Source organism: Pollicipes pollicipes, unplaced genomic scaffold (genome assembly GCF_011947565.3).
Source record: "Pollicipes pollicipes isolate AB1234 unplaced genomic scaffold, Ppol_2.1 Scaffold_1698;HRSCAF=1987_pilon_pilon_pilon, whole genome shotgun sequence".
Classification (NCBI taxonomy): Eukaryota; Metazoa; Arthropoda; class Thecostraca; order Pollicipedomorpha; family Pollicipedidae; genus Pollicipes; species Pollicipes pollicipes.
The window spans coordinates 1-58,003 of NW_023595979.1; the positions used below are offsets into that span (position 1 = coordinate 1).

At 60.3% G+C, this 58,003-nt stretch overlaps 3 protein-coding genes across 5 annotated transcripts; all 3 read right to left on the bottom strand.

The window, feature by feature from the left end:
• Positions 1–2,538: 2,538 nt before the first annotated feature.
• On the bottom strand, positions 2,539–12,132 carry LOC119095625 (nascent polypeptide-associated complex subunit alpha, muscle-specific form). 3 transcript variants are annotated; one of them, XM_037218486.1, is made up of 9 exons: positions 11,882–12,132; positions 11,478–11,655; positions 10,888–11,010; positions 9,900–10,007; positions 8,776–8,856; positions 5,716–5,841; positions 4,877–5,033; positions 4,333–4,486; positions 2,539–3,830 (listed from the first exon to the last, which is right to left on the bottom strand). In XM_037218486.1, exons 2-9 carry the CDS (start codon positions 11,526–11,528, stop codon positions 3,722–3,724), a joined length of 909 nt encoding a protein of 302 aa, XP_037074381.1. In that variant the 5' UTR covers positions 11,529–11,655; positions 11,882–12,132; the 3' UTR covers positions 2,539–3,721. The 3 variants fall into 3 exon arrangements, with proteins under 3 accessions (XP_037074381.1, XP_037074394.1, XP_037074385.1); XM_037218499.1 differs by lacking the exon at positions 10,888–11,010; XM_037218490.1 differs by lacking the exon at positions 8,776–8,856.
• Positions 11,878–23,021, bottom strand: LOC119095641 (serine/threonine-protein kinase WNK1). Its single transcript, XM_037218511.1, has 13 exons — positions 22,528–23,021; positions 21,528–21,706; positions 20,809–21,035; positions 20,133–20,290; positions 19,519–19,836; positions 18,922–19,160; positions 18,174–18,750; positions 17,182–17,304; positions 16,591–16,710; positions 16,192–16,362; positions 12,933–13,034; positions 12,562–12,654; positions 11,878–11,895 (listed from the first exon to the last, which is right to left on the bottom strand). Exons 1-13 carry the CDS (start codon positions 22,837–22,839, stop codon positions 11,878–11,880), a joined length of 2,637 nt encoding a protein of 878 aa, XP_037074406.1. The 5' UTR covers positions 22,840–23,021.
• Positions 23,022–32,246: 9,225 nt separating this feature from the next.
• Positions 32,247–52,734, bottom strand: LOC119095585 (BCL2/adenovirus E1B 19 kDa protein-interacting protein 3; the record flags this gene model as incomplete). The annotated part of the gene is made up of 5 exons (XM_037218444.1): positions 32,247–33,654; positions 34,256–34,405; positions 35,672–35,748; positions 41,112–41,190; positions 52,703–52,734. Coding segments are annotated over 5 exons (390 nt in total), but the record flags the coding sequence as incomplete, so codon positions are not given.
• Positions 52,735–58,003: the final 5,269 nt, after the last annotated feature.

Genomic DNA, 58,003 nt, shown 5'->3' on the forward strand with positions numbered 1-58,003 from the left:
TGAAACGATGTGAAATTACCAGCAAATGGTGAGGGGGCTCTGCCCCCTCCCCCCCCCCCCCCCCCCACCCCCCCCCCCCCCCCCCCCCCCCCCCACCCACCCCCCCCCACCCCCACCCGCAGTTCCTGCGCCTTCCTGGAGGACGGGTAGCTTCTGAGTCAGCGGAAGTAACTTTTCGGTTTTTCAGGTCGGTGTGAAATTAACGGTGATTGAGATTCCAACTTAGACCGTTCTCCTTGTACCGCCCCCACTGCCGGCCTGCTCGTCCTCGTCTCCGACCGTCGTGGCGTCCCTGTCGCCGCGATCAGGGCGTCCTCACAAGGAGCCCGATGTCCTGCCGCTGATCGTTTGACTGCGGGCGGCACCCGGTCCTCCGGTGTCCGACCATGACGCCCCCCCCCCCCCCCGCTGCTGACAGATGTTTCCCGGACGTGCTGCACGTGCTGGTGACGCTCCGCGGCGCTGTCCTCCTAGTCTACTGCTGCCTGTCGGCCGCCTTCGTGCACCACATCTTCGTGTGGACCGTGTTCTCGCCCAAGCTGTTGTACGAGGCAATGTGGACGGCGGTGATGACCGCGGTGGCTTGTGTCGCATCTGGCGCCGTCTGGTGGACGCGACGGAAGCTGTGATCCCGTGGCCGACCGTCATGCCATTCGCGGTTGGTGCGGCTGTGATGTTCCTGTGCCTTTTAATAAATTAAAAATTATACGGAGCCAGCTCTCACGGCCTTATGACCGGCTTCAGCCGTAGGTATGCTACGCATTCATTGGCTCCAGACGCATCATCAGTGCGCTTCACGTCGGATTAATTTCAACGGTGGGGGACGGTGAACATGCGAATACCGACAAAAGTTGGTTGTGCATTGGGCTGGGTGGATCCGAACACACTTGGATTCCAGGAGTAGGGTGCCGGTAGTGTAGTGGTTAGCGCGTCTGCGTTAGCTACTGCGCGTCTGGGAAACCAGGTACGGGGTTCGATTCCCCGCGGTGCCCTCCCTCCTGCCAGGTTGAGAGGCAGGCGACGCCATATAGCTCAGCAGCTGAGTGCGTCGTAAAGCCCCAATGACACACACACACGGATTCCAGGAGTGGCGTTGCAGACACCTGACAATGGCGTCGCATTTGACAATGGCCACCCCAACGAAGCCAACGGCTCATCACCTTGGAATGCGAGAGGGAACAACCGACGCGTCGCGCTTCTGCCACGCTTTTCCAGCGAGTTCGATGATGTCCCACCGCACACCTGCTGCGGGAGCCGGAAGCCGACAGGCGCGGTGCGTCGGTGTGACAGCGCCGGTCCGCCGCTGGCGAGCCCGCGGGCCACGTGACGGCGCCAGTCCGCTGCTGGCGAGCCCCGCGGGCCGCTCGAACATCTCCGCCAGAGAGGCGACCACTGGACGCGGCCGAGGCGGAGGTGCATCACCCGACGCCGGACAACTTGCACGGACTTTTTCTGCGGGACTATCCAAGCAGGACTCAGAAGGCAGCAATCTTTGCACGGCACGCCCGGCGTTGCGATATGTATTAACGTCCTACATGTGCTGTCGTGGATCGCCGCACCATCCTACATGTGCTGTCGTGGATCGCCGCACCATCCTACATGTGCTGTCGTGGATCGCCGCACCGTCCTACACGTGCTGTCGTGGATCGCCGCACCATCCTACATGTGCTGTCGTGGATCGCCGCACCGTCCTACATGTGCTGTCGTGGATCGCCGCACCGTCCTACATGTGCTGTCGTGGATCGCCGCACCATCTACGTGCTGTCGTGGATCGCCGCACCGTCCTACATGTGCTGTCGTGGATCGCCGCACCATCCTACATGTGCTGTCGTGGATCGCCGCACCGTCCTACATGTGCTGTCGTGGATCGCCGCACCGTCCTACATGTGCTGTCGTGGATCGCCGCACCGTCCTACATGTGCTGTCGTGGATCGCCGCACCATCTTACATTGCTGTGGATCGCCGCACCGTCCTACATGTGCTGTGGATCGCCGCACCGTCCTACATGTGCTGTCGTGGATCGCCGCACCATCCTGCATGTGCTGTCGTGGATCGCCGCACCGTCGTACATGTGCTGTCGTGGATCGCCGCACCGTCGTACATGTGCTGTCGTGGATCGCCGCACCGTCCTACATGTGCTGTCGTGGATCGCCGCACCGTCCTACATGTGCTGTCGTGGATCGCCGCACCGTCCTACATGTGCTGTCGTGGATCGCCGCACCATCTTACATGTGCTGTGGATCGCCGCACCGTCCTACATGTGCTGTGGATCGCCGTACCGTCCTACATGTGCTGTCGTGGATCTGCTGTCGTGGATCGCCGCACTGTCCTACATGTGCTGTCGTGGATCGCCGCACCGTCCTACATGTGCTGTCGTGGATCGCCGCACCGTCCTACATGTGATGTGGATCGCCGCACCATCCTACATGTGCTGCCGTGGATCGCCGCACCATCCCACATATGCTGTCGTGGATCGCCGCACCGTCCCACATATGCTGTCGTGGATCGCCGCACCGTCCTACATACGCTGTTGTGGATCGTCGCACCACTCGACCGATAGTAAAATATATTGCCAGAATGAAAATGAGACGGGTTAAACAGGCATAGCAGCAGGAAAACGACCGACAGTCTACGAACACTGCCTTACTGCGCCACCACAGCTCCGGCGCCGGCCCTCGGGGCAAACCGAACGAAACTGGCCTGCCTTACGTTCCCTCTCAATGGGCAACTGAGCCATTAACAGTTGGTCTCCTTGTGAGAAAAAAAACGGGATAACCCGGGGAAAGGCGGACAGCAAAGCGCTTTGCGCACTGACCACTGAAACCAGACCTACCTAGGATATTGTATTCATTCATGTCGTCTCCATATATGGCAATTGGATACACAGCTCAAAGAAATCATATACGTAATGACCGGGCGGTGGCTGGCATCACACGTGGCCCCGGCGGCGGGCGGGTCGCCCGGGCCTGACCCGCCCCCCCCCCCCTCGATCCCCAATCACAGAGGCCCGGCGGCCGCTCGCTTAGACAAGAACCTTACACGGTACAAACGGGCCGGCGGCGCCCAGCCACCTGTATAAAATAGCCGGCCGCGCCGCCGCCGACTTCGCTGGCGTACGCCCGATGCGGGTTCGCAGCAGCTGATATATATATGCGTGTGTGTATGCGTATGTGCGCCCGCGTGTCGTGCGACGGTGCGCACGTTCCCCGCTAAAAGGTCGACCCCACACGGCATTGCACCTCGGCCGCGGCCGGGGTCGCCGCCCGTCGTCCGCCCCTGCTCACCGACTAGGGCCGCGCGCGCGCCAAAACAATGAAAGCACGATAGTTAAGTGGTTGGAAACTATCTACCAGTAACAATGTCGACCGGTTCGGCTCGGCACAGTTCGGTTCGGTTCGGACCAGACCAGACCAGACCAGACCAGACCAGACCAGACCAGACCGGACCGGACCGGACCGGACCGGACCGGACCGGACCGGACCGGACCGGACAGGACCGGACCGGACAGGACCGGACCGGACAGGACCGGACCGGACCGGACCGGACCAAATCAGACGGAACCGGAGTGAACCAGACCGAATCGGACTGAATCAAGCCGAACCGGACTGAACCAGACCGGACGGCCAAGACCCGGCGCGCACGAGCGCCTACGCTATCAAGTTCCACAATACCCTGAGATAGAAAACAAACAGAACTAGAGCGGCGCGCCGGGCCGGCGCTCTCAGCCGTCGTCCGGCGGCGGGCGGCGCAGCTGGTCCAGCAGCTCGCGACGCAGCCGCTCGCGCTCCTCCTCCTGCTGGCGCAGCAGCTCCGTCATGCGCTGTCGCTGCCTGCCGGCGGGGCGGCGGCGGAGCGTCACGGACGCGGAGCGGTGCAGCGGAACGGGGCGCGGCTCACGGAGGGAGCGACACGGGGGGGGGGGGGGGTACACTACGGAGGAGCGCGACGGAAACGAAAACAGGAACGGTCCGTTTGTGGTGTCGGGATGCTACGAGGAGCACGGACACGCGGCCTGACAGAGGCGGCGGCCGGGGCTGAATAAGGCAGTGAGGAACAGAGGCTCCAGGTCGAATCTTAACACCTTAGACAGAGAGCAGACTGTCAGAGAGCGGCGCCACCATTCCATCAACCGCCACAACTTACCACACGGCGTCAGAAGCTGCGTGACGGGCGACGGCAAAGACGATTTGGGTTGAACCTAAGCACAACGGGCGCTACCACTAGGTTCATCGAGCAGCCAAACCCGGACTGCTCGCCGCGGCAGCACCGCGCTCCTCCGCGGCGCGTAGTCCGGCACCGCGCAGGCCCGGCGCCACGCCGCAGTCTGCTCACCTGCCCAGCAGCTCGACGAACAGCGCCGAGTGCTCGACGTCGGGCGGCTCGCTGACGGGCGAGAGCAGCGGCGGCGGCGACGGCACCGACGTGCGGCTCACCGTGATGGCGAAGCGGCCGCGGCGCACCGGCGTGCCCGGCGTCGACGATGGCGCTGCGGACGGCGCCGGGCGTTAGACGCGGCGGCGGCGGCCGTCCCACCGGTCAACAGTGCCGGCCTGGCGCGCCGGCGCTGGCGCCAAACACGCAAACGCCAGCAAGGCTAGATGTTCGAGCGTGCTTGATTGGTGGCTAACCATCGCGACACTACCGCTGCTTACGCTGGTGACGTCATGGGCAGGGGCAGGGGTAGGTGGAGAACATCGGCGAACTTAAACGCGGAATCCACTGGAGCAGTGTGCACAGTGAGAACTTGAGCCGGCAGGTCAGAGGCTGAGGCAGGGTCAGAAGTCTCGCTGTCAGTGGCAGTTGGTAAAAGCCAAGTTATCGAAGTTACGTAGCAAAGTAAAGTAAGAGGGCCAGAGTGCGTGGACGCTGGACTCACTGCTGGCACCGCTGTTGGTCTGGAAGCTGACCAGCTGGATGGGCTGGGTGTGCGTGGTGTCGATTGGCCCGACCGTCTCCCACTGTGCCAGCGCGCCGTTCTCCGACTGCGTCGCCTCGTCCTGCGTCGACAGCAGCGGCGTCGACATGACGTGGTGCTGTAACGGACGGCGGCCGGTCAGCCGGCGCGCTGCCGCCGAGGCGCCCCACGCGGAGCGCGCTACGGCCGCGCCTTCGGTCCCGCCGCCGGTGTGGAGAGACCAGGCACCGAACGCGACACCGAGGTCGCCCCGCACCGGTGTCCGCTCCGGGCCGCCGCCGGCGTGGAGAGACCAGGCACCGAACGCGACGCCGCGGTCGCCCTGCACCAGTGTCCGCTCCGGGCCGCTGCCGGCGTAGAGAGACCAGGCACCGAACGCGACGCCGCGGTCGCCCTGCACCGGTGTCCGCTCCGGGCCGCCGCCGGTGTGGAGAGACCAGGCACCGAACGCGACGCCGCGGTCGCCCTGCACCGGTGTCCGCTCCGGGCCGCCGCCGGTGTGGAGAGACCAGGCACCGAACGCGACGCCGCGGTCGCCCTGCACCAGTGTCCGCTCCGGGCCGCCACCGGCGTGGAGACCAGGCACCGAACGCGACGCCGCGGTCGCCCTGCACCAGTGTCCGCTCCGGGCCGCCGCCGGCGTGGAGACCAGGCACCGAACGCGACACCGCGGTCGCCCTGCACCGGTGTCCGCTCCGGGCCGCCGCCGGTGTGGAGAGACCAGGCACCGAACGCGACACCGCGGTCGCCCTGCACCGGTGTCCGCTCCGGGCCGGCACCGGCCAGGCGGGCGTCCTTACCAGCGGGTGACGCGTGTGCAGCTTGTTGAGCTCCTTCTCCAGGTCAGCCAGCAGCAGCGGCGGCGCCTTCCTCCGGTCGCCGGCCGTCTCGGTGCTGCTCGCGGAGCGCGAGACGTCCGAGGTGCTCTGGCGACGCCGGGGGCGGCGGTCAAACACGAATCGCAAGGCGTCCGCGCGCCGCGCCACGCCGCAAGCGCCGAGCCGCGGACGTAGGTCAGACGATTGCAGTCAAAATGCAAGGGTGGCTTGCGACTTTGAAACGGGTCAAACCAGACAAACGCTACGCACTGATACGCACAAGATTGTGAGACGACCAGCCATGAGTGTGTGCCATGACCGTTAGCGAATGCAGTGCTAGTAACGTCAGAGCAGGGTGATGCTGGAAGTGCGCGTGCCCTCCGTGCGTCGGAAGCCGTCCTGTACAGGTCAGCCGAGCTGTTGGCGTGTCATCCATGCTGGGTCACGTCCCTCCAAGCGGCACACACAGGCGGTGAGCCACCCCCTCCCAGTGTCGGGACCTGGTCACGCCTCGCCGGCCGGAGCGGCGCCCCTGGCCACTGCTCACGCCCGGGGCTGGGCTGGTGTGGGGCCGCGCCTCGCCGGCCGGGGCGGCGCCCCTGGCCACTGCTCACGCCCGGGGCTGGGCTGATGTGGGGCCGCGCCTCGCCGGCCGAGGCGGCGCCCCTGGCCACTGCTCACGCCCGGGGCTGGGCTGATGTGGGGCCGCGCCTCGCCGGCCGGAGCGACGCCCCTGGCCACTGCTCACGCCCGGGGCTGGGCTGATGTGGGGCCGCGCCTCGCCGGCCGGAGCGGCGCCCCTCGCCACTGTTCACGCACGTGGCTGGGCTGAGGCGGAGTCAGAGCGAGCGTCGTAACATGACTGCAGCCGCGCCGGGAGCGCGCCCGAGCGGGGTTCGTGGCAGGGCTGAAGGGGAGAGAGTGTGGAGCGTCCGGTGAGGTGACCGGGTGGTCCGGCATCCAATGCAGTTGCGCTTGGGGGCGGGGTGAGGGTGCTCCGTCAGCCAGAGGTGGGGTCTCACTACACGGCACACGCGCGGCCTACATTGCGGCGGGCTCCGGAGCAGTGAGCCCGGGCGACGGCCACCGGCGAGACTGACTGGCGCCGCGGCAGCTGCAAGACACGGCCGCCGTCAGACGCGGCCCGGCCGGCGGCGCGTACACTTCAGACGCGGCTGGCAGTGCCCACGGCGACGACCGGCGGCCACCACAGGCCTGCCGCTGTCAGGCGCACGACGGCCGGTGGCAGCAAGCGCGCCACTCACCACACGCTCACTGTACAAAATGGCAAGCTTCGACACACCCGGCAAGACATGTTGTAAGTTGTGACTTGAGGCACTCCGCAAGTGCCACGCCCCAACACAAGACCGTCCGCCACAAAGCTCTCCGAAGACGGACGGGCGAATCCGCTCCAAACGAGCTCCGATCCTCGGGCGCCGGCCGCACCAGACATGCCTGGTGCGCCCATCATTCTCGCACCAATCCCGCACATCATCCTGAGGGTGCACATTCCCCGCGAGGTCGAGGATCTTCATCGCGACCTGGCGACAGTTGCGTCCCAACAGTGCTCTCTCGCTGGGGCGTGTGACCGCCATGCTTCCCTCATGCAGACGTCAACATTGAGACTCGATACGCATCCACTACGACTGAGCATTCGGTGCTGCACGCAGCAACTAAACAGACTTGGGACGGCGCGGACGGGGTCGGGCGCGCGCCGCACGAGTCGAACTCGCGCCCATTCAGCCGACGTCACCGACTGGTCGGAGACATGATACAGATCCCAGACGGCCACTCACGGCATTGCGACTGAAGACTGCAAGACTCGCGGACGGCCAATCGGAAGCTCACACACATTGGAATCCAACATGGTGGCTGCTGCGGACGTCAACATGACGTGACAATTCCGTTCGAAACAGATCTGATGTTGGCTGCCTTATCCACAAACCGCTACACGAAGTAGCACTGTTGTCCAAGCGCACGTTAAAGGTGTCAAGCTGACCATTTGATGCGAAATAACACATATATTGTGCCACTGGGGGAGCTCAGCTGAATTCGGACCGGGTCACGGTCAGCATACTCCGCATGCGTCCGTACCCGGCGGCCCTTCGTCCGCGGCCGCTGGGCCCATGTCGACGACCGGCGGCGCGCGCTCTCCGAGTGCGACACACGGTGCGGCGGCTCAGCATACGTGCCGTGTCCGTCGCGGAGGAGGAGGGCGGTGACGGCACTAACAGGCAACAATCGGAGCATGCAGGCGGCAGGCTTGACGCTACAACGACCAGTGGAGACGGTCCGACGAGTGACGCACAATCTGCTGCCATGCCTTCGGTCCGCCCCTGTGAAACCGCGTCCGCATTGTCGCCGAAACCGAATCTGAGCTCCGCTCGTCACTGCCTACTCTCGTTGTCATCGGGACTGATCCCGCCTATGCCGCCGATCGCTGTGTCCGTTATCTGTGTCGCCTCGATCCGCGTCGACACGTGTGGGCCTGCGCAGGAACGTTCTCGCGCCAGAGAATGTCGTGCGAAATGTCTTTCCTACAGGTTACAATCATCCATCGACGGGTACAGTTGCAGTTGTTTACAGTTGTTACAGTTTGCAGTTGTTAACTGGTGCAGTCATTTGCCACCACATCCGACTTATTTCACATCTATGTGACGCGTGGTTTAAGTACTAGTAGTAAGCGGCCCTAGTATACATCGATGCCATCCACCAATGTCGGATGTCCATACCGAGCGCCAGTGGTAAGTAGCTTGCGGCGCGGGACGCCATTAGTGTGATTATCGCCGCGCCGGCGACATTAGCGTCGCGCTGGCCGGCCCCAGGCCGGCGTGTCGCCCCTGGAGACGGCCCGCCTGTGGGGCAGCCGCCCTGAACCAGCCGCCAGTCGCCGCAGCGTCGCGGCGGGCCGACCGCCGTCGCCGCACGGCGTCGTCTCCAGCCGGGCGCCGGCCAAGCAGCAGCGCACAGTCAGCGGGTGCGCACACCAAGCGCAAGCGTGCGGCGCGCCGGCGCCGGCGCCGGGCCGGCCGGCTGAGTCACCTGGGCGTGCGCGCGCCGTGGGGTGGGAGGAGGCGTGACAATCAGGCCCGGGGCCGCCGGCAGGTCCAGGTAATGGGTCGACTACGGACCAGACCAGACGCGCACCGGTTACACAGGCGGCCGCCGGCCACGGCCAGGGCAACACCGCTGCACTGCACGCAGTGGCGGCACGCTGCCAGGGGCGTCTCCAGCCCTGCGCCGCCGCTCCAACGCACGTTAATAAGACACTCTGCGTTAGTTTGGTGCGCACTACCGGGTTGGCAACGGTCCTCTACGCTACGGGACACCCAGTTCACCCAAAATATGCCGTGCCTCGCGGTCCGCCATGGCATGAGTCTGTACTGCTACGGGTCTACGATCAGATGGATTGCACGCGGCTCTATGGCATACAGGGTCGCCCAGATTCGCATAAAATATGATGTTTGAAGAGGCTCTCATGACACCTTCGACATTCCTGTACGGAAAGCAACCAAGGCAGTTTCCACAATGCAGCAACCCAAAAGACCGCTCTGGGCACAGACTTACGACTTTTTCTACAAAGGGAGCCCAGAAAATGGACCTAATACATAGTGCAACAAACAGGTGGAGGACGCACTGCCTTCGGGACAAACCGTGAGCGCTGTCCATGATCTATGCGACCACAGGGGAACGTGAGCCGGAGCAATCGGTGAGCCGGCCACCGGGCCTGCCCGGTTGTGGGGTCCTCACCGGCCTGGGCAGTACGGACAGCACAGCAGCACAGCAACACAGCAGCGCGCGGTACGCTGGCGCCGGGCGCTGAAGCCAGCCGGCGCCGGACTGACGGCAGAGGGACGCACCCCAGCGGCGGGACCGGCCGGCTCCCGGCCGGCCCCCCTGGCGGACGCCTGCGGCCGGCGCCAGGCATCCCCGGTACGTTAGGCGACGGCCGCCCTGGGGTGAGCTCCTCTGCCGACACTCAGCACGCTCAGGCGCAGACGCCTGCGCCATGCGGCACAGCGACCGGCCACAAGGACCGGGGCAGCACCAGGCGGCACAGCGCGGACGGCACGCCACAGCACGCACGACGGCGGCACAGCACGCGCGACAGCGGCACGCCACACATGGTGGACAGTCTGCGGCCGGCCGGGCCGGGTGGCACTGACCTGCAGGGACTGCACCTGCTGCGGCGTGGAGCCATCTGGGCCAAGCCGGGCCGCCGCCACCGCCGCCGCCGCCGGGTCCTGGTCGGCACTCCTCGCTACGGACGCCGTCTGCCGGCGGCCGGCGGCATCAGGTCAGGTAGGGTCAGGTCGGCTCTGTCCGAGCGCCTTCAGGCAAGGCAACGCTGAGCAGGGCGCACCTTCCGAGGGCGTCGCTCAATGAACGTATGTTGCACAACCAGTCAGCGGGATCTGCGGCGACAGGCACTTACCACGGCGTCACCGTCTAGCCGTGAACAAAAATCCCAAACTGTTTGGGAAATGTATTTTTTAATTCATTTTGCCAACCGAACACCCGTGCACCACGGAGGCATCGATCCAATCTGTTGATAAGGTGCACCTATCGACATCCGCATTAGACGTGTCCGCCCAGTGCGCATACTTACAGCAGCGGACGTGACGTCGCGATAGCTCACAGTCATGCGCATGCAAATGTGCAATCAACGGGCGCGCGGTGCGGATCGGTGAACGGAGGCCAAGCAAGACACAAGCGCCCCCGATCACACCAGCCGACAGGCTCCATGCCAGAACACTTCATCTACGTACCCAAAGCAGCAACAGCAGCCGTCGGCCCAACCGAGCCAAACCATTGCAAGCGAAACTACCAAAATTGCCGCAGACCAAACTGACCAGAAACTGACCAAAGCAGACCACGCCCACACGGATCGAGGACCGCAGGAGGACAAACCAAGACAAAGAAGTCGAGACCGACGTCTAGAACTCATCGAGTGCCGCGGCGGACTCAAACAGCAGTCCCTGTCCGACTCCGACGGTAGCCCCGCTAACTCGACAACACCGATGGGCGCCGGCGGCCCGGGCGGACCACACGCCAGCCCATGAGGCGCAGGTGTCCGGAGCCGGAGCCGGAGCCGGAGCCGGAGCCGGAGCCGGAGCCGGAGCCGGCGCTGCGTCCGGAGCCGGGGTCACTCACAGCGAGCGGGACCGGCGCGAAGAGCAGCACAGTGGGCGGCGAGGTGCCGGCCGTCGTCGGGTCGTCGCAGTGCCAGCTCCAGGGACGGAGCACGCCGGCGCGTGAGCTGGTCGTCAGCGTTTCCTGGGTCGGCGGCACGCGTTACCCGCGCGTCTCGCGGCCGCGCGCTCGCCCGCCCGCACGTCTCCGAGCCAGCCCGCCCCCCTTCCCCCCCCCCCGTACACTCGCCAGACTCCTGTGTTAACACGCTGCTGCACCGACAGATGGCGTGGGCGGAGTGTCGGCTCCGCGGCAGGGTGACAAACGGAGAACTTGCGGATCGCACGACCTTTGTCAGGTTAATGCAAGCAAGCACATGCAGGCAACGGGGGCCTTACGCTCTTACCACCACCACCGCCACCTTTTCCACCCCGCCTCGGCTAAGCTGCATATCCCGGTCACGCCCCCGCCACCAGCTCCTCTCCTCGGCCAGAGCGCCGCGTACATGCGTCAGTCACGCCCACTACAGCCGCCTCGCCTCCGGACCTGTGCGCGTTAGTCGCCGCTCGTGCGCCGCTGCGGCGGAGGGCGGCGCCGCGCGGCCCACTCACCGAGCCCTGGCCGCTGCTCATGCTGGTCAGCCGGCGGTTCAGCTCGGCCATGTCGGCAGCCGAGACGGCCGAGAAGACGGGCGTGGACGGCTGCGAGGCCGCCTCCAGCGCACCGTCCGCCGCCGCGCACGTCAGACGGCTCAGCTGTTTACGCAACCCTTCCAGGTTGCCGACACCGCTGCCGGCGGCGGGGACAGTCCCGTCAGGCGCCGCGTCCAGCGTGGGCGGCCACCGGTCAGACGGAGCGACAACACGGGCCTGGTGGCCGCGAACGCGCGGGTACGTCAGCAGAGATGGTCGGATTCGGCTCGCGGCTCCGCAAGCGTCGGTCGGGTAACTCGGCGCGGACAGGGGGCTTGGACGGGCTTTTGCCTCCCAGCCGAAGCCCGTCGGCCGGTGCTCACCTGTGCTCGGTGCTCTGCGGTGAAAAGGAGAGCTCCGGCGAGGCGCCTGCCAGCGTCAGGCCCGGCTCGTCTTGCGGCACCGGCGTGGGCGCCGGAGCCGAAGCAGCAGCCGGAGACGGAGCCGGAGCGGCAGACGGAGCCGGAGCAGGAACTGGAGCAATAGCGGGACCTGAAGCCGGAGTCTGAGTCGGAGTCGGAGTCGGAGCCGGAGCTGGAGCTGGAGCTGGAGCCGGAGCCGGAGCCGGAGCCGGAGCCGAAGCCGGAGTCGGAGCCAGAGACGGAGTCGGAGTCGGAGTCGGAGTCGGAGTCGGAGCCAGAGCATGAGCAAGAGCAGGAGTCGGAGCCGGAGCCGGAGCCAGAGTCGGAACGGGGATCGGAATCGGAGCCGGAACCGGAGTCGTAGCCGGAGCTGGAGCCAGAGTCGCAGCCGAAGCCAAAGCCGAAGCCGAAACCGAAACCGAAACCGAAGCCGGAGCCGGAGCCGGAGCCGGGGCCGCAGCCGGAGTCAGCGACGGCGGCTGCTCGGCGGCCGAGTGAGCGTGTGAGATGGGCGCGCGCGTGGCGCTGACGGTCTGCGTGACGGCCGCCGTCGGCGCTGCGCCGCCGGAGGAGGCCGACGCCGGCCCGGCCGGAGCGCCGCCGGCGCCGGGCGGCGCACCGGTGGCCGGCACGGCGCCAGCCGAGCTCGGAGGCGTGGTCACCGTGATGGAGAACCGGCCGGCCAGCACGGGCGGCGCCGAGGAGACGCCGCTGCCGTCCGCCGGCGGCGCCGGCTGAAACACAACGGCCGGCCGGTCAGAACATCCTGGCAGTCCTCTCACAGCGCGGACGGGGCAGCTGCACACTCCGCGACTGGGGCGGCTGAGGCGCACCGATCATTCGACGCAGGGGGGGGGGGGGGGAGGACAACACACACCGAGCCAGCTGTGCCTGTCAACAGATACCACTGCTCAGGGGACGAACCAATCACGAGTAGTCGCCACAACACGTGTCGACAGCAGGGCCGGGCACGTCACGCCGTCCGGCGTCGGCCGCCGTCCAGCCGTCGTACCTGGTCGGCGCTGGGCGAGTGTGGCGAGGAGAGCGGACTGACGGGAGCCACGGTCTGCGCCACCGAGCTGACCACGAACCGCGACAGGCGTCGGCGCGGACCCTGCGGCACAGACACACAGTCCGCCGTCAGTCACCTCGGGCTCGGCGGGCCGGCCGGGCCGAGCGTCAGAGGGGCGGAGCGTGGGGCGTGTGGACAGCGGCACACTGGGCCAGGAGCATCGGCAGGGGCGCCAGCAGCGCCGGACCAGGAGGCGGGCTGGGACGGCGCGCTGGAGGGAAGGTCAGACGAGGGGTCGGACGTACGAGGACGAGCGGGCGGTGCTGACGGGACAGCCAGGTCGGCGGCCCACCCAGGAGCGGCCCACCGCACTGGCGCCGGTGCGCCGACGGTGGCCCGCTCGCCACGCAACACTGCCCTCCCCTGAGCTGGAGAGGCGGCCGGCGCCGGACGTGGCCGCCATGACCGCGCGGCCGTGGTCTCCCGGCCGTGCTCCTCCGACGCCGCGCCGGAGGAGCACGGCCGCGCGACGCCGGCGCTCGGTCAGAGGCGACCGGGCGGCCATCCCCGGCGCGCGGCCCGCGGGGTCAGGCGACACGCAATCCATCATCAGTCATTAGGCGCGAGCGCTGCGGCAGATGGCGCTCCTGTCGCCGGCACCATCTCTGAGTGAGCAGGCGGGCCGGCGCAGAAGGGTGTGTATGCCAGCACCGATGCATGAGAACGAAGAGGGAAGTAGAAACGGAAGCAGGACCATCCCAAGCAGAGTATCACAAGTAATACACCAGCACATCTGAACCAAGGACACGATCATGTGGCAAATAAATACATACCCCAGCATGTACAAGCAATGCACTCAAACTAAACGCAACATAATCACCCAGGCAGTCTAGATGGTCTACGCCTAAGACAAAGTACAGCTTTGTACATTCAAGACAAAACAGCTAGGCGCATACGCTAGGCATCACCAGCTAGCACACTAGCCTACAGCCGGTACACGACCTGCCTCTGTCACGCATAGAACGCGAACGTCAGTCTCCAGCCACGCATTACTGGCCAGAGCTTAAAAGAATCACTCCATTCCGCCATGAGACCAACTGCAGTGGCAAACAAGTCACTAACAACTCAGGCCCACCTCAATAAACGCTTCCGAAAATTATTGCAACACCAGAATCCTCGCTAACAAAACACACCGTTACAAAATCCAAGCACGTCGCAAGATGCTCGACGAAAAGGTCGTCCAGCACGAAAGATCCTGCTCCCAAGATTCTGCAGCCATCCGCAAGAGCCGAGCCCGGGGCGGTGCGGTGTCCCACATCGGCGCCCGTAACAGAAGCCAGCGAAAGACCCGCGTCCCCGACAGGCAGCGGCGGCTCCACGGCCGCCGGAGCATACCACCGCAGCGCGCGGCGAGCCAGGTCGGGAGGGCACAGACGGCCACAGGCGCGGGGGTGCAGGCGAACCGAACACCGAACGGCGGGCGCGCGGCCGGCCCGGGTGGCAAGCAGGGCGTCCGCGCGACTCCGAAGGGCACCGACAAGCAGGCAGGCGACGCAGCGCCACCTACCTCGGCGACGGCGGCCGCGGCGTCGGCCGCAGGGGGCGCCTCGAGACTGGGGTCGGCGGCCGACTCCGCCGGCGGCTCTACCGGCCGCTGCGCTCCGCCCTCCACCGGCTGCTGCTGCGGCTGCGGCTGTTGCGGCGGCTGCGCGGGCAGCGGCGGCGGCGGTGCAGCGTCGGCTGGGACGGGGTGCCGGGCGAAGTGCGGCTGGCCGGGGTCGGGCGGCTGGCCCGCCGGCGCCGGGGCCGGCGGCTCGGCGGCCGGCTGCGGGCACGGCTGGGACCAGGACGCCGGCAGCGGTGCGTGAGGGACGGACGGCGGCGGGGCGCCGGTCCCCGTCCGGAGCGTGACCGGATGGGACGCCGCTGGCGGGCACGGCGGCCGCTGAGACGCCGCCACGGAGGGCGTGGCCGCAGCGCGGACCATCGCGGCGCTGACGGCGGTCGGGTGGCCCGCCACCGCGGGAAAGACTGGCCCCGTGGCGAGGGGCGCCCCCGCGCCAGGCTCCGGCGACAACACCGGAGTGGGCGGGTGCGACGACGCCGGGACGGTCGCCGTCAGGTGCGGACAGCTCGACACGGCCGCACTGGACGTGGTCGGGATTGGAACGCCTGGGGCACTCATGTGGCCCGTCCCCGGAACAGCAATGTAGGAGCCGGCGGGAGCAGTCATGTGGGGCATCGACATGCCTGGAGTCGGTCCGTGGGAGATAACGGGAGCTGTCATGTGCGACACTACAGGAGCTGTCATGTGGGGCATCGACATGCCTGGAGTCGGTCCGTGGGAGATAACGGGAGCTGTCATGTGCGACACTACAGGAGCTGTCATGTGGGACATCGACATGCCTGGAGTCGGTCCGTGGGAGACAACAGGAGCTGTCATGTGGGAGACAACGGGAACTGTCATGTGGGGCATCGACATGCCTGGAGTCGGTCCTTGGGAGACAACGGGAGCAGTCATGTGAGAGACAACGGGAACTGTCATGTGGGGCATCGACATGCCTGGAGTCGGTCCGTGGGAGACAACGGGAGCTGCCATGTGCGACACTCCAGGAGCTGTCATGTGGGACACCCCAGGAGCTGTCATGTGCGACACCCCAGGAGCTGCCATGGGAGACACCCCGGGAGCCGCCACGTGGGACATGGCAATGCCGGGGACGGCCATGACGTGCGGCACCGCGGAGGCGGCCGGGTGGGAGTGGACCGGTGCAGCCGGGTGGGAGGCGGCGGGGACGGCGGCCAGCGGCTCGCCCACCTGCGGCGGCGCCGGCGGCGGCACACGGCCGCCCTCGGCCGCCGCCGGGTACAGGGCGGTGCCGGGCGCGGCCGGCGGCGGCGGCGGCGGCGGCGCGGCGCGCTGCAGCAGCGCTGTCAGCTGCTGCGGCGTCAGGGACACGATCTGCAGGCCGTGCTCAGCCTGCAGTAGTACCGGGTACGAGCCGTCGGCCACGGGCAGGTACGGCACGGCGGCGGCGGCGGGCGCTACCTGGGCGGCCGGCGGCGGCTCCGGCGGCCGGCGGTGCGGCGAGTCCCCGCCCACCGAACTCAGGCGGCTGCCGCTGGCTGAGCGGCGCGACGGCTCCTGCCTCTGCCGGACACGAGCACACGCACACGGCGCGTTACGCAGGGCGGGGCGGGGCGCGGCGCGGCGGCGGCGGAGGACGGAGGCGGCCGGCCGGCCGGCGGCGCGCGCACCCACCTGCTCATCGTCGTAGGAGGGCTGGCGCCGGTGCAGACCACCACCACCACCACCACCACCGCCGCCGCCGCCGCCGCCGCCGGACTCCAGCTCCAGCCGCTGGCGGATGATAGCGTGCAGCTGCTCCTCGAAGTACTGGGCGTCGTCGCGCGGCAGCAGGTGCGCCTCGGTCTGCGGGAGGCGCCACGCGTCACGCACAGGCCGCGCGCCAGTGTGTTTCACCATCTGCAAGTCAGCGGCCACGTTCGGAGACTCGTCACGCCGCCACACACGAGCCACCCGGGAGTCGGGAGACTCCGCGTAACGGGAGTCTCCTAACGGTCAGTAAAACTGTGACCTGGAGCCCTGCGCCCAGCAGCCCGCGGCGTGCGTGGCGTACACTGGTCACGAGGCGCTCACCATTTTGTAGGAGATGGCCGACACGTCCGCCTCGCGCAGATCGAACTTGAATGTGATCGCCTGCGACTGGTTGGTCTCCAGCAGGCAGGACACCACCGGGCCGTTGTCGCTGCCCTTCACCTGCCGCATGTCACAACGGTCACTAGTCTGGGGCAGTGGGCTCAGCTGATCTGACCTGAACCGTGATAGGGTCAGCACAGAGACTCAAACACGTCCGCTAACAGGCACCTGCTGAAATATGACCCTCACATTTACTTCGAAAAGCCTCGGCTCGGACATAAAACTTTGCTGTCGAAAAAACTAGACGTCTTTTACATGGAAAGTTACCTATTCGGTGAGTACCAACGCCCACATAAGTCTTCCTTATTTCAGCTGGCGCCAAACGTGCCCTTTCATTCTCTCCTATCTGCAGATGCCAATAACGGCTTTTCCGACTGAACCCACCCACACACACATGTTTCACTGGCCAGTCAGGCGCGCCGCAGACGGCAGCATGACTCGCAGCGACCGCCGCACTGACGGAGTGGTGGCCCGCGGCAGACAGGCACAGGACCTGCGCCGTCCCGCGACGCCGCGCGCGCCGCACCGCACCTCAAGCACGGTGAGACGGGGCAGCCGTTCGCCGGTCTTGCGGCGCCGCGACGGCTTGCGGCGCTCCTTCCTCTCTGTCGCGGCCGCCTCGCTGTCTGACGCCTGCACGCCCTCCACCAGCACCTGGCGAGCGGCCGCGGTCAGCACGGGGCGGCGCCGGCACCGCCGTCGCACCTCCGGTCCCGGCTGGGGCGGGGCGAGCTGGCGAACCAGCTCTGTTCGCCGGATGGAACGACGAGGGGAGCTGACCAACGCCCGCACTTACACGCAACGTGCTCCACCTGGTGCCTTACTTCCGAGGTTATCTACATAGCCTTAAGAGAAAACTGTTTGCCCTTGCACGGCAGACGAAACACTTTCAATGGCATCCGCCAGCACGGCCTAAGGAGCCAGGCCTGTCAAGTCTTACGGCTAGTGGCGGCCTGGTGCTGTTCTAGCTTTAAACTTCCGCTGCTAGGCAGCATACGCCACGCCAAGCGTGGTTTGCCTCACATTTCAGGTCGCATACAGATCAACGCTTTTGAGTAGCCTCAGCTCCACATCAACGTTAAACAACATCGCATTTGAAGCACAAAGATTCTGCCGTGAGTGCTCTGTAGTTCGTCTCGATAGCTCAGTCGGTCAGAGCGCCTTCTTTCCGGTCACCCGCTAGTGCCGAGACGGGCTTCGAGTGGCTTTAGAGGCGCGCCATTTGCTCCCGAATGGGATGACCTGCGGCCGATGGTGGCAGCCGCGCTAAGGTCACGTGATGCCAGCGGGCGGGACGGACCGTGCCGTGCGTGGCGGCGAGTTACGGTTTCGCTACAAAACGATGCCAGGGCTTAAACAACAATACTGATTACCATGGGCGATGATCGCACGAAGACATCCAATCAAAAGGTTCGGAGAAGATGTAAAAATCAACGCTAATCCTCCACCACGGCGTTGGGACGGTAGGAGGGCCCAGCCGGGACCTATGAGGCGACTGGGCGTCCCCTGACCCGAGCTCTCACCTCCAGACTAGCGGCCGGCGCCTGCTGTGACCCCTCACTGGCAGGCGGAGCCACAGCCAGCTCTTCCTGGCTGGCGCCCAACGCTGACGCCGGACCTGCCGCCGCCACTGGCAACTGTTGCTGGTGCTGCGGCGGCGCCAGCTGCGGCGACGGCTGCTGCTGCTGCGGCGGCGGCTGCTGCTGAGGCTGCTGGTGTTGCAGTTGTGGTTGTTGAGTCTGCTTCTGTTGTTGTTGTTGCTGCTGCTGCTGCTGCTGTTGCTGTTGTTGTTGCTGATGTTCCTGCTTCGGCTGCTGTTGCTGCTGTTGCGGTTGTTGTTGCTGCTGCTGCTGCTGTTGCTGAGGATGTTGAGAATGCTGTGGCTGTACGGAATGTGTATGATGGAGCTGCTGCTGCTGTTGCTCCTGCTGCTGCTGTTGCTGCTGCTGCTGCTGCTGCTGCTGCTGCTGCTGCTGCTGTTGTTGTTGTTGCTGTTGCTGCTGATGGGGTGGCTGCAGGAAATGCGAGTGTTGCTGCTGCTGCGGCTGCCCCACCGGCTGTTGCAGCTGTTGCTGGTCCGACGGCTGCTGCTGCTGCTGATGTGGTGGTGGTTGCTGCTGTTGAGTCGGCTGCTGCGGCTGCTGCGGCTGCTGCTGCTGTGGCTGCTGCTGCGGCTGCTGCTGCGGCTGCTGCTGCGGCTGCGGCTGCGGCTGCGGCTGCGGCTGCGGCTGCAGCTGCGACTGCGGCTGCGGCTGAGGCTGCGGTTGCGACTGTGGCTGCTGAGCCGGCGGCTGCGGCTGCTGGGCAGTGGCCGGCGCCTGCCCGTTGCCCAGCGCCGGCAGCGAGGCCGAGCTGTGCGGGGCTCCCGCGGCCGGCGCCGGCGCCGGAGCGGCTGGGGAGCTCTGCTCACGCCGTTTCTCCTCACGAGCGCGCAGCAGGCTCTGGATCTGGTTACTGATGAGCTTCACCACCGACCGCGCGTCCTCCTCGGTCAGGATGCCCGACATCACCTGCGGCATGGCGCGGGCCTCACTGGACCGGGCACGCGACGGACGAAGGCTGCCGGCGGCGCACACCGTCCCCATCTTACTACAACGGGTCGCTACGCACAGCTGTGACGGATAGCTCATCGCAACATCAGCACGTAACCCGGCCAGCAGACACTGGCGGCGGCAGCCAGCCAGCTGAACGAAGCCTGCCGTCATCAGCTGACGAAGGTCACACCGTGAGGCATGTGACAAAACACACGCACCGAACAATGGTACGTTAGGACAGCATTTCAGCATCACGTACTCAATAGAGGCCGACTGGCAGTCGCCAACGCATAGCTGTTGCCCGCGACGCCTGCCGAGCCGGTCGGCCACTCACCATGTGCTTAGCGATCTCCTCTGGGTTATCCTTGTTGAGATTGTAGTTGAACTGGATGGCCTCGTTCTCCTTGTGCTTGTCACGACGCTTCTTGGCGTCGAGCACGCGCAGGCGCAGCTCCACCACGCTGCCGCCCGAGCTGACCGTCTCCTCGCGGTTGGCCACGTCCAGCCGCATGCCGCAGTCCTCGGCGAAGAACTCGTGGTTGAGCAGCTCCTTGACGGTGGGCCGCTCCAGCTTGTGCAGCCGCGTGCACCACTCGATCAGCTCCTTCAGCTGCGGGTCGTCGATCTTCTCGAAGCTGGACGGCTTGATGCCCTGGGAGCGAAGCGCCGGCCGGTGAGGGCGGCCACCGCACTACACGCGGGGCGACGCCGACACGACGGCCGCGGCAGGCGACGGGCCGCTGGCGCGGCACGCACATGCCCACGCTTCAGCCCCAAGTCCAGCTTAACCACGGACACACCCAACATCGCCTGCTTCGCATGTCTCAAAAGTAAAGCTATCCGCGCACACGACACATGTGCTCTCTGTCGGAGCGGCCGGTCCGGACCGAGCGACGCAAGCCCTCCGGCGTTCCCTACACCGGTGACGGCGGGCCGTGCCCCACTCACCGTGATGACCTTCTTGTAGATCTGCGCCGGCCCCGTACACTCCGAGTACGGGTACTCGGACGTCAGCATCTCCAGCATGCACATGCCGAAGGCGTAAACGTCCACCGCTTCGTCGTAGTGCTCCTCGTACACCTCCGGGGCCATAAACTCGGGCGTGCCTGCCGGCCGAGCGGGGCGGCTGACGGAGACGCTGGATGGGCGAGGCGCGGCGGTTGACGGAGACGCTGGGTGGGCGGGGTGGGCGGGGCAGCTGACGGCCGCGCCGGGTGAGCGGGGCGGGGCAGCTGGCGGAGACACTGGGTGGGCGGGACGGGACAGCTGACGGAGACGCTGGGTGGCTATTCGCAGACCCCAGCTGGCCTGACGTAGAGGGGCGGACAGCAGGCGCAGGGGACACCGACGAACGTGAAAGCGGATTGGCCAAAAACACCCCCTCCAAACGAGCGCCGGGCCCGCAGCATTTCCTACTGCCGCGATCGCTCGGCTCGCACCGCCGGTAGAGCGACCAGATCTCATCAGCTGACACAAAGCCACGCCGCTCGCCGGTCATAAATCAGGCGCAGACGCATTCCGGTTACATAGCGATCAAGCGAAACTCGCGATCCATTACTGGCCGCGGCAATCCCGGCTATTGGCTGGGGCAGCCGCACGAACTCGTGCTGTCCGCGGGACTCACCTATAACAGACTTCGCAAACGACCTATTCTTGAGCGTGGCGAGCCCCAGGTCGCCCACCTTGACCTGGCCTGTGGTACCCGATATGAAAATGTTATCACATTTGAGGTCCCTGTGGATGATGGGCGGGTTTCGCGAGTGCAGGAACTGTAAACCTCTCAGTATCTGACGACACCAAGACTTGATGATCTTGAGAGAGACTTTCCTCTGGCCGAAGTTCTTCAGATATCTGGAAAAGAAGGCATGCCTTCCGTCACATTAATCAACATTTAGCTGAAATGGGCGCTCTGAATGAGGGGATCGAAACATCTGCTGCCTCTTGCGCGCCGCCCTCGAGACCAAAAGCACGCTGAACATAAGAGCGAGGGAAATGAGCCGTCACTCAGGTCGATGTTACTGATAAGGTCCTCGATGACAGAGTTTTTTCAAGACTTCGACAAAAACAAGACCTTCTTGCAAAGCAACTTACAGAACACTTCTGATTACGACATAACGCTATAATGTGGTTCTAGCTCTTCGACACATCATGTCAGTTGATGTGCCTCACACGTAACGTCCGCACAAAAAAGGAAAACGACTGCAAATCTCTCACCAACAAAAAATATCACCACCATTCCAAGGCAGGCCATCGTTTCAAAACAGACGCCGCGTCCGAGGCACCCGCCGGCCATAAAGCGACAGCTCGGCTGCCATCGCGACGCCGTCCGCCGGTCGTACTCACGTCCTGAGCGTGCCAGACGTCATCAGCTCGGTCACCAGTACAATGCAGCGTCGCCGCGGCTTGTCCACCTCCCAGTAGTCGAAGAAGCGGACGATGTTGGGGTGCGTCAGGCCCTTCATCAGGTCGGCCTCCTCCCGGAACCGGTCGCGCTCCTTCTTGCTCAGACGATTGCCGCTCATCTGACGACAGAAAGCCTCGTGATCACCCCGACTGTGCAGCGATCACAACTAACAGCGGGTTCACGCAGTCCATATGTAAACACACTTATGTGACCTATCCATTATACATATATATAGTTTTGGGCGCTAGATGACTTTGGAAACATCTTTGTAACGTCTTGTGCATGGTGTTTGAGGTGAATAGCACAGCTACCAACATCCAACGAAGTAGAGCTTGCTCATATAAGTGCGTGAGTGGCGAACAGACCGTCAGTGTCGCATTTGCGCTACGCTGACGCGATATTATCGACGCACTTGGTACGAGTACGTGATGTGACAATGCGCTTACGATTTACGACGTCTGTCTTTTCATCAAGTTCCTATCCTCCGCTTCACACACGGGCACACCCGCACTTGAAGGTAGTAAAAAGCCAAGCATCGCAGCAGCTGTGAAACGACGGATTTACCCACGACTAAGCAAATAACTACCGATATAAACCGTCATAAGACCGACGTAATTCAGTGTCAAGCTATGCCGACGTAATTCCGTATTCCGTAGACCAACGTAATTCAGCTATGCAGAACAGAACGGAAGCGGCTAGTGTCCCTCACAATACATGGCGAGATCAGGGACTGAAACACATGCGAAAAATTGTAGCCGACACTCTTTATACAGCTGCTCCCGCACACTTGCGGCCTGAGTGATTAATTGCTACCGAACGGCGGCAGCCTGTCATGTCTGCCCCCACCCATACATACAGTCACCTCCCATACATATCCAACAGGTCGCTGAGCGCCCCTGCACGCGGGCATGGGACGGGCCCGCCGGCGCGTCCCCTCACCTGCAGCTCGCACCAGGCGACGAACACGCCGGTGGTGGCGTCCAGGCCTTTGTAGACGGTCTTGAAGCTGCCGCGACCGATTTCCTCGTCGAACTTGAGGAAGGTACCGTTTGGCGAGGCCTCGACGGCCTTCTCCACCTCGTCCTCCTCGCCGTCCTCGGCGTCCTCGAGCTCGCGCGACGCCGCCGGCGCCCGCTCCGAGCGCCGCTCGCCGCCCGAGGCGTCCACGCTGCCACGCGCCGAGCGGTCGCGCTCGCGGTAGTTCTCGATGGCGCGCCGCAGCGACTCGTTCTCCTCCTCCAGTTTGCGCATGCTGGCCGCCTGGCGGCTGGACTCCTCGAGGCCGGGGCCGGCCGTCTCCTTCACCAGCTCGGTCTCGGCCTTCTCGGCGAACTCCTCGCTCGGCGCCAGCCACTCGATCTGCGGCGCGAAGCTCACCTTGCCGACGTCCAGACGGCCGCGGTCGCGGTGCCGCACGGCCGACGGCCGCGCCGCCTTCGAGCCCGGCGTGCCGGCTGCCGCGCCGTCGCCGTTGGCGCTGGCCGCGGGCTCGTGCGGCCGCTCCGCCGGCCGGCGCGAGCCGGGCGCGCCGCCCGGCGCCGCCGCCGCCGCCGCGTCCATGCTGATGGAGCGCTTCTTCAGCGCCGGCCGGATCGCCTTGGCCTCGGGCTGTGGCGTGGCGCTCTTGCGCGCGCGCAGCCGCTCCTTCTTGGCCGGCGCGCTGTTGATGCTGCTGTTGGAGCCCATGTCGACGCGCTCGCGGCCGCGGCCCGAGCCGGCCGCCGACGGCGACGGGGCCGCGTCGCCGGCGTCCGGCGGCTCGTCCTTGTGGCCCACCTTCTGCCCGGTCTTCTGCAGCAGTCGGGCGCCGGTCTGGCGGAGCTTGCTCATTGCACCATTCTGGCTGTTGCGCACGGGAATGCTGGAGTTCTCCTTCCTCGACGCGTCTTTGATGCGCACTGAAGACGGCCGCTCGTGCTCTTTGGACTCACTGTCATGGGAGGAGCGACTCCTGTCCATTTTGTAAGAGATACATGCCCGACTGCAAAGGAGAGATGCCGCCAGGTTAGCTACGAAAGACCTTCACCGTCTGAACACACGTCCAAATTCGCTGACCGTAATCAACACGGCAGACAGAGGTAAGGAAAAACAGCACCATGCTATGCTGTAGTTAATTGCTGGCTCGTAAAACAGACAACAGATTCATCATTCGCATCATCCAGTCCTTCTCAGGAATCAGCCACACCTGACGACAGCCGGAGAGTGAACTAGCCGAAAAGTCGTGTGCACACTAACACAGCAGATAATGACGATAGTCCGAACCATTGTTCCATCCGTAACACCGGCACGATGGCTTGTGCGGTGTGTCGTGCAAGAAGTGAACACGGACGTGTGCGTTATCAGCAGTCAGGCGATACTGAGACCTAACCATGCGGCCGTAGGTGACTTTGGGAGCCCGTACCAACAGGCCTAACGACGCAACGAAGTTTCCGCCTTTTGTAAGCATTCCGCAGCAAAGGAAATCCGCCATGTTAAGCTCTCGCGCTCCCAACTGCGATCCAAAGTATCCAGAAAGAAACGCGAACATACCGGGTGCATACCGCGGCTAGAGTGAGCTGTGCCGCACGTCTACACACCGGGTGCATACCGCGGCTACATTGAGCTGTACCGCACGTCTGTTAACTTCTCATGACTCGGCCTCTCGCTCGGCTTACACCACAGCACGCCACATCCAGGAACGTTTTCCAAAAAGGTGTCATTGGCCGGGGTCCGGCCGATTACAGGCACGCCAATCATCGATGGGTCCGACGGCGTCACGACCGCTCGGTGATTTGTGGGTAATACATTCGCCTATACACCACAGCTTGTTTTTTTTCTACCGGGGTTGCCTAAACGCGACACTAACACTAGCATCATCTTTACACGCACTGAAAGGCATGGGACGATCCATGGTTGGACGATGCTGATCCTGACCCCTGCTCCTGATATAGCCTGATATGGCACACTGCGGCCCTATCAGGCATGGCGAGGACGCAAAACTGTGAACGTAGCGCGTGCACCATCGGCGACGCGTAATCCAACAGAAATGTTGGGGCTGGGCCCCGCTGGTACTTTTCGTGTTCTTGACAAAAGGTTTACCTGGTTCACAATAACAGGCCTCATGTTGGCATGTGACATTACTGGGAGCTCTGGCGCCAAAAGGTCCGCAGTGTGACACTGTGCGTCTGCTGCCCTGCCTCAGCATGCCGCCCGTGGCAAACGCTCCATCATGTCATGCTGTTTTTGTTCTGGACCAAAAGTCTTCAAAATTTTGGCTCAATCAGATTAAACCTAAAAAAGCTTCATCACGAAGTGCTCCTTGCGATGTCTTAAAAGGTCTGGCCAACGTGGGAAAGCAGGAAAAAATCATTCGGACAGCAATGCCATAACTCGCCTCAGCTATGATGCAGTTGACCACCTACCGCCGGATCGGGGTCACGGCCCCCATCCATCGGAACTGGTGCGTTCGCACGGAGTCAGTCATAGTGGCCGACAGGCATATGACAAAAATTTATCTGTGGTGTCACACGATTCATCGTGACAGACTGCATCCAGGTAAAGTTCGCCACGTAAATTGCCGTCCACAGTTTTCAAACAACGCACTTTCTCCAGTAATGTTTTTAGATGTAATGCAGCTAAGTCTCCAAGACTATTCACATAAAGAAAAAGGGCCAAAGCATTTGACGATAACACGCATTTTACACATGCTCGGGTGAGCGGTCAATTTACCCCCCCCCCCCCCCCCCGAATTTTGCCAAAACAATCTCCGAATGGCGTGGCGTGGCGGCGTCAAACTTCGCGCCGCTACGCCACGCCCTTTGGAAGCTAGCTGGCTCTATACCGTTTGATAGTCAATCTTTTGGTATAACCAAAATGAGATGTACCTTGTCAAGTCAGTGACCTATGCAGGTCAGTGAGACCATGGTCGTTAGCAATGGCAATTCTTAGGGAATCATTCAATTTGACATGACAACCTAACATCAAATAAACATAATTTTCTAGACTGCTTCTAAGACAATAAGACAATTGAACTTAGGATAATACCTACTTTCAGACCTCGGGTCAGGTATGAAGGCCAGACCGAGATTAAAACCAAATCACTCTCTTACCAGGGAACTTGCTTGATGACATACTTTTTGATGCTCATTTCAAGTTTTATTGCAGGAATGTAAATGGACATCCTCTTGAACATGTTTTGTCAACCTGAGCTCCTAAAGGCCACACAGGGTCAATGGCCTGCAATGAATGCCAGCAACCTTTTTCTTAGAAGAGGTGTCTAGGTAAGAGGTGGTTGCACCTGTAACCTCTGGCCACTAAGGGCAATTCATATTGCAATCTGGAGTTTTTCCTTGTTTGACATTACTTCACTCCTGAGTTGCAAAAGCTAAGAACCTCAAAACTAGCACAATATACTTCAGATACAGGTCTACCCACCAATAACCTTAGTGTCTCTAATTCCCTCAGCTGTTAACATTACAGCGGGCATGCTTCCCCACCTCCCCTACCCTGGATGATGATTTGAGCCTTCAGGTGCAATGATTAAATGGCCATATGGAGACTATTTAGTCACTGCACCCCAAAGAGAATTTAGAAATTGCACCCACCTGAGAACGTCACATTGGTCTGGTCACCCAGACATTTGTCAAGCCCTAATAACAATGGTAAGCACAGTAGGTCCAAACCCATAACCTCAAACCCAACAGGCACCAAACCCCGAACCATCTGATAACACTGATCACAAATAAATGTAGCTACTAGCCACTTGAACCCACCCACCTTCAAGTAGCCCAAAGTGAAAAATATGAGTTCATTTTGGCAAAAGGTTGGATAACTTAATACACTAGCTTGAAAATTTAGTTATGCATATGTGCTGGTGTCACACCAGCAATGCCTTTCTGATATAACCAATCCTTAAGGATGCATTTCACTGTAATATTGTAAAGGACCAGTTGCAATCATCTCAAAAAACAAAAGTTTCTCTATATTTTTCAGTCTACATGTTCATACAGCATGTCTCATTGTGTTAGCAAATTCATGCTGCAAATAATCTACAACTATTCCTGCAAAAAGTCATCAATGACATTTATGGTGACCAGTCAGCTCCTTTGCGTCATGTGCATGATGGGCTTGCAATGTTCTTACTGCATTAGCATTTGTAACTTAGTTTTGTGAGAGATGCCCATTACTAGACCACAAATGATCCCAATGCAATTGACCACAGAAATATGCAAGTTTCCAGAGACCAATTTATGTTAGCTTAAATCGCAGTGCCTTGTCCTCGAAACTACCGGTTTTGGAAAAGCTGGCACTTGCTGCTTTCCAATTTATTACTTCTGCAACTATGGGCCACAGATGTCAGCAAGCTGTAGTCTGGGCTAGTTCATTCACCTACACTGCAGTTGGTTTATCTGTGTCTGCCCTGGTTAACTGGTTGTAGAAGGCAGATCCATGGTTTGCACATGGGAGCACCTGAGTCTGATCCTGGCCTCTGTTTTTCAGCATGTCTGTAATTCAAATTGAAATTTGCCATTAGCTTCATAGTCCAATGTTGAGTGGTCTTGACTGATGCCTGCCAATGCCTGCCAATTTGCAGACTGGTTATCTAGTGGTTAAAAGCTTTCCAAAAAGACTCTGATTATTTGTAAAGTATGGAATGATTCTTATCTAGGCAAATGACTAACTTCTAGTTTAGTAGTAATTCTTAAACCACAACTTATGCCACATGATCATAAAAGGCACTACCAACTGGGCTTCACAGTCTCTTCTAAATCTCCCAAATAAACTAGACTTTTGGCCTATGGAATATATAACCCTTTCAAAATGCTGGCCTTGAGACATCATTAGGCAATATTTTAGGATTTTCTGTATTTGCAGTCACAAATCTTTATAAAACACAGGTTTCATATAACAAAGAACATCAGCATTAAATAAACATACTGGCACAGTCATATTGGCAACCTCTCATCGAACAAATTGATATGCATATGCATATACACTTCCTCTGCCCCACCCACTGCAAGTATACACTGCTCCCAGTGGACCAGTAAATCCTCAACATTGGCAATTTTGCAGCATATTTTTTCTTGGACTTGTTAACTTATCCAAACCACTGCTGTTTGCTGATATGCATCACCCACTTTCAACTGCTTTCTGCAGTTCTTCTACACATGGGCTTGGCAGCACTTGTGATGTACTGTTCTGCATGAGTCATGTGCAAGCTTGTCCCTCTGACATTGCTCTCATGCCTCCTGTACAAATGTATGTGAAGCCATAGCACATAGTGTGTTAAACATGAACAATGCTGAAAAATATGTGATATTGGTAGAGAATATCTGTAATATGATACATATAACTAACTTAACTAAAAACAGCTCAACATACGTAAGTTTTGGACATACCAAACAATCCACAGAAGCCATCATCAATTGAAAATGATGAAGTATGCCCCTCCAATTGAAATGACAAAGGCTGAGGTCTATTCACTCACAGCCTACCTAAAAGTGGCACTACCACATCCAATGTTAGATGCTTGCGACAATTGCGACAATTACAGCCCCATGCTTCTATTGCGCACAGCCATAACACGCGCACCACGCAGCCCAAATATAGGAAAACATACCTTTTAAATATAACTTTTTCACTGTGACATTTTCATTTGGGTGGAAGACAATATTCCGGCAAAACGAAGGTGAAGAAAGCCGCCATCCACCCCACACAACCGCGACGGCCCCACGAACTGCGCTAAATTCTGTGGCGGAAGGTCTCAAAGCAGTACAGCTCCCGGAGATGTGATACAATATTATGACGTCACGCATGTTACCTTCAATACATATAAACAAATTAGAACTTGGAAGCGCTGGACTTTTACTGGCCACCTATCATAAAGGTGCAGGAGGCGGGAGCAGGGTGTCGCAACCCCCCACCCCCCTCCAGTTCGGCAAATCTCAGTATTAGCCCACCGTTTCTTGGGAAGAACTGCGGATAGTCCCATGGTATTCATGAACTCCATAGGCGCTGTTCTCGCACCCCACCTCTCGCGAGTGCAAGTTTCTGACCTCGATATTTCTGATGTGTTCTCGGTGCTTCAGGGAATGCGACTTGATTAATAGTAAAACATAACACTCCGTATAAGTAATGGCGACGATGAAAACCAGGGCCCACTGGCGCACTCTCGGGTGTCACAGATGTCCTGCGCCCGCTCGAGGGTCTACGGTCTTTGTTTGCGCGCCGTGGTTTACGAGCCCGCAACACCGATGCCGTGTGGGCGAACAGTCAGAAGACTCCCCGAGTTGTGAAGTCTGCCTTGTATCGTACGCCGGCGGCACCATGCCATACCACCAGCGGCAGGTGGAGAACACTGGAGTATGACTGGTTTGACAGCTGTCTCGCCATTCTTCATTACACGTAGCATGATTTTGACAGCTTGACATGGAAACGTACTCGCCCCAGCGGCTTTGGCACACCAGCTTATCGCGTCAAGCTCCAACTGTACTGCCAACAGATTCCTCGCAAGAAAGATGTGCTTGCTTACCTCGGTCGCCACCGCTGCCGCAGCTGGGTCGCTGGTCCACGCGCAGCCATGACGGCTGTGGAGCCGGTGAACGCTGTGCAGCTCACTGGACACTGGGCGTGTTCTCTCGCGACTGTCGAGAGTCAGGCACCCGGTACGCCCTTGACAAAGTCCCTGGCCAGATACTTTTGTGGTCTAATGAAAACTCGTGGCTTGTCATGGGTCTGCACGCGTCATGCGTCATACCATGTGTCATAATACCGTTGAGCTCAGCGCCCGGATCGGATCGCCAGGTTTCGCACACTGTGACGCGCGTACCGCGCGCCACGCGCGCGGGACGTTGGAATGTGACCGGTCCGATCCGCCCGCTCACCGAGCATACCATGGGCGATCCGCCCACGTGAGGCTCCCGGTGTTGCTTAGAGCCGTGGGCACGTCACTCCAGCGCTGTAGGCCAACAGATCATCTGATGTAGAGGTACTCACCGTCACTGGGAGCACGAGATCCCTGCCGGGACGGGTTGGCACGAACCGGTATCTATCACCCCGGGTGTGAACGGCCCCCTAGCCGCGGGTAACGCGACTCAGACTCGGCTGCGGCCGGCCCGGACCCTGGAGGTCAGCCTCCAACGTGAGCAAAATACCACCGGATGGTGTCAGCGCCGTCTGGCCTTGCAGAGCTAACTCCACGGCCCACGCACAGCTAGCGTTCCACTGCAGCGGCCCGACGTCCAGTCTCCGATTGAGTTATGAGCGGTGCACGGTCGTTTGATACGGCAGCTGGCATTCGGCGAGGCATCCGCTCGTGGGGGAGGCGGGTGGATGGTGCGGCGCCGCCGGCGGCCCGCTGTGCAGCAGCCCCAGCCGGGCGGGCGCCGGCGGGCCGCTCCAGCCGCCGCAGGCCGGGAACTACGGCCGATGAATTCAGCACACGCCCCAAGGTCGCCCCGTGGACCGCGTAACGAGCAGACGGTCTGGTCGTTCTGCGGCGCCGGCGGCGCGGAGGGCGGCCCGGCGGCTTCCGCTGGGGCGGGGCGACCGGTGCAGCGCGAGACGCCGACCCTGGAGCCGTAACATCTCAGTCATCCCGGACACTCGCAAGCCCGCGGCGCGAGGGCGGGACGCTTGAGAAGTTGCTATGCACCGACACGTTGCAGGCTTGACCGCATTCCCCACATATGCGCGGATGGGTATGCGACAGCCTTGCCGCGGGGCATGGAAGGGACGACGAGCACAGGTGGTAATTGGAAGGATCCATTCGTTCAGGGCGTTCGCGGCTCGAGCGAAGACGCGATGGGAAGACGCTGCGACTGATTACTGCGCAGCACGAGTGAACGCGAGCCTCCATGAAAAATGTATGAAGCCAATCGGCATTTTCCCACGAACAAAAATCAATGACGGACGCGAGTCCAGCTCGTCATAAAGGGAATGCAGACTAACAAGCAATTACACCAGAACGGAAAGGAGGGACGTAGATTACAAGCTTATTTGCATGCATATATATATAGATATATATATATATATATATATATATATATATATATATATATATATATATATATGTATATATATAAAGGGAATGCAGACTAACAAGCAATTACACCAGAACTATATATATTATATAGTTACATTATACATAACCATATATATTTATTACATAACTATATACATTATATAGTATAGTATATTATATATAATTACACCAGAACTATATATATTATATATATATACCGATATATATATATATATATATATATATATATATATACCGATATATATATATATATATATATATATATATATATATATATATATATATATATATATATAGTGTCGCCACGAAATAGTAACAAGACAAGTCGCACACAAATGCAGAAAACTCGAGCAAAAATAGTAAAATAAGTCAAATGACAAAACCCCTCTCCCATATGAGAACCGTCAGGCAATAGATGCACTGCGAAGTACGGCTACTCAGAACAGACAGTGGGGGCGACGTCACCTGTTGAGCCAAAAACGCAATTTCGCCTCTGCGCCCGGCCACATATGTAACCGCGCAGCAGTCACCAGTCCCGGTAAGCGCAGCTGAATGTAAATCGCTGCTGCACAGCGGGCTCCTCTCGGTGCCAGCCAGCTTTCACCGCGTGCACACCAGCTGGGGCCGTGTTGCTACCCTTCATACACAGATGTCGCTGCGAGCTCATGGTCAGCGCATCTGCGTGTCGGCAGAACACCAGCGGTTCGGCGTCGTCGCCGTCGCGCGCGCACACGGTATGTGGTTCTGGTCGCGTCTGCCGCTCACTGCTCAAACAAATGAGCCGCTGTGCTAACTGGCGCATGCGCCGGAGCATGCAGGCTGTGTGGAGCCCAGAGACCTTCCTTTACGCGTGAGCGTGGCCGATGTTCCACGAAAACAAAAATGCCGCTAACCACCAGATGACTACACTGCCAAGCCATTGCCAGAGGCGTATAATCGCTCTTCGCTTGGGTCGCTCGGCTCCTCAGGATGACCAGGTGCGCGGCGTTGGCTTAGGTTGAAGAATCATCACTAAGAACAAGACATCTGCATGATACCGAGATCAACTTTGAAATGTGCCAGCACTTGACCACCGTGGAAGAACATCAAGACGGTACATGTCCAATCAAGTAAATCCTTCAGCTATTTTGAGACGTCTTCAACTAGGATATCCACTGTACCAATTCAACACTCATTGAAATGGAAAAACAAGCCTGGCGGCGTGCGCGAGATGCGTTCAAAAGGCTGCGATTCAGTACTGGTGTCATTAGTTTCGGGAAATATCCCGTCCAGACCAGCTTCCGTCAACTGACCATCATGTGACTAGATCTGACCATCAGAAGACGGCCCATAAGACATTTTGACATCAACGAGACGCGACTGCAATAGGAAAAAAATGACGGTTTGACACGAACGAATCATTCCAGCCGTGTCAATACAGGGCCGAACCGTCATTTAATTTGATCTGCGACGAGTCAAGCAACTTCGTGGTATCCCGCCCAAAAGAATCCTCAATTTTTTGTAGACCAAGCGCACGTCCCAGAGTGACGACGGGTGCATGTATCGGATATGTGCATACACTATTGCGCATCTTCACTTATCGCTGCTGTCCAAGGCGCCTTCGCAAGACATCTGGGCGAGATTCGAAAAAAGTCCAAAGCGGCAACATAACAAGCCTTTATTGGATTAACTTTTAACTATAACTACGCACAAGACGCATCACAGACACTACACCTAATTAAAGCGATCTTACCAAGAAACGGCCTGAAACTGAAGATGGGTTAACGGGTTAGCGAACGCTTTAGGATAGGCTTGTCGAGGACAGAAGCTCGGCCTTCGTCGGTGCCTGGCGCGTGGCGCACCGCGGCCCACCTGCGCCGAGAACGGCACTGGGTCGGCTCGGCTAGTACCGGGCGGGTGCTTCTGGCGAGCAGAGACGGACAGTCTCCTCAGAGCAGTGGGCATAAGTCTGCCTGTTGTGAGAGCTGATTTAATCTATGCGCAGACGAGTCCCCAGCAGCCCTCACTTCGGTCACGCGCAGAGTGGTGGGGACACTGGAGGAAAGGCATTGGCTAGTCGAAGCTCTGTCAAGGGTAATCCACGTCTCATCAGCAAAAGGGGAGACGCAATTTACTAGTAGAAAAATAGTACGCAAGGCGCAATTTAGGTTGTTGAAACAGCGCAGATATGAAATAGGGCAGTTGCCTGCACGAAGATAATGAATTGCACATTTATTACACTATAGTTCCAAAATTGATTTGAATTGGAGACAACACCAGAAGTACGCATGCAATTTTTGTCCTCAGAGAAGTGGTCAGTATTAGTAACATTGATAACCGCATGATGCGAATGTTGGCTAGAGAATTACAAACGTGTAGAAATAATACAAAAATATACACGCATGCGCTGGGTTCCAGAAATTCAAATAGCTCCGCTCTGAAAAGCTAGAACATAACGAAACGCCCCTAACGGCCAGTACTATCCGAACGTGCTCGGACGTCCTGATTTACCAGATGCGTTGGCGTCTACCTAGCGTTGGCGTCGGGCGGCGGCGCGCGCGGGCGGGCGGGCGGGCGGCGTGGCGACGCTCCGCGCATCCGCGAGCCGGGGCGCCGGTCACGGCCCCAGTCGACACACATCAGGACGCATCCCGCCGCCGAGCCGGGCTCGGCGCGGCCGGTCACGCGCTCGGTGGCTGCCACCGCTGGACACGTGGACCGTTCGAGCCGAGCCGAGCCGGGCTAGGTCCTGCTACGTCGCGTCGGCGCCCCGCCCGGAGCCGGGCTCCGGGACAGAGTCCCATCGCGTGGTCGGCACGGCACTAGCGGCGCTGCGGGGCCCGGCTGGGCCGGTGTCCGCCACGGAGCCCGGCTCGGCGGCGCGGGTGGCCGGCCCCGTGACCGCCTCAGCTGGCGCGGTCGGCTGACCCGGCCGGCGGCGCGCCCCTCCGCTATCGAGTCACGTCCACATATCACATGGGCCGGCGTCGTCACGCGCGGCCCCCGAGTCCACCTAGTCGAGGGAGACCAGCTGCAGCACCACCGTCTTCTTGCTCATCCAGTACCTGGGGACGGCAGCACTAGTGTGAGGCACGCAGACCGGCACGGAAATCTATACCACAACGGACTGACTGACAAGGGGAGGAGGAAATTACAGTCACATCCGTCCCTGCGGCTGTTTGCCAGCCGCAGGGACGAAGGTGGGAAGCCGGCGTTATACACCATGGATATAACTACATCCGTAAAGAACCGGTCAAAAGCGTCAGATCTCCTGCGTCATGTAACACGACTTAACGCTAAATCGCGGACGGAGTGTCGTTCCGTCAGCACCGTCAGCTCAACACGAGCAGCGGTCATGTTCGCAATCAGCACACAGCGGGCCGTACCTTCACCGAGACCGTCACCGTGGCGAAGCCCTCTCCGTCGGCACTTTTCGGGAGACACGTGGTACCAGTGATAATGGCAGGTAGGAAGCCGGACGAGGCCCACATCACGGCGTCAGTCCACCCCGCTGTTGCGCCAGTCATCGGCGCATGTACTTAATACCATGACTGGTGGTAAGCCGGCCGGTGAACGACTCCCACAGTGCCGGTGGCGCCCCGGCCCTTTGCTCAGAGCAGCGGCACCTCCGACCCCTGGACGAGCTCCGCCCGGCCGGCCGCTCACCCGAGCCCGGCGCCCAGCAGCAGGGACAGGATGTTGGTGACTATGAAGGTGCAGAGCACACCACGCGAGAAGATGCCCGTGTTGCCCACTTTGGCGTTCCGGATGCTGAGGGCGCGCTTGGCCAGAGTGGGGTGCCGGAACCGCCAGTCTCTGCGGACAGGAGGGCGTAGGGACGGGTCAGCGGTGGCGGCAGCCTCTCCGGTCGGGCGCCGCGCCGTCTCCGGGTCACAGCAACCCCCCCCCCCCCCCCGTCAAGACGCGTGACGCAGCTAAGGGGACTAGCGCCAGTACCGACAGGCATCGGAAACATTCAGCAAACACCACCGCAACGCCGACCTCTTCCGAAGATCGGTCAACACTTATGTAAGTAATAAGTGCTGGCCGTCAAGACGGGGGGAGGGGGGGGGGAGAGAAGGGGGGGGGGGACAGAGATGGGGTGCTGCCGACGGCGCCAGAACATCACGAAGAAGTCAAAATGTTGACATCTCTGGCAAAAATACACACAGAGCGTCTGACCAGAGCGCATCCGCGTCCGCCTGGCCACCGTCGCTGAGTCAGCGCGCCTGTCCACGGGTGCAGCTGCACGTGCGCAGCTGATGCAATGAGTCCGATCGGCTGGGTGGGACGGTGCCAGTGCAGGGACGGGGCCACCGTCGAGGGGTACCGTTCACATCACGGGCCGCGCCGGTCGCAGCGCTGGCTGACGAAACGGTGCGGTGGCGCGGGAGCGGGAGCAAATCACGACTCTCGGCGTGCCCAGGTGGCAGCGACCTGTACTGGCGGCACCGGTCAGCACGACCGTGCAGCTGGTGCTGACGGAGCTCCGCGTGACTCACGGGTCTCCGGGCCGGGCTCGGCCGTGGCAGGCGAGCATTCCCAGAGGCTGCAGCGGCAGTGTAGCGCCAGCGCACGCCAAGTTAAATGGCGGATGCTGCGGCCGCTCCAATCCGAGCCAATCGGACCGGCAGCGTCGTAAATGGCCACAGAGTGCACCGCAACTCATGGTCTTTGCCGCCCCACATGTTGCATATGGAGCCAATCCAGCTTAGCATGACTCGCCAGCCGCCTCTCTCCACTCCACAGTCGGCGGCTGCGTCACGCCAGCCCTGCTCCGGCCGGCTGGTGACGTCCTGTGACCCGGCTGCCGCTGTTGACACACGGCTCGCACCGAATGCCAGCTGATGCTGCAGGACGTCCGGCGGCGGGGGCGGGGGCGGGAGGGGCGGGGTGCATTGTGACCGTGCAGTGTTTGTTCGGGCGGGCACGGGCCCGTGGGGCGCGGGAAGCAGGGCAGCCGTCCGGCTGCGGCGGCCGGCCGCCAAGGCCAGGCGCCGTCTGGCGCGCGTTCGACAGCTGAGGCCGCCCACAGCCGGCGCACGGTGCGCGCCGTCGCCGGGCGAGGCGCAGCTCACTGACTTGGGCGGCGTGAGGTCCGGCCGACTGCTCCAGTCCCACACCCAGTCCGTGTTCTTCTCCAGGCCGAGCGAGTCCTCCTGAAACCACAGCACGGGTGGCGGCGTGAGCGCGGCTGTCGTGGCCACAGCGTCGCGGCGCGTCACCCGGCCTGACACCGACATGACGAAGTTCACAGGAACGTGCGGAGACACGCGTCACAGACATGAACCAGACCTACGCTCACCCTCTGGCATCACACTGAGCGCGGCCCGCGAACTTCGCACCAGAGTCGTGGACGGCGGCTTGTCACTGCTGCGCACGCGTCGTGTTCGCGGAGCCCAGCCCCGTATGGTTTTCCCTGCGGCGGTGACTGGCCCCGTCATCAGGACAGGGGCAACGGAGCGGCCGATGTGGCACATATGTAGCCGACCGACGGGCTCGGCAAGGCGGCCGAGCTGTCTGCAGGCGTGAGGCGGGGCGGACGCGGAACAGCTTACCAACCGTTCCGCCGGGCCAGGAATAGCCGGGGGCGCGGCGAGCCTGCAGACGACGGGCTGGCTGGACCGACCGGTACCGAGTCAGTAGCCGTCCCGGCCCGGCCCTCCCCGCCCCGCCCCGACGCTCGCGGCGGCCGACACACCGGCGGTCCGACGGGGCAAAGCGGCTGCGCCGCGGGCCGTCTCCGGGTTGGTGGTACGCAGCGCACATTACGCAGGCCCGACCGGGTCGATGACCGGCCTGAGGTGGTGCCGCCCCTCCCCGCACAGCACGAGGCGCAACACGCTCGGCCATCTACAAGGCAGAGCTGTTGGCCTGCAGCCAACGGCTCGCTGCGTCCGCCGAACAGCAAGACAACGCCGCGCCGGTGAGCCAGCACTGACGCACCAGTGGACCCTGCCTCAGTCCCTCCCAACTGCGCCCCTTCCCTCCGCCGCCCCCACCAAGCCCGTCGGAACTCAGCAGACGCCGCCGCCGCTGCCCAGCGCCGGCACAACACCTGCCGACTCCGCTGACACATGAATGGAGACGTCGTGGCGCAGCCCGGCCGGGGCCGCCTCGGCAGTCAGCGTCGCCGTACTGCGCAGCGGCGCGGCGGCGCGCTCCGGCTGTCACCGCCGCGGCTGCGGACCGCACGGCACGGCGCGGCACGGCACGTCCGCCGGGCCGCAGCGGACACGCTGCGGGACAGCGGCCCGCGCGGCGCCAACACCGCGCCCGGGAGAGACGTCGGGCTCGGAGTCCGCCGACCACCGACGGCACGCTTCCCGCTGGACTTCAGGCCGGACGGGGCGACGGACCGGGTCCGGCCGGGTGACGCCGGGTCCAGCGTGACGCCCGGCCTGGCGCTCCGCACATGAGCCGAGCCCGGCGGCCAGACCAGGTGACTGACGGCTCTGTCCGCGCGACCAGGACCACGCTGCGGCCATCAGCGCCACGCCGCCGGTCACCGACGACGAGCGCCGGCAGTGCAGGCGTGGTTCGCGCCGCTCTCTGCGGCATTCCGGCAGCGAAAGTAAACACGGACAGAGCCGCCGACAGTTGATTGGAATCTGGACAATTCCACTGTGCGTCCTCTTTGTCTGAGCGTCCTGTATTTTCCAAGTCACCTGTCCCGGCCACAGGCCGTCCTGTCAAACACAGCAGACAATTGGTCCCTTTAAGCACTTGTTTCGCCTCTTTCACCATCCCACACATCAGTTATCGCACGATTATTTGCGCCGCCACAGCTGCTCTGCAATGCAGTGTGACATCCGTGCGCATCTGCCGACACCTGAGGGCACCGACCGGCCTGATAGGGGACCGCCGATCCTGGTCAGCGCGTCGGCGTCACCGCAGCCGCCCGGCCAAGTGCGTGTCAGTCGTCTGCGACGCAGGGCATCCGGCTTCGAGCGGCCCCGCCCCGGCCGCTATCTCGCACACAAAGCCCCGCCGGAGGCCGAACGCTGGGAGGAGACCAGCCGGCGGTCACCCGCCTTACCGCGAAGGCTTGGACAACGACCAAACGGGACCAGCAAACGAAAAGAACGCGCCCATGCCGCATGATGCAACCCGTTTGTCACCGTCCGCCGCAGCTGATGCAACGATAGCTATCAAAGCCAAAGAGGTGATGGGCGACCCGTCGGTCCGCTCCAGCCGGGCGCCGCCGCCGCCGCCTCCTGCAGACGGCGGGCAAACCACGCCGTCAAACCACTCAGCTGCAACAGAGAAGCTTTCCAAACTGAGGCTGACCTTGTTAAAATCAGACTGTTCCGTGTTGCAGAAACGTTTTCAAAACAGCGGCTGACCTTACTAGAATGACTGGAGGAGAAACAGCAGGGGCTCTGGGCCAATTTCACGCAAAATACCACTGAATTGTGTATTAGACGTTCCCAAACATCTAGCCTTCCAAAAGCGTGAAACTTCTCCACTCTATCCATCTACTCAAGTGACTGCTTCAACCAGATTGCAACATGTCCACTCACGCCCTGCTGGCTGTAGCTGACCTACCGTAACAGATAGCCTGAGCGAATAAAGAAAACTGTTTGATTCAGGCAAACACAACGGAAATTTACACAATCGTCCTTGAAGTTGTCCCATCGTATCTCGCGCAGTGAGATATCAAGAAGAGCACACAACTAACGAGCGGTTCAATATTTGGCAATCGACAACGAGCCCCCGAAGCGTGTTCCCCAGGGTTCGGCTCTACGCCCGATGCAAGGACCTCTGATGCACTTCCTGGTGAGGCCGGGGCGACTCGGGTCTGCCCACGACCAACCCCATTCACCGAACGTGATGCAACGCTTCGATGACGACGTCAGTGCTGATGCTCTGGATCGGTAATCCCGAACACCTCGCTCGTTGCCGTTAGGCGGGCGGAGAGCCGGGCAGAGAGCCGGGCGGCAGCGGACTCGGGCCGGCCTCGCCGCCCGGCCGGTCGGCCCCGCGCCGCCCCTCCCACCCAAGGTCGGCTCACGGGCCGTTACGGCAGTGACGGGACCAGGCGGAACTGGCGCACCCACAAGACCTACCGCAGCTGACCGCTGGCTGGCCCGTCCTTACGCCCGCCCGCTGGCTGGTCCGTCCTGTACGCCAGCTCGTTCGCTGGGCCGTCCTGTACGCCCGCCCGCTGGCTGGCCCGTCCTGCACGCTCGCCCGCTGCCTGGTCTGTCCTATACGCCCGCCGGCCGGCTGGGTCGTCCTGTACGCTCGCCCGCTGGCTGGGTCGTCCTGCACGCCCGCCCGCTGGCTGGGTCGTCCTGCACGCCCGCCCGCTGGCTGGGTCGTCCTGTACGCCCGCCCGCTGGCTGGTCCGTCCTGTACGCCCGCCCGCTGGCTGGGCCGGCCCGCGCCCACCCATCACCTCCCGACACCGCTCTCAAAGGCCGCTCCAACGCACGGCCCCTGACAAACCGTCTGGCGTCTGCCACCTGCCTGCGGTCAGGTCACCCGTGGCCCGGCAGCCAGTTGTTTGGTCCTTGGAAACCCGGCGCCTCAGTGACGATTGTTTACTTGGTATGCGACAGCGAACACTGACGCGCGCGCATGTGTGTGTGTGTGTGTGTGTGTGGTGCACGCATGCTTGTCTGCGTGATTGCGTGCAGCTTCCACCAGTTGAGCAATCAGCTGTAGGGTGAAATGAATGATGGGTTGGAAAACATGATGGTTTGATGATGATTTGATTGGACATTGATATACTGGCGGGGTGACGACATCACGGCTGACACCAGAGGGCCTGATTTCTTCTGGACCGAAAGTCTGTCCGAAGCCAGGCGCCCTGTCACGATGCCGCCAAAGTTCCAAGAGTTCCCCGGCCACCGGCCTGGCGACACGCCTGCCCCTCGGCTGCGCGGCAAAGGTAACGACTACCGTGAGGGTCCAACGACCGGCCTCGGTCCCGCGCTCCCCAACACGACCAGCCCTGTCTAGCTCCTTTGGTCATCACCCCCGCCCTGAGGCCCGCTCCGAGCCGGACCCCTCAGCGCCGAACCCAGCGTCAGTCCCCGTTTCCCGGCACGACCAGCCCTGTTTAGCTCCTCTGGTCATCACCCCCGCCCTGAGGCCCGCTCCGAGCCGGGCCCCTCAGCGCCGAACCCAGCGTCAGTCCCCGTTTCCCGGCACGACCAGCCCTGTCTAGCTCCTCTGGTCATCACCCCCGCCCTGAGGCCCGCTCCGAGCCGGGCCCCTCAGCGCCGACCCCAGCGTCAGTCCCCGCTCCCCGGCACGACCAGCCCTGTCTAGCTCTTCTGGTCATCACCCTCGCCCTGAGGCCCGCTCCGAGCCGGGCCCCTCAGCGCCCCTCCGCGCCGACCCCAGAGTCAGTCCCCGCTCCCCGACACGACCAGCCCTGTCTAGCTCCTCTGGTCATCACCCCCGCCCTGAGGCCCGCTGCGAGCCGGGCCCCTCAGCGCCCCCCCCCCCCCCCCCCCCCCCCCCCCCCCCCCCCCCCCCCCCCCCCCCCCCCCCCCCCAGCGCCCCTCTGCGCCGAACCCAGCGTCAGTCCCCACTTCCCGGCACGACCAGCCCTGTCTGGCTCTTCTGGTCATCACCCCCGCCCTGAGGCCCGCTCCGAGCCGGGCCCCTCAGCGCCGACCCCAGCGTCAGTCCCCGCTCCCCGGCACGACCAGCCCTGTCTAGCTCCTTTGGTCATCACCTCCGCCCTGAGGTCCGCTCCGAGCCGGACCCCTCAGCGCCCCTCAGCGCCGATCCCAGCGTCAGTCCCCGCTCCCCGGCACGACCAGCCCTGTCTGGCTCTTCTGGTCGTCACCTCCGCCCTGAGGCCCGCTCCGAGCCGGGCCCCTCAGCGCCCCTCAGCGCCGATCCCAGCGTCAGTCCCCGCTCCCCGGCACGACCAGCCCTGTCTGACTCCTCCGCTCATCACCTCCGCCCTGAGGCCCGCTGCGAGCCGGGCCCCTCAGCGCCGAACCCAGCGTCAGTCCCCGCTCCCCGGCACGACCAGCCCTGTCTGGCTCCTCTGGTCATCACCTCCGCCCTGAGGCCCGCTCCGAGTCGGGCCCCTCAGCGCCGACCCCAGCGCCAGTCCCCGCTCCCCGGCACGACCAGCCCTGTCTGACTCCTCCGCTTATCACCTCCGCCCTGAGGCCCGCTGCGAGCCGGGCCCCTCAGCGCCCCTCAGCGCCGAACCCAGCGTCAGTCCCCGCTCCCCGGCACGACCAGCCCTATCTGGCTCTTCCGGTCATCACCTCCGCCCTGAGGCCCGCTGCGAGCCGGGCCCCTCAGCGCCCCTCAGCGCCGACCCCAGCGCCAGTCCCCGCTCCCCGGCACGACCAGCCCTGTCTGACTCCTCCGCTCATCACCTCCGCCCTGAGGCCCGCTGCGAGCCGGGCCCCTCAGCGCCCCTCAGCGCCGAACCTAGCGTCAGTCCCCGCTCTCCGGCACGACCAGCCCTATCTGGCTCTTCTGGTCATCACCTCCGCCCTGAGGCCCGCTCCGAGCCGGGCTCCTCAGCGCCCTGCCGGCTCACCTTATTCAGGTAGTAGTCGCGCAGCTCCTCCAGATCGGTGGCAAACTCCGGATTGGGACTGTTGGGCGGCGACTTGGGCCTGTCGGTACAGAGACGAGCAACGTCACGAACATGCTGCGTGAGCACAGCTCACAGCCTTCCTACGGCACACAGCCCTGCCAGCAGCGTGTGGTAAACGTCCGCCGAGCCAGACAAAGGTCTGGCCGCAGGCGAGCACACTGGCTGGCATCACAATGGGACACGCCTGGGTACCACCTGTAACCTGAGACGCGTCGTTAGGCGGACCGCCTCGTTGCAGTGCTGTGTCCTGCCTCGTCGGGCGCAGTGCGGGTGCATTGCCTGTTGCCCTCCGGATTATGGCGCCGGCACGGGGTCACGCTGGCACGCAGTGTCGGAGTGGCATTGAGGGATGGCTCGGAATGTCTCGGTTGCTACCGGCTCTATTTATCTGGGCGAAAGGCAAACAGTTTATAAGCATTGCATCCCGGGCAGCCAGTCGACCATTGCAGCATCTGGATAGGACTGCTGCATGTAGGAAAGCGAGCTGCGACAATGGGCATGTTCACGGTTTTGGGCTGAGTTAGCGAGGCTTACGTTGAAATGGTGTTTCGTCACATTGTAATTTTCGTTGCATCTTTACATCATTTCACGGCTATGATGACATTTTAAGTTAATGCTGCGGATCCCATGCGCCCCGCGAAACATACAGAAGCGGAAGCAAAGCCAACAGGACCAGCACATAGGCGCACAACCGCGGAAACAACGGCATGACGTAACGCCAGACCGCCTGAAATCCAGCACACGGCTGGTTTTGGCTGCCCGGAGGCCTCCCGGACCGACCGGGGGCGGACCGCACGTGCAGCCCGGCCGGCTGATGCTCGGCATTGTCGCTACGAGACCGACTGTAGATGGAGAATTACGTGCAGAGCATGTCTGCCGAGCGGGATCAGTCAGCGGGCTCGTTTAAGCGGAGTCGGCTACCAATCCAAATTCGCTGAGACCTTGAGAGTCGGCAACCAGACCTCAACGGGCCTCGTGGCCGCCCAGAGCGTGCGGTTGGCTCCGGCCGCCCGTGACACGCACGGGACATCCGCGGCCACTTTCGGAAACGCCTGACACAACAAGATGCAGGCCCTGCACGGCACGACTGCGTGGGCAGACCACAGCCCGACATCGCGGCACGGCGGTGGCAGCGCCCACGGGCCACAGGGCCGGCCCGAGGCTCGTGCACAGATCGGCAGCGCTGCCTCCGTCCCATCCCTTGCTCCCAGCGCCGCCCTCCTCTCCCTCACCCTGTCCTCTCGTCTCTGGTCCCCTCCCGCCCTCCCCGGGCAGTCTGGTCCGGCTCAGGGCTATCTGGCGCGGCGTCGCTGCCTGTCCAGCACGGCCTGGTTGCGCTCGGACAGACTCGGCAAAAAACGTCCCTAGTCCCGGCCGGCCTTGATCTTGAGACCGGCCCGCAGCTCTGAGGAAGTCCAGAGGTCTGTTGTGAAACGCCGGCTGGCACGATGTCAACAGAGGGGTGACAACACACGTTAAGCAGCCGCGGGTGACACCAATCCAAAACAAAACGCGACCAAACTACGCACGAGGCCGGCTCAATGAACCATTGCTACTGATACCTGACCTCGGTCTGTATCAACAAGCTTACCCCGCACACAGCCTATCGGAGCCTGAATACCTCGCACGCCATCGTCAGGAGCCTCGACCCCTTTACAGCGCGTCACGCCCGTTCCCACCACCCAGCGAAGTAGACCAGGCTGCCCAGCGCCCCCGTCCTGTGCCACACGCCGCACGCTGACCGGTCCGGCCTCCGACCCAGCCCCCGGAGCTGCTCGTGACGGCTCGGGCTGGACGCATGGCACGGGCCGCACTGTGCGCCGCCTCGCCGTGGGTCAGACCGGTCCACGGCGCAGCTGCAGGGCGGCGGCGGCGCCCAGGACGGCAAGCTCGGCTACTGCCGCGCCATCACGCCCCGGGCGCCGGGCGCCGCGTGATCGGCGGGGCGGGGACCGGCTGCCCGGCGCCAGAGCAGCGGTCCCCGCTGCAGCCGCTCCGGGCTGCTGGGACCGCTGCGGCGGGTGCGGCACCTTAACAAGCAGCGGAGAGCAGATTCGGGTCCGCCATAAATGGCCGGTGAGGGCGGCGGCTCTGCCATCAGCCCTGCAACACGTGTTAGCCGCACGCGGCAGCATGACGCCGCCAACGGTTAGCCCTGGGACACGCCGTCGGTCGGACGCGGCAACATGACGCCGCTAACAGTCAGCTCTGGCACACGCTGTCGGTCGGACGCGGCAACATGACGCCGCTAACAGTCAGCCCTGGGACACGCCGTCGGTCGGACGCGGCAACATGACAGCGCCCACAGTCAGCCCTGGGACACGCCGTCGGTCGGACGCGGCAACATGATGCCGCTAACAGTCACCCCTGGGACACGCCGCCGGTCGGACACGGCAACATGACACCGCCCACAGTCAGCCCTGGGACACGCCGTCGGTCGGACGCGGCAACATGACGCCGCTCGCAGTCAGCCCTGGGACACGCCGTCGGTCGGACGCCGCCCGCCGTCCCTGGCTGACGACAATGGACGGACGGCCTTACCATGTGGTGGGTGCCGCACCTCAGCTAGACAGTGCAGCTTGCATGCCATTTTACAGTCATTATTTTCGTCATGTCGGATAGGCGCTCAGTCATGACGGGTGATAGGAAACCATTTCTTTGTCGGACGCCGAATATCATGGCCTCGAAGGCACATAATCGTTATTGAGATCAGCGCCGCCTATCAATCAAATGCGAGCGCATCGGTGTAAAACACAGGACAAAGCAGATGCTTCAAGCCATGAAATCTGGGCCATGCAACAGAAAAAAAGATATCACATTATGGTTGTGCTTGATTTGCCTATGAATTCTCAGGACCATGATTTGGACTCCGCGAATCCACAGACGAAGACTACAAATCCTTTTTCGTGAGCCTATCGCCGCATCAACACAGAGCATCCTCTCGCCCACGTCATCTGGCGGCTGACAACGATAAACTTGCTGCGTTCGTGGACTGAGGTCGGCTTGTTTAGATCTGTTTGACCTCTGAGCGCCGCATGCCACCTCTGCACGCACTCTGGCGCCCGCAGGCAGCCGCACGGTCACCCAGCTTGCAGACGGTGCCGACGTCAACTCAACCGGCAACTCGGGCAGCTAGATAAGATCAACGGCTGCACCTCAACTACAAGGAAATGCTACGCAAAACCCACGCTCAGCGCGGCGCGGAGTGTTCTCTGTAAGTGGAGCGACCCGCCCAAGTCGCTGCAGTACAGTACGGTACAGTGTGGGCTCGGTTCCCCGCGGTGCCACACCTTCCTGCCAGGGTGAGAGCCAGGCGGCGCTATATAGCGCCTCAGCAGCTGACTGCCTCGCGAAGCCCCAATGACGATGACGACTCCGGGTCTCTGCGGTAGGTCAGGCCCGAGCTGAAGCCAGTCCCGTGTGACGGACCACCATTCGTCCGCAGCAGGGCAGCCGACCCGTGGCAGCGCCGCCGCCAGCACCGAGCAGACGGCGAGCGGTCCAGGCCGGGGACGCGGCGGCCGTCAAGGCCGCGGCGACGGGCTGAGTCGCGTCCCGCGGCCGGCCGCCGGTGCACCCGTCTGTCAGAGCGGACGCGAGCGGGGCCGTCGCGCTGGCACTGGCCACATGGCCTCTCTGGGAGCCACCGTGGAGACCGGCGGCTCGCATCTCACGCAGTTCAGCGCGTCATGCCATCCAACAGCAGCGCATCTCCTCAGGGCCGCTGAAGTGATGTGCGATCAATACACACAACGGTTGGAATGAAACGAACCAATATAACGAGTCGGTAACATCTCCGCTCACGTCACCGCGTCCCAGCGCGGGCCAACACGAAAGGACAACGGACGCTGCCTAACGCGGCGTGTCGTGTCCTTCGATCCCCCATATTTCTTCTCGTTCCCTTTGTTCCGATTCCGGCGGCGCGTCGTTGTTTTTGCCGCTGTGTCGGCTGCGCGCGCGCACCTGGGCCAGACCGACGTCGGAGCGGGGCCAGGACGGTGGGGCCGGGGCGGCGGCGCACCTCTGCGGCGGCGGCGGCGGTGGCCGATCGACCGCGGCGCCATGGGCTGCTCGCCCCCTGGCCGGGCCGCTGACCTGCCGCCAGCTGACGGTCCCAACTGCGCCGCCGCGCCGCTCCCAGATGCGGCGGCGGCGTGACCCTGGTCTCGCCCGGCTGAGTCATGTCGCGCGTCGTGACGCGTCGGGTCAGCTGGTCCGTATCAGGGAGGCCGGCGCCCCCGCCACGCCACCGGCCCGCACGTGCTATCGAGCGGGCCCGGCCCTTTGTTCACGTGTTCAGCTGCGCGCTGCTCCGATACTGACGTCGGGTCACACGCCCGCTCTACGAACGCGTTGAGGTTGACCAGCGTGACGCGTTCACGCCGCGGTTGTACCGCAATCTGACCAGCGTGACGTGTTCATGCCGCGCCTGTACCGTGGTCTGGCCAGCATGACGTGTTCATGCCGCGGTTGTACCGTGGTCTGGCCAGCGTGACGTGTTCATACCGCGCTTGTGCCGTGGTCTGGCCAGCGTGGCGTGTTCATGCCGTGCTTGTACCGCAATCTGACCAGCGTGACGTGTTCATGCCGCGCCTGTACCGTGGTCTGGCCAGCATGACGTGTTCATGCCGCGGTTGTACCGTGATCTGGACAGCGTTACGTGTTCACGCCGCGCTTGTGCCGTGGTCTGGCCAGCGTGGCGTGTTCATGCCGTGCTTGTACCGTGGTCTGGCCAGCGTGACGTGTTCATACCGCGCTTGTGCCGTGGTCTGGCCAGCGTGGCGTGTTCATGCCGTGCTTGTGCCGTGGTCTGGCCAGCGTGACGTGTTCATACCGCGCTTGTGCCGTGGTCTGGCCAGCGTGGCGTGTTCATGCCGTGCTTGTGCCGTGGTCTGGCCAGCGTGACGTGTTTATGCCGCGGTTGTACCGTGATCTGGGCAGCGTGACGTGTTCACGCCGCGGTTGCACCGCCGCATGGCCGGCGTGACGTGTTTACGCCGCGGTTGTGCCGCGATCACGCCAGCGTGATGTGCTCACGCCGTGGTTGTACCGCGATCACACCAGGAAGACGTGTTCATGCCGCGGTTGCACCGCCCCATGGCCGGCGTGACGTGTTTACGCCGCGGTTGCAGCGACACATGGCCGGCGCGACGTGTGCTCAGCATCCGCAGCTGCTCACGACCGTCGACCTGGACCAACGTGGCACGCGCCGCGCCAGCGTACAAAGACGACGCAGAGAGCCGGAGGCGACTGCAGGGCTGTCGGCCTTTGTGTTTCTTTGACGGAGACCTTGGCGGGCTGACCGCGAGCGAGCGAGCGAGCGAGTTCACGCCGGAGCGCACTCGGCCACAAGGCGATTTGTATGCCCACGTGCGGAACGTTCATCCAAGGGGGCTGGTGGCCGAGCGGAAAGTCGAGCTGGCTGCCATGCCAGCCTGCAGCATCGCTAACGCTACTATAAACAACACTGGCTTTACCGAGTCGGGACACGGGACACGTCGGCACTTTGCCCACCGCATTTCGTGTTCCTTACTCGAAAAAGTTTTTCGACACACCCGATCGCCCTCAATACAACGGCAATGAAAACATGCCCGCCCATGTATTGTCTCTGCATCCCAGTCGCATCCGTTACCACACCCTTAAATTTAAATCCCTATTAACGAACAGGTTTGCCGATGACCGAGCGCGTACAAATTACTGGCAATGCTTGCAATGCTCGCACGTTGAATGTCGTTACATAACAACCAGCGCATTATGTACGTCGCGTACGTAGTGACCATGGTGCCGCCAGATGTTATCTACAACGTGCGTCATTGTCCATCATCCACTTCCGTTTCCTAAACACAGAATCTCCGACCGCCCCGACCCCACAAACGCCAGCGCAGCCTGAGCAGTTCCGAACCACTTCAGCCGTCTCCGAGAATCGAGAGCGCGCGACAACTGCGTCGCCGTCGGTGCCGGCCGTCGCAGGCCGCCACCAGCGGACAGCACCGCGCCGCCGACCTCCGCCGCTGACGCCATCGGGTTCGGGCCGTGTCCGCGCCGGCGCGCGCGAAAACTGCGCGCCACGCCGACCCGACGCGGGCCGCCCGCCAGATGTGGGCCGGCCATCCCGGGCGCGTCGCGTTACCCTGCCGCGGTCACCGTCCCGCGGCATGCGCCGTCACCGCTGGCCGCTGAGCTGGCGGCGCGTCTGGCGACGGAGAATACCGCTCATCTGGTTCAGGTTTGCAGGAAAACTGAGCCACGTGTTCCGCGACAGACGGCGGGCTGGGTTCGCAATCACGACTCGACGGGCAAAACGTCAGTTGCAGCAGGGGAAAAAGCTAGGGTGATGGGTTCACGGTGCACCCGACAAGCAAGGACGGGCATCCCATTAGGCTGGCAACATCGAACGGCACGTCTGGTCGGTGGTGCGATGCAGGCCGCCGTTCACAATACAGGGTGTGGGAGGGGGGGGGGGGGGGGGCGAAGGGGCGAATTCAGTGCAATTGGAGTGAAGTCCGATGTCACCCCGCGCCACGAATGTTTCTGACACCGACAAGTGATTCGCTGCCGGGGATATTCGAATCAGTGTTTGCAATAAGCCTGCCTGGCAGTCAGTTCATGCAGCTTGTGCTATCGAGGTTGGCAGGTCAATATTTCATATAGCACCACTGTGGCGAAGCGATATGAGCTTTGGCAACACGGCACGGATAAGGTTTATCGGAAGCCCAGTCTCCAGAATTAACAATGATGAACTGTTGAGCCGTCAATGTGTGCAAACAAATGCGAATGTGCAATGGGAATCAGGGAATCCTATACTTACTCAGCCATACATTATTCCAATGGGCCAAACTGTATTCGTGACCGGCTTTCGCACTCCCAACCAGTCCAACTGACATATTCATATGGTATGCGAATTCTTTGAAACTATCAACCAGTACGTTATTGTCCACGGCAGCAAATGCTAATGCTTTGCCTCTATCGTCACATCCGTTTAACAAGACATACATCTGACGTCCTGGTAATTATTTCAGGAAATCTTGCTATCGGTACTGCACTGAAGCTTCAAGTTATTCTGTCACATTGATACATACTACCTGTATTCGGTGTAACTACAAGGGGTTTATCTGGAGATCCCCGATTATTGGGGGACACAAGACGCAGCCGTGGCAGCCACAGACAGGTGGCATCCGCCGACCGGTCGCCGGCGTCCGATATTGCGTCGTACACAGACGAGATGCGTGACTGGCACTGATCCACTGTCGCCGCCCGTGCCCGGACCACTACACCGACGCGCGCTCCGAGAGGGCGTGTGGGTGACCTCTCGGCGGGGCTGACCTCAGGCCGTGCCGCACGCCGCCCGCAGTCGCACCATCCATCCTCACATTCGTGCTGTCAGGCTAAAACAGCACATGACGTGTGCCGTTTCAAACTTGGCTTGCGATGCAGACCATCATGAAGGAAACGCTTCAGCCAGCAACAGCTGGCTAGGCAAACGCAAACAAGGCGTTGCCAGGCAACACAAGAAACAAAAAAAAAACTTCAGTCGTCAGCACTGGCTGTAATAGCAACATGCCAGACCGAACAAACCGATCGACGACCGAAGACCGAAGAAGCCAGATGGCCAGAGCCAAGACCGCCAGGACGTCACGACTCAGACCAAAAACCCTGCCAAAGCAAATCGTACGAGAGCTGGCAAGGGTTCAAGTTCGAGCAGCTTCCGCTCTCTCGGGGACGGGCAGGCACAACACTGGAGCTGCATCCGGACCCGGCCTTCCACAGGCACGCCGACCCGGACCTGGTCAGAAGTACGCAAACAGACTTGGATTTGGACAGGTGCACTGCACCAAACCTTAACCATTCACAAACACACAAACTAGGAATTCGACACGGTACAGCAGATCTGGACCCGGGCGGGCACAAGGACTATACACAGCTCCGGCTCACGGGCTGAACTCCAGGGTACAGCACCGCCACTCGCAACGGAGGGGAACGTGCGAGACGACCCTGGCAAGGGCACAGCAAAGAACGGCAGACGAGAACATCACATCGTCCGGAGTCGATAGCCGGCCTGCTGGGATGGTTCGGCGCAGCTCGGTCGTCTTATGCTTGAGTGCTTCGTCGACGGTTTGAGCCTGCATGCTTGGTGGTGGAGGGGACGTTGCGTGCGTGCTGCATATGGACGACGTAAACACTTCGCAAACTTGCGGCGCCTGCTCGAGTGCCTTTTTGCATCCCGACTGCAGGCGTTAGAGGCGCGAAACTACACAGAATTTCGAACGCTCTTGAACTAAAAGGAAACCACTGTCAACACCGCCGATGATTCACGGGCAGTTTCACCGCCAACTTAAAGATAACACAAAGACAAGTCACTACTTCCGTTGCAGAGTCCATCGATATTCACCATATTCAAGCCACGCCATCCTGGAGGAGCACCCGTGAACATTCACGAGGACTGTATGCAAATCCCAGCAGAGAAAGCCTTTGTTACCACACCAGCAGCCAGCCCCGTCGCCCCCAGCCCGTGACCCGACCCGGCCGTGACCGCAGGGGCACGGAGACGGTACCGGCGTGCTGTGTTTACATTCGGTCCGGGCGACCTTGAGCGTGACGGCGGGCGGGGGACCGTGCGCCAGCCGGCGACGTACGACGCGCGGCGGGTTACGGCGCGTGGCCGCGCCCCGGCCCCATGGCCCGGCCCGAGGCCGCGTGGCCGGCCGGCTGGAGGTCAGCTGACGGAGCGAGAGCGGCGCGGGAGGGGGGGGGGGGGGGGGGGGAGCGGCTGCGAGCCGCACCCGGCGCTGCGCGGCGGCGACCGGTCGGCGGCCCGCTGTCAGACGCAGCGCCGGTGGCGACCCCTCCCCCAGCCCAGTCAGCTGCCGGCCCCGGCCCCGGCCCCGGTCCCGGACGCGCCGGACGCCGTCCGCAACTGCGCAGAAGCGGCGCCACCGAACGCTCGAACGGCTCCGTCGGCCGCGCCGGCGCGTACTGCGCGGCGGCCGCCCGGTGTGAACGACCGGCAGCAGCGGCGCGCGGCGAGGTCGCCGCATGCCGCGCCGTGCCGGCGGGCACGCCGGGGCGTGCTCGCAGGCACGCCCGCCGCGCCGCGGCCCCGGCAGCGGCGGCGCTGTCGCGGTATGTTTGTAAACGCCGCCGGGCGGCCCGGGGCCGGCGGTGACGCCACGAGGGCGGGCATGACTGGTTAGCGGGCGGACTGAGCCGCCGCGCTGAACGGACCCAGACGGGCGGCCTCGGCAGGAAAGCCTGACACCCTCTGACCGATGGCTCCGATGGCGAGTCGGCCCAGCACCGCACGAGCGGTCGCATCCGGTAGCCGAGTGCAACGGGTCCGTTTCACACCGGCCCTGCCGTGACATAGCATGGCAGGATCTCGGTCAGGTCGACAGTGGAACGCCTTCTTCTGCCTTGACATAGCATGGCAGGGTTTCGGTCAGGTCGATAGTCGAACGCCTTCTTCTGCCATGACGTAGCTGATGGCGCGGTCGGTCGCAGTGATCGCCCAGTGCCTGGTGCAGCCGGGCAATGATTCAGGAGCTTAGTATTGGAAAGGTGGGCGCTGGTTTCCAGCAATCCATTGTCATGGCAAAAAGAAATCGTAGAACAACTAGAGGCGCTCCTTGCCCACAGCTGATTCAGACCCCTCACGCCTGCTTGTTAATCCTCGATTCAATGCCATTTAGCCTGCCAGTCCTCTGCTCGTCGCATCGACCGCGCCAGCTGAATCCTCCCGTTCGGTATGAAGACCCGGAACAGGACTGAGTTCGTGGGTATGTCCCGGTGTTCAGTACGCTCTGATGCGGTCAGCTGAACGGCCTGTAATCCGCTTCGACGTCCGGCGAAGTCACGTGATCGCCGAGGCCGGCCACAGCCGAACTGTTCCGGGGACCCGAGGACATTCCCGCGGAGCCAGCGCGTTCGAGGCTGCAGTCAGCTACGTACCCGACTCCACCCAATTACTTGTTGCCAATCCCATCTCGCCCAATCCAGCACGGGTCCGGGTGTGACTTGTACAAGCTATTCAGCGTCACTGGCGACGGCGGCACGACGCAGAGCGCACCGTGATCCCTTGACCGCCCCGAGGCGGCTCCACCAGCCGCACCGCTGCACTGGGCTCGTCATTATCGATCTCACAGCAGCTGACACCCACAGGTGCTCACGGCCGCCTCACCACGTCCGCCCGCACATTTCCACGGGATACTTTCCGGTCGCATCCCAGACGTGCTACGAATGCATCGTTATTCGTGCTGACCAACTGCCCCGCACCAGTGCGCCAGGCGGCGATCACCCGCCCGCGTGCCGAAACAATGCAGTCAGTTCGCACAGCGAAGCACGTTCGGGACAGGCCAGCCATTCTGAAAACTGAAACCAGCCCGCTCCTTTCGCGCAAGTACATCACGACGAACGCAAGGCACCACAAGAACATATTTGCTGATACAGTTAAATACTGGGATACCATGTGCCCCGGGATAATCGGCGTGGAGGTAAATATAGCCGACGACCATTGCTAAAATGGCCACAAAAACGCGAGCTCCGTCACAACCAAATAAAGGCGGCACGTGACGTGACCAATAAGCCGTGGGTTCTGCTCAGCACCGTGGAGCGGTTGGCTGTCGTGGTCGGTATGTGCCGTGACAGTGGGCGTATTTTCCGTTGGTGTCTGTTTTTGTACGCCACCGTGTTTGTCACGGTCTGTGTCCGGTTACACGAGCTCGACTTCGGTGGCGGCAGCCTGGCGAGCCGGCGGGAGTCGCTGCGCGCTGATGGACGGCAGCAGCTTCCCGCCGGCGCCAGATACAGGCCGACGCCCACTGGCCGGCCGCGGAGCGACAGGGTGTCGGTGTTTGTGGGCTACCGCCCCATCGATGTCGATGTATCGACACCGGCAGGCAGGTACCGATGGCCACGATTCGGCCGGCGCGGACAGAGCTTGCTTCAGCGGACGGCGTGCGGTACGGAGTCCGATTGGCAGTTATGGTACTGTCGAGAGCAATAATTCAAAGCTACGGCCTGTCCCGCGCCCGACAAAAAGCCCGGTGCCGGCGGGAGGCGGCCAGACAGCGGGGCAGCGATGGCTGCCAGGTCCGCGGCGGCCGCTGCCGAGCCCACGGACGGCAAAAACTCGGGTCTAATCACCGATCCTGGCAGGCGCTGTCCCGCCGCCCAGATCGTTGGCCGGGGCGATCAGCGACCGACGGCGGGTACCGGCCGCTGGCCGACCATGGCGGGACCACGCACAGCGGACTCCCCACCGACGGTAGCATAGGCGACGACTGGACCACAGACGCCTTCTCATCAACTTTTGGAGAAGTCAGGCACGATTTTACATACCAAGCGAACCAAGAATGAGGACAGGTTTCGAAAAAAGAGCAGATATGTACAATAAGCAGGACGATCAACTGTGCTCAAGGATTTCTCAGTTAGCTCCTCGGCCTCGCGACACGTGGGGGCGAGCTGCTGCGCGCTCCCCTCACTAGCCGCCAGCGCGAGCCAGTGGCATTCCCAGGTGGCGGGCTATGGACACTCACGAGATGCAGTCCTTGGGCGAGGTCACGTCGGGGACGAGGCCAGCGAGCCGCGGGCTGATGTGTTGTTGCTCTCACGCTGTGCCTCGCGCAGCAGGCGCAGGTACTCCTCGCCACCCAGGGGCAGCGGCGTGGCCCGCCGCGGCGACGACGTCTGATAGGTCAGGTCCACCCATGACTCTGCACCAACCATCACCATAGGCAGTCAGTGAAGGGTTGCAACTGCACAGACATGGACTGGCCTAGCTAGGCCTCTATGAATGAGCAGCATGAGGAGCTACAGTCAAGATCATTGCAATATGATATCAGAACCAACACAAATAAATATCCTCCTGGCTGTTTGCAAGCAGATTTAACAACATCATTTTGTACATGCTTCTGCACAAGTTTCCATTGAAATAGATTAAAACATAGACTTAGGAGACAATTTTATGCATCATTAAATCTGTGATATTTGCAAATGTCCTTACAACCAGCTAACAAGGGTGCATGTCAAACATCTCACATACAACAAAATAACTCAGTAACCATATTAAGTTTTCTATGCAAGTTAAGTACTCTTGAGATATAACACACATTAATATGATTTGCAAACTACATGATAACAAACTACATGACAACATGTCACCAGCAGCTAAATTTGTTAAAAAAGCTTCAGAAAACAATGAAGGGACATTCAGTCCATCTCAAAGGCTGACACCATGTAGTATGTACCATGTGTCATAGACTGGAAAGTCATCTGGAAGGTGCTTGGAAAGCCATATGGAACATGATAAAACCACATGTACCCTTGATATATAGTAACAACACTGCATCATCATGGTTTCCCTTGAGCAGCTACATGTTCACAACCTGTCAAACAAATAAATAGCAAGCAAATATGAAGATAATAAGCTCACCCAACATACTGTACCTACTTGCATATATGGGCAAAGTGCATCACTTATCTGCAGCAAATACTGGTCTCCAAAGCAAGGACTGATACTTCCCTTTCTATGAACAATGGAAGTAGGTATCAACCTTAGATGACCAGCCTGCCTGCAGCCCAAAAGCTTGTCACCAAATATTCCCAAATACCAGACCTTCCAAGCACAGGCATTGAGCATATACACCCTGTTCAAGAAAGTCTTACCTCCAAGAGCCTCCTCTGGATTTTTCGGGGGGTGTCGAACTCATTGTTGGTTATCTATACTGTTTATGTACAAGCCTATTTCAGTGAAACCAAACTGTTGCAGGACGAGCAGAACAGTCTGGATGCCCAAACAATGTGAGAGGCCACAATCGCAGCCGAGATTTTCTGTAATCCACAACCGGTCACCTAATTCACCCTTCCTATTTGCTTCATCAGCATGTTCTAACAAGCGAATCCCTTATCCCATCTACCAGCTCGAACACTCCGCGAGCGCCCCGTCCCGCAGATTGGCTGGCGCTTGTTTTGGTGCTGGTACAGAAAACGTCAACAAACTACGACGTCATTACAAGAGCTCCAAAAACTATGGTAGCAGCAGCTATTTTTCTAGAAAATACTTATAAAGACTATGCTTGATTAAACCAAAAAGTCAAGATTTATTATTTTAAATGCAAGAGATACGGGTATTTGAGCGATTAATTTCAATATCACTGAGAGCACTCAACAAATTAAAAGAAAACTGGGTATGAGGAGACAGTCACGGCGCATTTCTGCGTCACTGATCGTTACCTCTTTTTGCGGCTTTCGTAAACTGCCAGCGGTTCTGGAATATTGTTCTAGGCATATTATTTGGGCATTTGTCGCTTGCTGATCATAGGGGTACTGATGCATGCAAGATGAACTGAAGGTGAGAATCTCCTCTCGTGGCGGAAAGCTGAGAAAATGTCGTTGGATGTTTGTAGCTGTGCAAATATGCCTTGCGGGGTCCTTGCAATAAGGTGTAGCAGTCCTTTTTCTTAAAAGTATAGCCTGCTATCTGCAACTTTAATATGCCATGATGCATTTGGAAGCCAGCGAAAATATTTGCTGCGAGGCTCTGTCAGCCAATATTCCTTAATATAGTGAGAGAATCAATGAATGCATGTGTTTGGGTTGGAACAAATTTAGCTTCATTGATGTAGTTTGTATTAACCACTGAAAGTTTAGGTGTAGCTTTCCTGCAAACATTATACTGCTAACTCCATTGTTGCAGCTTTGGCATTGCCAGGGTTACTTGGTCAATGCATCCCCATTAAATCAAATTGTTGACCAATGTGAATATATCACTCAAACTGGATGCTGTGCCCACTGTTCTTATGTTGACCATCTTATTTTGATGCTGCACATGTATTGTCACAAGTATACCCCTCAAACTAAATCACTTTAATCGATGCATGATGGTGAATGTGTATACCTGTAGTTTTTGAAACTGTATGTTGAGTGCCTGGTCAAGCCTTTGGTGGCAGAATTAGTGGTGTATCCCAGCTCAGTATGCTAAGTTATCAAGGCCATGCATAGTATATATAAAATTGTGTGTGCTCATATGAGATGCTTGTCTTAGTGCAAATGTGGATAGTGAGCACAGGTGACTTAAATTAGCCTAATTGTGCTATATTTCATCCCTGTTTTAAATGAAATATTCTGTATTTGAAAATGTTTATGCATCAAATATGATGAAATGAGCTTATTTGTAATAATTGGCCCAAGTTTATGTAGAAAATAATGCACTGGACAACACAATTATTCTGTTAAGTTTACATGTTCCTCAACATCTCATTATGTCATTGCACTGCACACAACATTGATTGGGAGCCAATTGGTATCTGCTATATCTGAAAATTGTGCTCCTTAGTATCAGATATGAATAAATCAGTATTTCAATTTTTCTTGGCCCTGACTGCTGCATGGCCCATGGAATGACAGGATTTTATTGATGTCATTATAGTGCTACAGACGGGGGGATGACCTTGAAATAGCCTCCCCGAATTAATGGTCACATCTTCGGGGGGCATGTGGGTGGGAAAATGGAGGGGCATTAGGTCTTAAGAAGGGCAGGCTGTGAACTGCACTTAACTGTCTTCTAAATGTTGTTTCAGTCATAATGCCATGTAAATGTAAAACACTTTCTTGAAGTGCAGCAAGAAGCATTCAAGTATACCTGACTGTACATACGGGCCTGTTAGCACATCGGGAGAGACTGTGTGAGGAAATTGGTGATTTTCTAGTGTAAGCATGCTTTTTGTACAGCTTTCTGTTAGTTCATGGCTTTCCTTTGGTGCAGTTGCTATAAATGTCATAAACAGTAAAACATTATTAGTTTTGGTATCTATCTCATGGTCTGGGGTAAGAAATTATTTCAATGGGGATAGTAGGACTGTCAAAACAGTCTGGCAGCTGTTGCCAGGAGTTTCCATTTGGGGGAATGCAGCTGTGATCCCCACTTAGCAGACCTTCAGGCATGGCTGCTGGATGCATCAGCTCAGCTGCAGTCAGTCATATTATCATGATCATGATGATGAAGCAGTGAGCCAGATGCAGGTGGTGATGTTTGTAGGTTTTTGGCCTTAATGACATTACATCAAGTATTTGGTTTTACCAGGTGTGCTTCATTGACAGCCAAACTGAGTCAGATCAGCTCTTCTTTGGACTTAGCAAAGTCCTGCATATGCCTAGCACATCATGTTGCCCATTGTTGTTTGTTGTTTCTTTAGTGTTTTCAGTGTTTGGTATGTTTGTGTTAGGGTATCAATGCTCTGTTTCTGAAATTATAATTTTTATCTCTGTAGGAAGCATGATTAGTCTTTTTTACAAGATTTGTTGGCTGCCTTTCTTGTTTTAAGGCATAATTGTCTTGTACCACCTGCTAGGTGGCTGCTTAAAAGCAACAACCAAGCCTAAGCCAGATATAAGAAGATTAAATTGTCATGAGATGGTCTTCAGGAAGTTGTCAAAATGTTTTGATCATGATTGATCACATTGACATTGAGAAACAACAGATGAATTGTTGGGAATACTGCAGGGAATGTTTTGTGAGATAAATCGCCTGTAATGCAGCTCTCCTCTTAACTCATCACCCACAAATATTAGTTACCATTTCAGTGGCCAAAAATTTGTTTTTGCCAGGGCCAATGGACCTGTTCTTGACTCAGTTTCTCTGAATTGAGTCATCTCAAACAAGGTCAGTGGCCTTGCTTGATCTTCTGAATATGATAGTGACCAAAGACTGTTTTGAGTTTGCATTTGAATAAGTGGCAAAAGTTATGCCAGGCAGTATGTTCCTAAAAACAAGATGTTGAATTGTGTAGGTTAGTTACCTTACAAGGTGCATCTAAATTTTTGGTACAAATGATGTACTACTCCATTGTTTGTAGCTATGCAAACTTTGGGGTTGGCTTCTCTGCACGTTCAGAAAACATTTCTGAGGACTCAGGGGGGTCCAAACTGACTCCCTTCAGAGTGCATGTTAATACAACAGGTGTGGCTTGAATTATGTCTGCATGAAACATACCTTTGAAACAGTGGCAGAAATCATTGTTGATTTGAACAAATTGCTATGGTTGATTGTTACCTTGGTGTTGAATCAAGCAAAGTGCAGTCTGACACTGAATTATAATCCAAATAAGTGTGATTTTGACACTTGAAGGTATTCAGGACAAGAATGTGTTGCAACACTGTCATATTTTTAGACAGCAGTTGTACCAGCATTAGAAGTGTGATAAGAAGTTGAACATCCAGAAATAATGTGCGCCACAACAGTTTTAACAAAAACACCTGGGCCTCTGCATGTGTGTGTGTGTGTGTGCGTGCGTGCGTGCGTTGCGTGCGTGCGTGTGCGCGTGCGCGTGCGCGTGCACGTACCAAGCAGCCTAGAAAGCACTCTACCATAAGTGGTTTTGTGTGGTATTACCACTCATACATAAACTTTAAATTTGTGGGCCAAAGGAATACCATCATGTTGTATGTTTTGCCACAGTTTTTTCCTTAAATTGTGTGCATGACTCTGACTCATGACCCATAAACTGAAGATCTTCACTAACCCTTGTCATCATGATGTAGATTAAGAAGTTATAATTACTATGCACCAGCAAGGTATTCTGGGTGGGATGAGCAAACTGAGCAGATAGCATGATAAATGTGATGTGAAACATGAAAAAAACAGCAAAATAATGTGAATGAATTAGAAATCATGTTTGTGTCATTATGAACTTTTAATTGCAGGGTGTCCAGTGGGATTCTCCTCCCCCACCAGCAATTCTTGCTTCACCCTATGTGGGATATGCGTTGGCTCTCATGGCTGCACTGGGGCAGCCTTTGATTTTGCCAATGTCATGGCATGTTCAGTCACGCATGGCTTG

Bases quoted from the DNA above. Each gene is read 5' to 3' on its own strand.
- LOC119095641 (XM_037218511.1), bottom strand. From the start codon at position 22,839: ATGCGCAAACTGGAGGAGGAGAACGAGTCGCTGCGGCGCGCCATCGAG. The intron at 21,036-21,527 runs GTGAGTACGACC...CTTCTTTTCCAG, and splicing joins ACGTCTGGCACGCTCAGGAC to ATATCTGAAGAACTTCGGCC. The intron at 18,751-18,921 runs GTCGCAACCGCA...ACCACCACCACA, and splicing joins CCGCCGGCTCAGCAGCCACA to TCAGCAGCAGCAGCAGCCGT.
- LOC119095625 (XM_037218486.1), bottom strand. From the start codon at position 11,528: ATGGCCGAGCTGAACCGCCGGCTGACCAGCATGAGCAGCGGCCAGGGC. The intron at 5,034-5,715 runs GTAAGGACGCCC...CGTCCGTTACAG, and splicing joins TGCACACGCGTCACCCGCTG to CACCACGTCATGTCGACGCC. The intron at 3,831-4,332 runs GTGAGCAGACTG...CCCCGCCGGCAG, and splicing joins TTCGTCGAGCTGCTGGGCAG to GCAGCGACAGCGCATGACGG.